This window comes from Melozone crissalis, unplaced genomic scaffold (assembly GCF_028551555.1).
Source record: "Melozone crissalis strain CALT ecotype California unplaced genomic scaffold, PUWL_Pcris_2 ptg000008l_1, whole genome shotgun sequence".
Lineage (NCBI taxonomy): Eukaryota > Metazoa > Chordata > Aves > Passeriformes > Passerellidae > Melozone > Melozone crissalis.
The window spans coordinates 3,678,684-3,750,772 of NW_026535786.1; the positions used below are offsets into that span (position 1 = coordinate 3,678,684).

The 72,089-nt window shown below is 40.5% G+C and overlaps 1 protein-coding gene across 1 annotated transcript; it reads right to left on the reverse strand.

Moving 5' to 3' along the window:
- Positions 1-30,776: 30,776 nt before the first annotated feature.
- Positions 30,777-53,421, reverse strand: MTNR1B (melatonin receptor 1B). The gene is made up of 2 exons (XM_054270044.1): positions 53,205-53,421; positions 30,777-32,832 (listed from the first exon to the last, which is right to left on the reverse strand). Exons 1-2 carry the CDS (start codon positions 53,419-53,421, stop codon positions 31,964-31,966), a joined length of 1,086 nt encoding a protein of 361 aa, XP_054126019.1. The 3' UTR covers positions 30,777-31,963.
- Positions 53,422-72,089: the final 18,668 nt, after the last annotated feature.

The following is a 72,089-nucleotide window of genomic DNA, read 5'->3' on the forward strand; positions in this document are numbered from 1 at the left end:
TGTGGACTACTTGGCCTGAAAGCCTTCTATTTAATTATTTTTCTGTAGTTCCAGATTGGCATGTGTTATAGCTGCTCTTGGAGACTATTATTACAGAAACTGTGTAAAAACATAATGAGGTCAAAGAATCAGAAATTTTTGAAGTGTTCACCTCAGCTTCAAATGCTAACCTTACTTCTCCCCTCCTCTGCATGCTGCTTTGGCTGCAGGGCTGTGTCCTCCTTTTAGTTCATAGGGGGAATAGATAAAAGCATTCTTATCTTAACTGCTGCGTAATGTTTTGGTGAAAGCATTGCCAAGAGACTCTTGAGAGAAGAGTCTCTAGAAGAGACTCATTATGGTTCAGCTGCTGCCTAACTGATGCTTTCTCTGTGTGTGGAGCTACTTGATCTGTCTCCATTTCCTGTCATGTAGCAAGTAGTTTTGCCAAGAGTTAAGAAAATGGAGTATTTTTGGATTTCCTATTCCAGCAGCAATCCTTAGGTTAGGGATAAACATATGAAGGGTTGTGACAGGGTGTAAAAAACTCAGTTATTGTTATCTTTTTGGATTTTTTAAACCAAAATCTTACTTTAACAGCAATATTATCACAATTATTCTGAAAGAGAAAAGCAGCTTAAGACACCAAAATTTTCTTCCAAACCTGTATATCTCCTGCTTCTACTGTCCATTTGAAAATAACTCCACTCTGAAGTACACCTAACTGCACACTACCTGCTTTGAGGCTTAGTCTTCCAAAGCTCATCAAACTGTTTCTCCTAATGATAAATAATAGCAACCAAATGATTACAGAAGGAAATATCAAAAGGTAAAGATTACACTGGTAGCAATTTAGTATGCAATGTCAATCATTTAAAGCTGTGATTGAAATTCCCTTTATGGTAAAACATTTCTAAAACTTTCAGCTGTGGTATTTCAAACAGAGCTTCAAAACTCCTCTTCCAAGCACTTTTTCCTGTGGTCTCTTTACCTCCATGCTGTTTCTTGGGTTTGTCCTTTTTGTGGCAAATGCCCCCTGTGCCCCCCACAGCCAAAGTGCCTGGTTCTCTTCAAGCCATCAAACACAGGAGACCTGTTGTTGTAGTGCTGCCATTCTCCTCAAACATGACCAGTTATTTTGCATTTCCACAGCTGGAATTTGCCCTCAGCCCAGGGATTTTAAGCTTAACTGACTTGCTGGCTAAACATTATGATTCAAACAACAAAAGAGCTGTAATGATTTAATATCCAAATATTTATTTCAAAGTAGTGCTGATTTCTGGTCAGAGAAAGAAGGATACATGGCTTAAAGTGACTGCAGGAGGAAGGCTGCTTTAATGAAGACAACTAATACTAATGACAGAGTTTTGAGCTTACACACAATTATGCTTTGACTCAGATTCTTATTTTGAGGTTTGGAGGCTGTCTGTGCCTTGTTCAAATAGACCCTGCATTTGTTAATATTCATATATGCAGCACACGCATTTCCACGGCCTATATTTAACTAGTAATATTTATGTAAAGCAATTTCACATGTTAAGCCACATGCTAATTTGGTCTTTAATTGTGGAACTTCTGTAAAACAACCCCTTTCACCACTGCTTGGGTTCATTGGTGCGAATTGAGACACTCAGAAAACAAAAGGAGCAGATGGCAGCTTCTCCCACCCGACAGCGCCATCCACCAGAGCTGTTCATATGATGTACCCGTTCAGTAAGGGGCTGTGGGATCCTTCCTTGCTTTCTCCACTTCTCTGCTCTTTCCTACTTTTCTGTCTTTCCTCCTTACTGTCTTCCTTGGTTGTAAATAAAAGTGATTTGTGAATTTGGTTACCAACATTCAACCTTGTTTGGGTCTTAATCTTGTTGTGGGTATATTCAAATTCCTCTCACACCCCATGGTAATGGTTTAGGATGCATTCCAGGGTTAAGACATGAACCTTTCTCTTGCTAGTATACTCATTTCAATAACTGATGTTACCACTGTGTGTGGTGTCTTTCACATAATGATCTCAAAACATGTTAAAGTCATTAAATGACATACCTTACCCAGTGGTAAGTATGTAAGGGAGTAAATTGTGTTCTCATTATTCATGTGGATTAAGTAAAATACAGAGGGATTAAGCTATTCTATCCATAAAAACATCATGGGAACTAGCAATAAAACCTGGAAATCCAGTTTCTCCTAATCCCAGCTGCATGTGATGCTCACTTCCACTCACTAAAACATGAACCAGTATATAGATCCCACTCTTCCTCCTACAGTTTCCAATAATGTGACAAGATAACCTGACTAGGATGCTGTTTCTTAGGCTGGTTGAAGGATTCCATAAGGGAAATAACCTATTAGTGCATTTAGACAACATCACAGAATGGTTTCGTTTGGAAGGGATCTCTGGAGGGTACCTGGTTCAATCCCCCTGCTCTGGCAAGACCACTGAGAACAATTGTCCCAGACCATCTCTAGACATTCTTAGTATCTCCAAAGATAGACATTCTACAACATCCCTGGCCAATCTGTGCCAGCGCTGACAAGAAAAAAGTGTTTCCTGATGTTCAAAGGGAACCTTCTGCATTTCAGTTTGTTTCCATTGCCCCTGGACCTGGCACTAGAAAGAGCCTGGCTCCATTTTCTTGTTCCTCTCCAGGTGCAGGACTTTGCACTTCTCCTTGCTGAGCTTTATGAGGTTCCTGTCAGCCCATTTCTCCATCGTGTTGAGGTGCAGCATAGAGAAAGCATCTGATCCATATTCCTGTGAACCATCACTGTGGGATGATGTTAAATTGAATTGACTCGTGGGGGAGCATTTAACAATCTGTAGGCAAAGTTAACTACATGACACAAGACCATCTTGGCAGTGTGAAAGTTGGATGTCTGGGAGTTGTAGAGAATTAATGGTCTGCGACTCACTAAAAAGAAAAAAAGCATGAAATTAGAGCTAGGTACCAAGTAAGAGTGCTAAAGGGGAATTGAAAGCTGGAGAAGAGTTTTAGCACAGGAACAGCCAATGAGAGCTGGTGTACTCCAGCTCTGCTTCAATGTAGTAGAACAAAGACAAGCTTCAAGACTCACATAAACAAATGGCAGCCAAAAATACTCAGAGCCCAGATGGCAGGGCAGAGGCAAATCTCTTTTCCACCATTCTCCCTGTGCCTTCATTTTGATTTTGTTTGTTGGGATTTTTAAGAGAGGAAGAAATGAGGAAATAGCATTTAGAAGGCAAATTGGAGAGAGCCATTATTGTTCTGTTGCTAGGATTAACTGGAACACATAAAATCTACTCAAGACAACCAGCGGTCACTTCTGGCCTTGCAGTCCAGTGGGTTACTCCTCAAAGTGAATGTACAGTTCCATCAGCTCCAAATGGTGTAAGGTATGGGAAATCCATGCAAAAATTTAAGGTGAACCATCACTAAAATGTACATAACTATATGTATATCTGTTAAGGGGAAGAAGGAGAGTATGGTATGACGGGGTACAGAGGAGGGCATGCTTCTATGAGACTATATTTTGGATTCATTTATGGGGTTGGATGACTGTCGTCCTTTGATTTTGGTAACCAGCCAATGCTTGGTAAGATTTGTTTGCACAGGTGTTTTTACTGGAAGGAGTTTTCCACTAAGAACAACAGTAAGAATTTGCTTCAGTACACTGTGAAGTTTAAAGAGGAGAGGTGGAGCTTATGTTCTGACCAGCTAGGATCATTATATGGCAGAATGAGCAAAGGAATAGATTTTAATGTGGTGAATACTAAGCTCTGCTCACTTTATTGCCCTGATCAATGCTTCTGCTGAAGCTGTTGGTGTGACTTTTTGTAATAGGAAGTCCTGTGGCTCCTATGGAGCCCTTACTGACTTATCCAGTTGGCAGCTCTCAGTAGTCCTGAATTCTGATGGTACTGGATGTTCCTTCACTTTTGCCTATTAAGTAATAAGACATAGAGTGGAAAATCCAGGCTGAGTAGTTTTCCTTAGCAATGTTTGGTCACAGAGGTGATTATTGTACAGCGGACTGGGACTCCCAGCTGAGAAACCTCTAGGCAGGACGTGAGTGTGATCAGCATGGTCTTGCAGCGAGTGAGGGGAAATCCTGAAACAAACATTTGCATTGGCACTAAGCACAAAACGTAGAGACCAACCTGTAATGAGGACTGAGTTAGAATCCAGCAGTTTGGAGCAGTTTGATTTCTGCTGTTTGTGGGTAACACTGATGGCAGTATTTGGGGCTGACAGAAGTGGAGGCGCAAGGGTTTGTGAGCATCTCATCTGTACCGCAGGAGGGAAGGCGCAATTTTATTGTTTGCTTTGAAGACAGATCATGTGCTGCAAGGTAGTAACTTCACTTATGGATACAGTCAAGTGCTACAAGAGAAGTGAAATGACATCTTTGTTTTGAAGAATCTAGGCCGCTTGTCCTCAGGAAAGGAGAATAATAGGATGATGCTGACTATAATTTCTGGTGGCAGACTTCTAGTCTGGTAGCTCCTGGAGTTGAATCAGATCCAGAGACACTATGTTTTGGCATTTGCAGCATAGGTATTCCTTAATAAACTGTTACACAGAACACTTTTAAGGTCCATGGAAATAATTGTATTGTCTTTTTCTTTTTTCTTCATGTGATACTTGACAGCTATTGGAATTTCTTGGGTTTTTTTTAGAAACTCAAAAGCGGAATTGTGTAAATTCTGAGAGCTGAAAGACAGAAAGCTCCTAGCAGAAACAAAAAGGGCTTACATCTGCAATATTCTGAATCTCATTATTTTTAAAAGTCTATGTTTGGGAAATTTCCCCTGTGATTTTTTTATATGATGGTTGGTAAGACATTTCATGTTGCTGACTGGTAGCATCTGAAATCTAGGCTAGAAACAAAGAGCTGAAATTTAGGATGAGCTGAGGAAATTGGACGATTTTGCAGGTATGGTAAGAAAGGCACTTCTATCATCAGGTCTGCCTGCCAGGACTTGTGTTGTTGCCAAGCAGCTAAGCTATCCTTTGTCCAAAGACAATATCTTAGATCTTATTTTTATTTTAAGTTTTTATTCCCTTTTAAATATCATTATTGTAGCATGACATCCTTTGTCTTGGTTTGTGGGATGTCTGTTGAGAGATTTTCATGGCAATAGCTTGATGAACTTTTTGTCATGGTTTAACTGAGCTCCACACAGCCTTTCTCTCAGTCCCCTGCCATGATGGCATGGGGAAGAGAATTCAAAGAGTAAAAGCTAGAAAATCCAGGGGGTTGAGATAAAGACAGTTTAATAGGTAAAGCAAACGCTTTGCACACAAGCAAAGCAGAAAAAAAAGGAATTTTCATTCACTGTTTCTCATGGGCGGGCAGGTGTTCAGCCATCTCCAGGACAGCAGGGCTCCATCACACATAATGGTGACTTGGAAAGCCAAACACCATCAATCCAAATGTCCTCCCATCCTTGTTCTCTCCCCAGCTTTATCTGTGAGCATAACACCTTCTGGTATGGAACATCCATTGGGTCAGCTGGGGCAACTGTCCCAGCTGTGTCCTCTCCTGACTCCTTGTGCCCCCCAGGTTCCCCTCTGGTGGAGTGGGGTGAGAAGCAGAAGAGGCCTTGAGCCTGTGTGAGCACTGAACGAAAACATCCCTCTGCTATCAACACTGTTTCCACCACATGAACAAAACACAGCCCCATACAAATTACTGTGAAGAAAATTAACTCTATCCCAGCCAAAACCAGCACACATGTGAAGATTTGCAAATTAAACTGATAAAAGGCTACTGAGTATAAAATGAGTCAGATTAGTCTGTTTTATCCCTGACACAGAAGAAATACTCTGTCAAAGATGCTGCTCTGTGCAGCTTCTTTCTTTCCTGAGCTAAGTGACTGTCATCTAGGATTCCTGTCCTAAACAGGTTCCATTGTCCTCCTTGTTTGTCTTTCCAGACAAAGCTATCTACTTCCCTGGATACTTGGAAGGATATGATACTAGTTTTGGTCCTATCAGACTAGCAGTCTCTAGTTTCACAACAAAGTGGGTTGTCAGAATTTAGCCAGGCTGGAGATCTAATCTTAATCTGACATTTAAATGCAAGATGAGGTCATTGAGGCCATATTAACTGAAACCAAAAGGCAGAAAAATCATCAAGACCTCTGTGATGTGAGGCTGATAAATTTTAATGGCTGTTCAGTGAGTTCAAGCATCTTTTAGAGGGGATTTAGCATTTCACAATAATTGCATCCTTATGAAATAGAAATCACGTTGGATAGCTTGCAGGGGAGTGATGACAATTATTTTTCATTTCATGATGTAGAAGAAAATGAACCTTTCCTAAGTGTGTTCTTTCAGTCATAGTCAGAGAGTTTTATATTGTTTTATTGTCAATTATTTTACTTTTGTTTTTTCATAGTGGGTTATTTTATTATGGAGAGAAAAAGAAAGGGTTGATTTTATGGTTAAGGAACCATCTTACTTAAAAGCAAATAAAATTATAATAGCACAGAAGCATGTTTTAGAATTTTATTTTTGTTTGATTGTGATGGTTTTGGCTGGGGTAGAGTTAATTTTCTTCACAGTGGCTACCATGGTGAAATAACTGGATAAGAACTTTTACCAGATATATTTGGGTGTATTCCCTCTTGTTCACTGAGTTTGCAGCTTAGGACGTGTTCCCAGATTGGGACACCAAGATGCTCTTATTTATTTCTGAATTCTCCAGTTTGGCTGCAGGGCTCAGCTGATGCCTGGATCACTTGCCCGGTCACCCCATGCCTGTGGATGGAACATTGGATTTCTTGTGACTGGTGGAATCTGTCAGTAGCAGGTAAATGTGCTCACAGCAGTGAACCCAGAGTTCAGCAGGAGGCCAGGGTAGCTACCAGCTGTCTTCTGCCTACAGAGAAGATATCTTGGTTATTTTTACAGTTTTTCGCCTATGGCCTCTGTGGTCTTGACAGGTGTCAGCATGTGGACATGGCTTTCATGTTTTACAAGTCTTCCACAGTTTGAATATCCTAATGACTTTCTATTTTCTTCTTTTATGAAAACTTGTTTTGGCAGTTCCAGTCCTGTTTTGCCTGACTGATGCACTAGTCCTGAAGGCACCTGTCACTATACTTTTCATACATGATGTTAAGCATTTACACAGCTTGAAGTCATAACCTTTTTATCTTGAACCCCTTTAGGTTTCTTTAGACAAAATCTACACAGGTGCTGAGCCCCATGGTGTTGAGTGTTCTACAAATGGGGTACCAAAACAAGTTGTGATTCCCTGCACTGAACTGCTGAGGTTTGACATTCATGCTAGGGAAGAGGACAGTTGAACCTGGACTGCACTGTCCAGTTTAGGGGTCTCTGGTGCATAACAGAGACCAACAAACTGCAGAGAACACAGTGAAGGACCACTAGCATGGAGACATGCCCAACTGGTGAGAACTGGATATGTTTAGTTTGGAACAAAGGAAGCTGAAGGCATGATTTAATTGCAGTTGTTCACTCTCATAATGAGAAATGTGAAGAAGATGAAACCATCATTTCCAGGATGTGTGCACTGAAAGAAGAGGAAGAAATGTTGCAAAAGTTGTGACAAGGGAAACGGAACCAGTATAATTTAAAAATGCTCAGCGTGAGTGTTGTGTGGCATTAGGATGTGTTCTGAGAGAGATCAAGGGACATCTATCACTGGAAAAATTCAAACTCATTTGACAAGGCTATGGGTGACTCCAGATGAGCTCCAGAGGTCTCCTTCAATCTAGATATTTCTAGAATTCTTTGACAAATTATGTCTTTTGCAGAAATTATGAGAAAGATCACACTGCTATTACTGAAAACAAGGGAAACAATGCTGTATACTCAAAGTAACCCTGGAAGAGTCACTAACAGTGAGATATCTCAGAATTCTGACTGGGTTGCAAAAATAAGGATTGCACTTCAGTGATCAGTGGAAAACACCCAGCGCTAAAGGGGAACCAGAACAGGATACACCCAGTGGTGTGTTTAGAGGACAAAACCTGTTTTCTTGCTGGGTGCTTAAAGGTAAAAGCTTTTCAGACAAAAAGATATATGTACAGTACTGCATATAATTATGAGGCCATGAAAACCCTAGTTTTCACAGATACATGTGGATACCACCAAAATGCCACAAGGGATTTTGATGGTATCCACATGTATCCGTGAAAACTAGGATGGGTTGATGGGTTAAGCCTCTGCCACAAAAGAATATTTTATTCTATTCATACAACTATGACAGGTTACCAACCACTGGTTCCTCCCTTGCTAATAGGAATATCCCAGAGAAACCATCTCCTGTAACCTTAGTTCTGTCCTCAGTGACCACCATTAATTTGCAGGTCTATTGTCAGTAATTAAATTGCCTCTTTGGCAAGAACTCAGTGTAGCCAGGAACCACACATTGGCAAGGCTGCCTGTGGGCTTGTACCATTTACAGCGAGGAGTAAAAAAAGTGCATTGCAAATAGGGAGCTTTGCAGCAAGAATAATGTAGCTTTAAATTATACCTTTACCTCTGATTAATTGCATAGAGATAAAAATTTCCAGGAAATGGAAATAAGATTATTTGGTTTTGTACTGCAGACAGTCTTGTGCTCTCAATATGTGTCGCTTCATGCATAAACCTTACAGAGATGTTTTTTGACAAACAAATAAAGGCGGAAAAGAAGCTGACTTTGAAAAATCCCTTTCATTAACACTCTGGCTTCTTGGTATAACTGAATTCTTGTCACAATCCACTGAAATTGTCATGTTACCCACAAAAGTATAGCACCTTCCCGCAGCAGAGCATGTTAACTGCATGGGAAAATTGAGCTGGAGTGGTGAATTGGAATTGGGTTTGGCTAGGAACAAAGTAAAAAGCAAAGCTAATCTTGTAATGAAGTCATGGTTTTAGCAGATTACAGTGATAAAGATTTGGCTGATGAAATACTTATTGGGTTGTTATGTTATAATTTAGTACTCCTGACTTTTAAAATATATTGTTTAATAAGTATAATCTGGAAGAAGGTTGGGAGGTCAAAATATAACATATATAAAGTAAGTTATAAAAGGATATGAAGGAAAAAAATTGGCAAATACTGTGTTTTCTTTTCTTCTGAGCAATCTGATCTAGTGGAATATTCCCTGCCCAACAAAGAGGCTGGAACTAGGTGATCTTTAAGGTTCCTTGCAACACAAACCATTCTATGACTCTGGTTTTTTTTTTTTTTTGGCTTTACTTTCATATTTCAAAACTTTCCAAATTTTGAAAATCCTGTTTAATTTGAGTTTTTAGATAAATTTGTGTTTTTCAAAATTGAGGCATTTCATAAATAACATGGTAGTAAAATAAAGAAGAGGAGAAAATACCCATTTATATGTCATCTGTTCCATTGCATGCTCAGGGACAGCTTGCATGGCAGGTTGAAAGTGAGCTCAGTTGGGCAACCCATGCTGCCAAAGGGGCAGAGATCTAGATGAATGTATGACTGTATGAGTAAATTTCTATAATAACTAAATGTCTCTTCTAGAAAATATCTCTTCTAGTTTCCAAGCCTCTGTCAGAGTCGGCAGGTGAGTATTGTGAGGATTGCAGGGGAAAAGCTCTGCCCAGACTCCCAGAGATTCCCAGAGATGTATTGGAGAGTACTTGGGAGGTGAAATATTACTGAAAGTTGCTGAGGTACATCCGGACTCTTGGTCAAGGCACAATTCTGCTTTTTCTCCTGAGCTCTGCTACTGTTCCTACGCTGATCCAAACTGACTGTGAAATAGTGGAAGGAAAATTGAAGGACTGGGGACTTCCATCTGTTCCTCCAGTGAAGGGACAAAGAACATACACATAAAAATGTATCCAATTGACAAAGCCATGGCTAAGCAGATGGTGCTGTCAGGAGGGTTTTCACTGCTTCATCCAAGGATATTTAATGAGTCATTCTTTGACTGATGGCAGAGTTTAGAATACGTGAAGAGGAAGAGAAACTTTGAAGATTATTTTGTAAATCTGTTGAGAAGAGTTTTAAACCAGGATCAAGAGTAGCAATGGACAGTGCCCTACAGATGAGCATAAACTCAAGCTGACTTGCTGACTTGGACAAAGGCCAAGAAACTAGAAAAGATATTTTGTTTTACAGAGTTTAGGAGTATCAAAGGGGATTATAGAAAGCCTGCCAAACATTTTATGTTTCTGTATATGATAAAAACCATGGAGAATACATCTGTAAACCTGAAATTATTCATGTAGAGGATCAGAATGTGATTTAATTTACAGAATCGACTCGGAGAGAAAATTCACATAATTGGCATATTGATTAAAAGTATCAATTTAAAGGGTATAATGTGTTCATGGACAAAAGGAAGGAAGTGTTTCTTCCATGTCAAAGATGCAGGCTTGATCTGAGGTCTCCAATAAGTAGTAGGAAGTAAGTCATGCTGAAAATATCTGGGTAAGGATGAAAGGGAAAAAAATACATACAGAACAAGTGGGTCACTAAATGAAGAGTGTGGGTCACTAAACTTTGTGAGAAAAAAGACAATCAACCAAAACATAAATCTCATGATAGTGGGAAAATCACAGAATAAGTTGAGTTAGAAGGTTCCCAAAAGGATCATCAAGTCCAACTCCTGGCCCTGCACAGGACAAGCCAAGAGTCACACCATGTGCCAGAGAGCATTGTCCAAACACTTACTGAACTCTGTCAGGCTGGTGCTGTGACCACTTCCCTGGGGAGCCTGTTCCAGTGGCCAGCCACCCTCTGGGTGAAGAATTTTTTCCTGATATCCAACCTAAACCTCCCCTGACACAGCTTCAGGCTATTCCCTTAGGTCCTGTCACTCATCACCAAAGGGAAACAATCAGTGCCAGCCCCTCCTCTTCCCCTCACAAAGAAGTTGTAAACTGCGATGAGGTCTCTGTCAGTCTCCTCCAAGCTGAACAGACCAAGTGACCTCATCTACTTCTTGGCTTCTGTGGCTTCCCCTCAAGACCCTTCACCGTCTTTGTTGCTTTCTTTTGGACACTCTCTAGTGGCTTAATCTCTTTCTTACATTGTGGTGCCCAAAGCTGCACAGAATATCCAAGATGAGTTCGCCCCAGTGCAGAGCAGAGCGGGACAATCCTCTCCCTTTGCCAGGCTGGCCATGCTGTGCCTGATGCCCCCCAGGAGACACTTGGCCTTCCTGGCTGCCAGGGCACTGCTGACTTATGCTTAGCTTGCCATTGACCAGAATCCCTGGGTCCCTTTGTGCAGCACTGGTCACCAGCATCTCATGCCCCAGTTTGTCCATATATCCAGGTTTGACCCATCCCAAGTGCAGAATCTGGCACTTCCCCTTGTTGAACTGCATATGGGTAGTGATTGCCCTGTCCTCTGATTTAGGAAGGTCCCTCTGCCGGACCTCACTGCCTTCAAGGGAGTCAACAGCTCTTCACAGTAAGAAATAAAGGAACACAGAAGTTTAACCTCCCCTGCTAAACGGGGGAAGACAAGGGCTGATCTCTGTCTTTGAGGGACACACAAGCATGCACATGGATTTACTGCCTTACTGTTGAGGACAAACCTTATTTAGAGCAGAGGGACACAAACTGCTCTTCACAACACTTGGTCCTCAGTCTACTCTGATCCCCTGTGGCCTAAGCCACGATCATGATTTTCTATGATATCTTCCTTTGCCATTCAATGTGTGTGAAATAATGCAAGGGTGTGTTACAGCTCACCAGACTGGTGTTTTCATGGCATGGAATGCAGAGAATATGCTGCTTACCCTGGAGATAACCTGTGAAGGCGGAGCACTTCAAAACCAGGTTACATAGTAATTTTTCAGGTAAGATTTTGGTTAGATTTTATTTTTCATGTACCATCAAAATGCATAGAGCACCAGCAAGGCATTTTCATTATCTTTCCGTAAGCCTGAACAAACAAATTAAGAAACTAAATAAAGGAACCAAGAAGTCTAGAAGGGAGTTTGGATTTAGCTACTGAGGAAAATTGAGGCATGATCAAAATCCTAGAGGCTTGGGAGCATTGCCTTATATAATCATGTACCAGAGTACTGTTATGCACTATATATAAAAACACCTAACTCCAAAGTAAAGTGACAATCACCTTCATTTCAAATAAATGGAAATTGGCTTAGCTCCCTCTATTGCTCCTTGGATCAGGCTTATGCTCCCCCAACAGAGGCAATCTCCATTTCTGTAAGAGCATGGCCCCTACTTCCCCAGCTCCCTCAAGGCCGTCCCTTGGCCTCTGCACGGCAGTTGTGTGCTAGGAGAGCTCAGGGACCTCTGCATGGATCAGCATTCTCCTCTTGAGCCTTCAGGTATTGCTCACTTTATATGGCAGACTGTGAGCAACCCAAGACCACACAGTTGTCATCACTGTAGGATCTGGAGTCTGCCTTCCTTGTGGCATCTAATTTCTTACTACATGGTTTGATCTCCAAGAAATCCTGAGCTACTTATGAGATGTCACTCAGAGTTCAAGGATCTGCAAGACTTTCTTAACACAGCCTTATGTCTATTCAACTCCACAGGATTTCTGAAGCCAGCATGACCCTGTCTGACCCTCATTTGGCAAATGTGTACAACTAACTGAGACCATGGCATAACAGTTTTCCTCTCTTTACAATGATGTTGCGGTTTAACCCCAAGTGGCACCTAAACCCCACAAATCCTCCTACTCAGTCTCCTCACATTGAGATGTGGGAGAGAATTGGAAGAGCAAAAGTAAGAAACCTCCTGAGTTGAGATAGAGTTTAATAGGTGAAGCAAAAGCTACACACACAAGCAAGGCAAATTGAGGAATTCATTCACCAATTCCTATGGGCAGGCAGATTTTCAGCCATCCCCAGGACAGCAGAGCTTCATCATGCACAACATCAACTTGGGAAGACAGACAGACACCATCACTCCAAATGCCTTCCTCTTCTTTCTTCTCCCCCACCCAGCTTTATATACTGTGTATAATGTCACATGGTCTGGAATATCCCTTTCAGTTGGGAGATATTGGGAGCTGTGTCCCCACCCAACTCCTTGTGCACCCTCACCCTCATGGCTGATGGGGTGGGGTGAGAAGCAGAAAAGACTTAAAAGCTGTTTAAGCTCTTCTGAGGAGTAACTAAAATACCTCTGTGTTATCAACACTGTTTCCAGCACAAATGCAAAATTTGCTGCCTGCAAAGTCAAAAAATTTTCACCGAGGGAAAAATGATGCAACAAAGGAACAGAGGAAAGTCTCCAATTCACATTTTCAAATCCCTCCAAAATTTTCTGAAAGTGTATGTTTAGAAAAGATGGATTGTGACAAGCAGTTAACAGTGCATTCCTGACTTTAGCTTTTTTGCATGCATGAGGTAATGTAATATATTGGCTGGGAAATCAAGAGAATTTCTGAACATTCAGGCAAATCCTGACCCTGCTGAGTGTACTGAAAGGCAAATCTCAAGCACTGGCTAAAAGATTATTCCAGGAGGTGATTTAAAAATCTTTTAGACCAAGATACTCCTAAATTTATCTTCACATATCTCACACTCCTTATGGCACTGGTTTTGTCTCCTTACTTCACCAGTGGAGCCCTTTTTTCATGCCCTGATTCATTCCATTCCTTCACACCTTTTTTCACTCTTAATGGTTTATTTGTTCCAAATGATGATTCCCGGGTGTTAGGCTAAATGATTCTAGTGATATAGTTCAATTTGTCAAGCAAAAGGATGCAATAATTAAGGTTTGGTCTAACTTAATAGTTCTCATGAGTTAAGTTAAAAAGGGGATATAGGAAAGAAAATGGAAAATCACACACTGACTGAATTCTTAATCATCTCTGGTGTATAAAAATACCCCAGAAAGAATTACTTTTTATCACATTCTTGGCTAAATGAAGCACATTCTAATATTCTAATTACAATATTAAGCAAAGTTATAATGATGAAAGGTCAAAGTAATCAAGAACTATCTTTACTCACAGTATGTGTTACCCATTCTTACACAAAGAGCTGTCTCTGCCAGCCCTCATCCCTTGCTGCCTGTGATAAGGAAATTAAGCAATTGTTTTTGAATGGAAGTAAGATCAAGTGACATATTATGACTAACGAAGATATTAACACTTGCACAGGGAGGACTACGGAGAATGCAAAGGTTTTTCATTTTAGCTTTCTTCCTTGTAAAACTTTATCATTCACAGTGTATAGACTGTCTCTGCAACCTGAACCCTGCTCAATTGTGCTGACAGAGTGCCAGCCTTAATTCCGCAGGGACTGGAAGATTTTAGTTCCATCACAGAATAAACTGTCATTGAGGTAATGAAATAAATCTACTCTTTGCATTTCAGCTGTGGTTTGATTACTGCCCTTGATTACCTGTATGTGCCAATGCCCCGGGCCTGGGAAGATCAGAGCTGTGACATCTTGCAGCTTTGCAGCCTGGTGTCTCAGCCTTCTGATCAACTATACATTTACTCTGAGAACCTGGTTCAAGACCTGAGCTCTGTCTTTAACTTGGTGCCAGAGAGAGAAACAAGAGCCGTGTCTCCTTTTTTTTCAATTGCATCACTAACAGCTGAGTCTGAAAGTAAATCACTTGAATTGCATCCTTTTGTCCATAAACCTCCTTTGTATCCGGTGTGCTCATTTGTGAGCCAAGACTTGTTTTACAATGTTCTGGAAGCTTTATGTACGCTCTGGTCTGATCAAATCATAACAATCATGATTTATAGCCCAATCTCTTCCATAAAAAGGTGGGCAGTGAAAAAGAGAAATATTCAATGTAGATGCAAGATCTCAGCCCACACCTTTTTCACTGGTAAATAACTGCAAGTAAGAAGCTGAGTTGACCTAATTTGCTTCAATGATAGTGACCTGTTACCTCCTCACTGAGAGCACCTCTAGAGGATTAGCGTAAAATGAGACTTTTTACCCTGGAAGATAGTTTGATAGTCTGACTGATATTTAATATTTAGCATCTAAACAAGGCAGAACAGAAGTACACAAGTGGTGCTCTGCCAAACAAGGATTTTGTTGCATCAGAGGCATTATGGAGTAAATTGGTCATTAGTGAAGTCCAGAAACTGAAGCATTAGAGAAATTTTTCCTGAATTTCAGTGGTGTATTGAATTTTTCTGTATTTTATTGCTATACCAAAAATTTTTTGACTGAAAACTAATAGAAAAATAGGAGGACCCATGGCTTGGGCTGCACTCTGAGTTTTATTGCATTAAAAACTTCTTTTCTTTCTTTTCCTCAATTTCTTTAAATGAAATAGAATTTTTACTTGTACTTTTACCCAAGCCTGAGTCCAAGACATTTGGAAACTGTGAAGATGTCCCAACAGCATATAGTTATATTTACCTGCTTTTACACTTCCTATCATGAAACAGATGTACCTGGTTGGAGGACAAGTTGCCACAAGCCCGAAGCACTCCAGTTTGCCTGGAAGGCACCTGGAAGGCTTTTATTTTTCTTGCTATGAATCCAGACTCCAATTATCCTTTTTCAAGCTCTTACCCCTGAAGAAGGAGACTAAAAGCAGATTTTTCTGTGTAATTTCATACCACATCAGTTACCTGTGTGTGTCCAGAGCTTTGTAGAGATTTGCTGCAATCATTCTTCATTGAGCTACAGATGCTGACTCTGAACCTTTATTTTCCAGCAGAAGTGCTTGTGGAACTGCTGTCTAACCTAATTGATTAAGCATGATCTACCTTCTCTTGGGTAGCAGATCTCTTTTAGTCTTAGTTGTATTGAATTAGTTCTGCCAAGGAGCAATTACAGGGACAGTTATGCCATTGGATGTGAGGAGCAATGACCAGCCTTGGGCACAGGATAGGGACAAAAAATCTTCATTGGAGTCAGCCACAACCAAAGACAAGATATGTGATACCAGTCTGGTGGTATTTTGAATAGAAGTCATGAATCTAGACCTTTGTAGAAAAGAGTGCACAGCAAGGTTTCAAATTAACTTTGAGCTACAAATACTGAAAAATCAGGAATGAGTGGTTGTCAGGATTTAATCTAGCCTAAGAGGTAGTTGAAAGGGAGAAGATGAATGATAAAAGCCTCACACCTTTAAGATAGTTCCCTTCTTGGTAAGAGGGGAGATATTTCCCTTAGTTATTTTGGGAACCATTCTTTTTTCTTCTTTAAAGAGCTGACATTGTATTAAATTATGTGTCAAGTCCTCCACAGATCAGCTCTGCCCACCACTGACAACCAAGTTGAATTTATTAAGCTTTTAGCCTGTGTTGTGTTTCTCAGCCTTAGGAATTGTTTCTTTTGGATATGAGTTTTCAACCAGAAAGTGGTGCAGAGGTCTCTTCACCACTAGATACTAAAGAGTTCTAAATGGCCCAAAAATACAAGTCAGTTCTCACTTAGCTGAGTCAAGTCCATAATTTTGTTGGAAAATGTTTTAGATGTTTGAGATTCTATAGTAGGAAAAAGAAAACTCACTGACATGCTCTAAGTTACACTAGAAAAGTATTATTGTAAATTAATTAAATTAATGTCTTTAATTGCTTCAAGTCATTTTCTTATTAAATGTAGTTCCTGGACTGCTAGGTGTTTGTATTAAAGATGTTTGTGTGAAATAAATCTGACAAAGCACTCATTACCTGAGCTGTTTTTTTGCAAGAAAAGTGGTGTTTTGGGAATATGGAAAAAATTGAAAATCATATCAAACAGATCCTTAGTTTTGAGGCATGTAGAGACCACACTTAAAACCAACCCTAATGTGGCCCATGAATTACCCTTTGATTTCCAAATCTCCAGGAACCACTACAACACAGCAGTGTAAATGAGAAGTTTTACTCTTTGGCGTCTGTTTTTCCTTAATGATATTGCCAAGATACATTAATGTTGCTAATTAATGAAAGTCAGTATTTCATTATTAATGTTGCAAAGCTTTAAAATCCTAAGTATTTTCCTTGATTTTTGCATGTCAAATGCCTACCTGATTTAGCTTGATTCCTGGCTAGATTCCCCACAGAAAATCCTCCTTATTCTGTGGTAGAGCAGCCCCTCTGAGTCAGGAGGGAGAGGCAACAGGGATAGCTGCCCACAACTCCACACACAGTATGATTCAGATCTTTGTGGGGGTGTCTGTGAATGCTGTGTAAAAGGCTCTTGCCTCCATCATGATGACATAATACCGGGTTTTAATTTACCAACTGTGGATGTGCTCTATTTGTTTCCAAACGAGCAGTGAACAGACTGCAGATACTATAAATATTCTATGTAGTTACTCAATAAACCCAAATGGCTGTAAATAAAAAGGACCTTTCTGAATTACTAAGTAAATAGTAATTTCTCTAAGCCCTTTTACCCCATCAGACCCCAATTAGAACTGTAGACTATGTCAGAAAACATTCAATTACTTTGCAGAGGATTCTGTGATTCTGCTTATATTGGCTACACCTCTCTATTATTCCTGTACAAAACCTACTCTTTTGATGAGTTTCTGTCTTGGTTTTGTTTTTGGTTTTGATAAAAAGAAACAAAAATCTCTAGGAGGAGTCTTGCTGCCTGTCCACCAGTCCTTCTTGCTGACCAGAAAATTTGCTGTTCCTTAACTCCTTGTTTTGAGGGCTAGGTGTGGTGCTTACACTGCAGGGCATCAGATCTGACATCAGCTGAAGTCACTAGAAATAGGTTTAAGTCATAAATTAAGACATCAAAATGAAAACTAACATTTATAAGCCAAGTGTCTAAGCTCTCATCTGTGACAGATCCACTCATAGAACCCACGTGGCACTGATAGCAAATTGTCTGACCAGACACAAGAGGTCCAACTGACCAGGCTATGCAAAGGTATTTTAAATCATCTGAAATATCCTAGAGTTTCTTGAAATGTCCACATTACCACAGATCCCTGGTTATACATGCCTTAAAATACAGCCTCAGATATCTCAGGTATGATCCCACTACTGTTTGTATCTTATGGATTTATAGGAACATGATTCTAGATTTATCTATTTGCCTGAAGTTCCTGCTCATCTGTGGAGGAAAACTGAACCTGATATTCCATACCCAGTACATGGGGAGGCTGTTTAAATGAAGGACTGTAGGGGAACCAAAATTAAGCTAAAATTACTGAATCTACTCTCTGCATCTTGAAGACCTGAGTCTAGAAACTCATCATGCAGCTAAAAAATGAGGCCCTGAAGCAAGAAGGAAATGTCCCCAGGAAATCTGTAGGACCCTGCACACCCATGTGTGAGTACTAGGTGGCTTGATGTGCCTGATATGTAGATTAATCCACTAGCAAAAAGACATTGACATGACAGTTTTATGCACAGGAGTTGGGTAAATCTAAACCCACATTGTGTTCCTGGATTTTCCAGAACCCAGACAGTCAGATGAAGAACATGTACTATGTGTAGCAATTGTGCCCTTGTAGTTGATCCCTGAATACAGGGGGAAATGCAGAGTGCATTTAGGTATTCTATACTTCACTTGATTGTTTCTTCCTACTCCAGGAAACGAGGGTGGACATTTTGTGGCTGCACTGATAGAAGGAAATAGATAATAATGGACAGAATTGGCAGCTGGATTTTTTTTGTTTGTTTTTGTTTTGAGGTTTTTTTTTAATGTTTTCTTTGCTCTCTCTGAAATTTTTGTTTGATTTCACCCTGGTCAAGAGAATTCCTACTCCTTTCACCAAGACAGGAAATCTTAGGATATTTTTACTTACCTCTTGTTTACTTAAAACATAAACTTGTTGCAGATCACATGCCATATAGGAGCCACCTATGATGAAAAATGAAATTTGTAATGTGAAGACTCCTTCTTACACCAAAAGGCAGCATCCCTATTTTCACTGGCAGTTTGAACCTCACTGGGAGTGTATGTGTATGTATGTCTTGCATAAATGCATCAACTGTACAGATAGGTGGCTACTGCAGCATGGGCTGAGGCTTCTATCTTGTTTTGTGGCTGCATGGGAGATTTAAATGATCTTTCGCAAGTGTCTTTAAATGCCATGCAGCCTGAGAATGACTGTCCTCTATCTCAATGCAGCTATTCAGTTAAAAACTCAGCTATGTTTTACTCTGCCGGAAGCCTTGCCTTGCTCTATTATCTCTGTAATTATGGAGACTCGTACCTGTGTAATCTAGAGAAAATGTCATTCCAACATGAAAACCTTCATTATGGAGTCCGGAAATCATGCAGCAGTTTAGCAGTTTGAAGTTTAGAAAATAGCACATTAACATTTAAATGAAGTGTTAAAATAATAGGCTGCTGCTGAAGTTCAAAGCTGAGGATGCGAATTTTTTACAAAGGGCACTTTGCATCTTCAAAGAAGGAATCATGGGCTTTTGAAAACCCTAAGTTAACTCTTGCAGCCAGTGCCAATCCAGTAATCATAAATGAAAAGGGCCATGAGAAGAATTCCAGAGGCTCCACAGCAAGCTGTGCAATTTTGCCTGGAATGAGAGCACCTGGGAAAAAAAGGTCTCTTAGACTTAGTTTACGTGTCCTTTCAAAATCAGCTGATTTAACACATGGGTGACCAGGGAAGCCTCAGTAAAATTGGAAGCATTTTTCTCTACATGAAGACAGTCAGTATCCTTCCATCAGCTCCTGTCTCTGAAGAACCATAGGAAATGATTCAGCCCTTATTGCTGTCACATCTCATACAGCAGAGGAGAAATATGGATGCTAGGAGCAATATTTTACCAAGCTTTCCTAAAGAGCACTCCAGTGCCTGCTTCTTCTTTTCCTGGTGCTTCACACTGTAGATAAAGAGGTCTACCAGTATGCCTAAAGGCAAAAGAAACCAGATATAAAGTATGAAGTGGTAAAAACCTGCTTGCCAACTGTTTTCTTCTAAGAGATTCTCAAAAAAAATTTTTCCTAATTTTAAAATATTTTGTGTTACAATTTATCCAATTAAAACCACAAAGACACTCCTTAAATGCAACAGGCATACGAGCTGTGAGCCACTTGGAAAACAGGAATGTGTAAACTACTTGTGGCCTAATGAGAGATTGTGCTTGCTGCTTACCTTCCAAAAGCACACACACCTTTTACAATACAGAAATCCTAATGAAGTTATGAGTCTCCAAATACAAAAAAGGCCTTTAAAATTAGAGGAACATATTTTTAATACATATACTGGGGTTTAAAATAGAAATAGGCAGTGATGTTTGGAGAAGAATAAAATAAACTTCTTTCCATGTACTTCTGATGAGAGATAAAATACTTTAAAATGTCATTTGCATCACGGAACTGTTTACCCCTGTACCCCATTTCTTCCAATTTAAGTGAATATTTCATGATAAATTTAAGAACGTAGGATTATAGGATGGAGTGGGAAATTTCAAGTAAATTTTCCCACTTCCTGGAACAAACTGAAGTTTGGTATGTCTTGGTTTCTTAAATATATCCCTCCTAAAGGCTCACAGTAGGTTTGCAACTTAATAAATATCAGCTTGATCCCATCCTGCTTGTGCAGTCTTTTATGGCATAACAGCTCCAGGGAGTTTGTATGTGTATGTATGGTATTACACATTCACAAAAATCTGTAGCTGCTATTCTTTACCTATTTTTATAAATATGCTGCCACCATGCCAAAATCTCCCAGCAGCTGGACAGGCTGGGTCTTCCTTTACCCACACGTATGGGCAGTACAGAACTGGTAAGGAACACAGATTGCAAAAGGATTCAGGTTCCTTGGGATCATAAGGAATTAGGAACCACAAATGGTAGAGCCGCCTTCCTCTCTTCAGCTGCTTCAGCATGGCCCATAAATGCTGAGGCTGTGGAGTGCCCCTAGGGTTTGGGTGGGGGCAAAGCCCAGGACCTCAGTGGAGCAAGTCCAGGAAGCCAGAACTGAAAGCTGACAGAAGTGCTGGCTTCTTGTCCTTACCCTGAGGTCATGAGATGGTGTATTCTAAACTTGGAATATTAATACTTGCAAGACATCAGAACAAACCTCCCTACTTTGAGTCTTCCATAGAGCCATGAAAAATACTGCGTGTTTTAGCTTTGTATCATTAAACTATAAGGCACCCCATTCAAACTATTTACAAGAAATATCATTTAGAAAAAAAGAAAAAGAGAAACAATACAGAATCATAGAACAGTCTGTGAAGAGAAAGTGGCTTTAAATGTCATCTCATTCCAAAATACTCCCATTTTATTCTGGTTGTGTCTAACCCCTGTGGTTTTATCACTAGTCTCATGACAATTAGGTGTTTTCTTTAGCATCTAGTGTTATGATACAAGTGCTAGTGGCAGCAGTAGGGCAGGAGGGGAGGAAATGCTGCTGATAGAGTCACCAAGGAACCCTGAGCCTACTGAACCATTTCCAGAAAACCTGGTTTTGCAGACGTCTGCCTGTGTCCCAGAGGAGGCTGTGAGAGATTCATCAGTGCCTGTATTTGCATGTGTGTTGGTAACTGAGGTCCTTTGCAGAGTTCTTACTCTGAGAAGCAGAAACGCTTCCTTGGTTGGACCATTTGCATTACAGCAGCACACAACAAATTCATCCTCACAACCAGTAAAGTCTTGCTTTTTAGTTGAATCTCTGTTTTTTATGGCAGTATGATTTGTAGTGTCAGCAAATCTGTTGGGTCAAGGGAAAAAAGCTGAGGTAGAAAAAAACCTTACCTGGGTTTCATTTTTAGGAAGCCAGGTAGGACATGTTCTGCTACAGGGATTTCTACTGCTCTGGAGAGTGTTTAGTGTAGGCAAGTAATCATATGCATGGAGTGTGACATCCAGGAGGTTCTCATACCAGAGATTGAATTTTATGACTGTCCAGATGCCTTTCATGCTTTTTATTCCTATTCATTCCATGAATAAAAATCTGATACGTTTAAAATCCCTTCTCATTAGAGACAGCTTTTTTGGAATGAATTTGAGTAGCAAAGACATGTTATTCAAGAAGATCAACAACAAAAAAAGCTGCAGTGTCTGCACATTGTTCCACTTGCTGCACACTGGCCTAAGGACAGACAGAATGGATCATGATTTGCATGCATATTCTTTGGTGATTCCTGCAACTTCAGATAGCCTTCATTAACAAACTATGAAGAAGACCTCACTGTTTCTGATACCTTTTTAAAATAACTATATGTAGTTGAAAGAGCCACATTCAAATTTACTGTAAAATTCCTTCCTTTGCTCAAGAAAATGAGCATGTAAGGGAGAATCTATCAGGATACAAAGGACTTGGGATCACTGCTTTGTTGTAACAAAGCCCTCTGAGGTGGCACAGGGGTGGGGCACAGAACTTAATGCATCAACAGGACATCAAATTCTTTCAAATAACACAATTTTTCATTCAGAAGTTTCGGTTCAATTCATGTACTTTTTGTATTGGAAAAGTTAAGATGATGGCAGAAGTTGTTCAAGAAGCAAGTGTATCTTTTGGAAGGTCAGCCAGAGAACAAGACAGACCATATAACTCTAGAATCTATATGCTTTCCCCCCTCCAAAATTGGGGCCACCTAGTTCCTTGCATGTAATCCATTTGAGAGATGGTCACTGTATACAGGACATGATCATGCTGTTTGCGGATTTTTACAGTTCTATTTTTAAATTTTGCTCCACGCAAACTCTATATGCAGAGCTGACTTGAAGGCCCTACCAATTTATGATCTATACCAGAATGGGCTGTTAGGGCCATTGCATTCACTTTGTGTGTGCAAGAGTATCCAAATCAATCCCTGAAGTAGCTTTTCTGATAGTTTGTATCTGCTAATTGTATAAAATACTCTAAAATACAGAATATCTGCTTGAAATTTAGCAGCAGAACAGCTTTCATGGTGTTGCAGTGACACCCAATTTAGGAACAGTGCTACTTCAGGGCAAAGGGAAAAATCTTTGATGTACTAGGTTTAATGATGTAATCTTGCTTGAAATTCCAATTTCCTGCTGTGCTATTGTGTAAAGTGCTTAGACTAAAACTAATTAACCCTTGCAGCAACCTAGTTCTATGAATATAAAATTTGCATTAATTTCCAGTGACATAGTAATTGAAGCATGACAAAAAGGCTGCATTTGATTAAATACTGAATTAGGGTTTACTATTTGGAAAGCATTGGGATCACTAACTCTTGACTTTATGGATTACAATTCATAAATTAAGGCACGTGGGATTGGTGAATACATTAAAGAATGAAAACTCTAGGTTAAAATTCTAAAGTTATATATATGACATACACTTCTTTTAAATATTTCTAGTTCATTGCCTTTTAAACAAAGTGAATTATATAGGAAACAGAAAATAGATTTGCAATATGTACTCTGGCTAAGCAAATTTGACAAGGATGCTATAGTACTAAGAGAGACAACTGCTTGAACCAGACTGATGAAATGGACTTTCAGTGAAATTCTGCTTGAGAGTAGTGAAAAAGAATGAATAAGTGAAAGTGAAAAAGAGCGGAATAGTAGTGAATGTGAGCAGAATATGATAATAACATTTTCCATATAAAAATGTCCTTCAGAAGTCCCTAGAATGCTAATGAAATAGAGGGGGAAAAAATCCCAAAGCCTGCTCTTTCTTTTTGATTGATTGATTGATTTCTTCACAAAAATATGTCCTTCACAACTTGTTCTTGCATTTGATCAAAATGTCATTAAATGACTTGCCAGCACAGTCTCTCTCTCCCTGGGCTGTGCATTCAGTTTGGATCATCAAGATTAGCTTGTGCCAGCTCACCTCAAGACATAAAATAGCACCTCCTTCTCTCAGCCACAATCTTGGACTGCTGCAACTGGAGTGGAAAGGGAAAGGCTTCTTCAGGCTCTGGAGCACAGAGATTGAAATTGAATTTGTACAGTAATCACCTTCACACAGCACATAGAGACCTGGAGTGAACAAGGTGAAGGACAACTAGGACAGTATGAACACATTGGTGTAAAAGGAGGGTAAGAATGCTGGGTGCCCACTTATCAGCAGGGTAGGGAACTTAGTGAGAAGCTACAAGGAAAAGACTGATGCACTCATTGCAGTTTTCATCTCAGGTTTTTCACTGGAAGGTTTGTCCTCTGGGCTTCCAGGACCCTGAGCATTCTAGCAAAATCCACGGGGGCAAACCTGTACCCACTCAGAGGAAGAAAGTTAGGCATCATTTAAGCCTCTTGTGCATGCATGAGTCCACAGAACTGGGTGGGATGCAATCTAAGCTTGCTAATGACATTGTGATGCCCCACTGCATCATTTGTGAGGTGTCATGGCAACTGTGGATGCTCCTCAGAACCGGAAAAGGTAGATATCACATGGTTTTTAAGAAGGGTAACAAGGTGGGTTCAGGGGACTACAGGCTAGTCAGTCTCACCTAAGTCTCCAGGAAGATGATGGGGTAAATAGACTCGTAATTCATTTCTAAACTCAAAAAGAGATGAGAAGGAGATTGAGAGCAGCCAGCACAGGTTTATCATAGAATCATAGAACCATAAAGTGTCCTGGGTCAGAAGGGACCCCTAAAGGTCATCTATTTTCACCCCACTGGGAAGCCTTTCACTGGATCAGGTTGCTCAAAGTCCTGTCCACCCTGGCCTTGAACACCTCCAGGCATGGGACATCCACAGGTTTTCTGGGCAACCTGTTTCTGTGCCTCTCAAAGCAAAGATTTTTTCCCCCTAAAATCTAATCTAAACCTAGTCTCTTTCAATTTGAACCCATTCCACTCGTGTTGTCAGTACTCTCCCTCATAAATAATCTTGCCCCATCTCTTCTGTAAGAGAACCCATTCCACTCGTGTTGTCAGTACTCTCCCTCATAAATAATCTTGCCCCATCTCTTCCCTCAACATGCAGGAAGGCCACACTGAGGTCATCCTCAAGTCTTCTCTTCTCCAGGCTTTACCTATTTTTCCAGGTTTAGCAAGTGGAAATCATACCTGACCTTCCTCACTGCCTTCTGCGAAGTGATGGGTGCTGTGCCCAAGAAAGCATGTGGATGTTGTCCACATTGATTTTAATGAGGTCTTTGATGCAATCTCCCATAGTCTCCTACCACTGAATTTGGAAGATAAGGGCTGTCTAAGCAGAAAAAATGGTGGGTGGGGAACTGGCTCTGCTGGTGGACCTGAAGAGCTGCAATTAGTGGAGCAAAGTTCAGTAACTAATGGCGTCCCTCAGTGGTCAATAACAGAACCAATCCCACTTAAAATCTTCAGTAGCAACCCAGGTGATGGGACAGAGTGCATCCCTAGTAAGTTTGTAGACAACAACTGTGATGGTGGTCACAAGGGTTGCAGGTGAAGAGAGAGGCGAGAATGTTGATCTCATGTTCAGAAGGCTTGATTTATTATTTTATGATATATACATACTACATTATAACTATACTGAAAAGAATAGAAGAGAAAGTTCTCAGAAGCTAGCTAAGCTAAGAATAGAAAAGAATGAATAACAAAGGTCTGTGTCTCAGCAGAGAGCGAGAGCCAGCTCTGCCGTGAGTGGTCAGTAAATCCAAACATTCACCTGAGACCAATCACGGATCCACCTGTTGCATTCCACAGCAGCAGATAACCATTGTTTACACTTTGTTGCTGAAACTTCTCAGCTTCAGCAGGAAAAATCCTAACAAAAGGATTTTAATGAAAAGATGTCTGTGACAAACAACAAGTTGGAGAAAGCAGTCAATGTCCCAGAGGGCAGGGCTGCCACTTAGAGGGACCTAGAAAAGCTATATATTACACAGACCATCATGAAGCTCCATAAGAGCAAGGATAGAATAGCACCATGTAACACTACAGGCTGGGGCTCTCCCATCTTGGAAGCAGCTCTGGAGAAAGTGATGTGGGTCTCCTTTGTGGACAAGAAGCTCACCATAAGCCAGCAGCATGTGTTTGCAGCAGGGGACTGCATTAGGAAAAGGGTCACCAGCAGTGCAAGGGAAGGGATCCATGTTGCTCAGTGATTTTAAGCCTACATCTATGACAGTGTGTCCTCTTCTGGACTCTAAAGTACAAGATTGATATTGATGTACTGGACTGAGCCCAGCAGAGACCACAAAGCTGATAAAGGATGTGGAGCACAGGCCATATGAGAAAAGTCTGAGAAAGCTGGATTTGTTCACCTTGGAGAAGAGATGCTGAAGGACAGGCCGTGCTGCTGTCCACAATTAGCTGATCAGAGAATGATAGAGCTAGAGTCTTCTTGAGGGCACACAGTGATAGGATGGGAGGAAATGGGAGCAAATTACTCCAAGGTGGGAGATTCCAAATAGATATTAGGGGGGGAAAAATCCCATGAAGACAATCAAATACTGCTGCAGAATGTCCAGAAATGTTGTGTAGTCTCCATCTTTGGACATGTACAAAATTGATTGAGCATAGAGCTGAACAACTTGATCAGTTTACATCTGTTTTGAGCAGGGCATAATGACTATTGGAATTCTGGAGATCCCTCCCAGCCTAAGACATGATTCTGGAATTCTGGCAGTATGCTTGAGATTGTGAGGGAAAATTTCTATCTGCTCATATACTGATTGCCACAGAGATATGAACATTTCAAAACAGAGGTAGTCTTTATTTTAAAGTCCCCTAACAGTTTTGAGGTGTGTTTCCTAAGTAGTCAAGCAGGGTCTGTTTTGTGGACAAAATAAAAAGCATTTAAATTCGCAGTCGTGCAATCTTCCATGTTTTGCTCTCACACCATCCTGTGTGCCCTATAGAGACTTCTGAAAATTAGGAATTGGGAAGTGCATGTTTCTAGAGTAGAGTATCTTTTGCCTTGAAACAGGACTGTATAATTAAGTTTTTGCAAAGCCTTTTGGATTTTTGTTCCTAGAATATAATGACTACACTTATGGTAAATACAGGCAAATACAGGTTATTTGCCACAAGAATTTTAAAACTATAGTCACATGAATTGCTTTCACAGACTTTTTTTTTTTTTTTTTCTCCTCCATCTTTTTTCTTCCTCCTTGAACAAAACCTAAATGTTCATTAGTTTGTAAATAAAACACATCTGGCACCAATAGCCCTCATTTATGAGGTCTGTACTATCAGTTCACATGCATTTAGTTGATTTTATCCCATGACTATAGGTAAAGGGAACCTCACTAGGTGTACAGAAGAGTAAAATTAGTTGCTATGCATTTCAGACACAAAATATTATTTTTTAAAATGCTGTTATTGTGGTCAGCTCTACTTCTTTGTACCAAAGAGGAATTCTCCTTTTATGCTCCAGTTTCGAGGCTTCATTCTGCAGCCGCTGAACTATTTGGAGTTTTGCCTGTGCAATGCCATGAGATTAACTTGTTCTGTGACTGAAACACAGCAACATTCCATAGCACCTTCCCAGCTATCCACAAGGAGTAAAACCCCCAGGGCTTAACACAAGAGTCTCTACAGTTGGTGAATGGGACAGTTCCACCTCTGTGACCGAGTCCAGAGGGTCACAGAGTGCATCACCTCCAGGTTTAACCTCCAACTCCAGTCAAATTAGGAGTGCCCAATTTTTCACAGCTCCTTCATGTTCTTAACCTGGAGTAATTTTATGCCACAAAAGTATTTATAAATATAGACTGAAAAAATAATCTTATTAGTCAGATGAAGGTGTTACTAACAAGACAATGAACAGGAACCAGTTGTGGGTCCTGCAGCTGACATTCATAGTGGTGTCACTGCATGCTCGTTGTAATGTGAGGTAAAATATTGATTTATTGTTACAGATAATAATGATGTGCAAGATCCAGTTAAACTAGCAACATTTCAATAGATGAATGAAAATAAATCGTCTCACTCATTTTCCATTAAATCTGTAAACATCTTTAAGTGCAACAAATTGTTCTGATGACCAAAACTGTTTTATATACATATTAAGAAATATATACAATCTTCCACATATATTTATTCATTGGCAAATTCCCAGACTGGTTCAATTCATTAAAATACAATTGGGAAATGAAAACAATAATTTTTATCCAAGTACGTTCTTAAAGGAAGAAGTGGAGAGACAGAAAAGCATTTCTGCTCCTGAGAATGAGCTAGGCAGAATTATTCCATTCAGTCAATAATTTAATGAGAAATCTTATCCAAGTCAACATTAATAGGACTGTGCCTTTAGTTTTAATTTTAGTTCCTTGAGAGTGATATTTTCACTAGCACAGAGAGACAGGATAAGATTAATGCATTGTTTCAGTCTCATTTAGACTTTAGCAGACCTCCACTTCTCTATTTACTGTAACAGAATTTACAACTGGTGTTCACCCATCTACATGGGAGTAAGACTTTTTCTAATCTGAAATCTATTGTAAGAACAGTTCTAGAATAAATTTACTTCTTTTAATTAACAGAAAATACAACAGTTTTTAATCAAGGTAACACTAAAGGTTTGAAAACACTCCACATTTTCTGGAAACAGACTTTTTCCCTGAGGCCCTAGTTTTTCCTTCACTAGTTACCTTGTGCAGGACACAGGGTCTACCTGACTTTTTTCCTCTTTTTTCTTAAAGTGCCTATATCAGATATGCTGGTGTAAATACTTTTATATAACAAAAGTAAAAATTTCCTCAAACACACATAAATCTGTTCAGAGCTGATATGTTCTTCCTGACTATACTTTCAAATCACGCTATAACCATATCAACTCTCTTGATAGTGCATTTATAGAGTTTTCCTTCAAACTTAACTTTGGGAAAATGGATTTTGAATTAAAGTAAGAAAAGGGAGAAAACTAATTTAAGGCTGCTGATAGAAATATAGGTAGAAATATACATTTCTACACAAAAACTTTTCACCATTGAGAGCCGCATTTAGTTATCTAAATATAATTTTTATGCATTTGATTGACTTAAAAAATTTAAATTTTATGGATTTGATTGATTTCCAGGTCAACTAAAATGCAATGCTTTGTAGTAATACATGGTATAAAAACTATTTTTAAATAGTTTTTATACCATGTGTTACTACAAAGCATGAGTTATTTTATACATATATTATAACAAGCATGAGTTATTTTCCATACATCAGGGCTCAACAAGTAGCAGTACCTGGCACAATAATAGCAAATTGGCTTTGCAACTACCATACAGTGCAGGGCCCCTTCCAGGTAATGCTGTGGTAATAAAATACACACCTAAAAAATTAACGCTGTTCCAGAAATTTTCCTTCAATTGTGATGAAAGATCCGATTTTGGAGCAGTTCTCTCTGGGACTGGCATGGGTTGCCTGGAGAAGCTGTGGATGCTCCATCCTTGGAAGTGTTCAAGGCCAGGCTGGATGGGGCCTTGAGCACCCTGGCTAGTGGAAGGTGTCCCTGACGGGGTCAGAGTGACTGAGACAAAATGATCTTTCTAGTTTCTTCCAAACCAGGCCATTCCACGTCTCAGTGATTCTATTCAATCATTTGTCTGAGCTTAATTTAGGATAGTTTGGAACATATCAGAACAAGGATTCTGAAAGTGATATTTAATTTTTAAAGAACAGATAAAATTTGTAAAATGACTTTACACAAATTTCAAGTTTGCTCCTCATGAGTATTGAGAGCAATAGCAGCTCATTTTTGTGGCCAAAGAAATGGTTCTAACATTTAAATTTATTTTATGGAGCTAAACCAATTGTTTTTGGACTCTATTCTGACTTATTCTAGTGAGAGATAAACCAAGGTCTATCAAATTATTTCTAATAATAGTTCACCAATAAGTCAGACAACCAATTTTGACTTTCAAATCACAATTTTGACTACTCAGAGAAGTCAGAAAAAGCTGGACTCTCAGGCATCAAATTTTATATGCTTTCTTACAAGTTTCAGAGACTTTTGACACTTCTTATGTACTCTGTAGATATACATGTATATTGATTTTGTGTTCCATATCTTGCTGTGGACATCGTGGAAAAAGACAATAGCTATCAAAATTGTTTCAGACTTACAAAATTATGTTTCAGGTAAAACCTGCTTATTAATGATTGCTACTTTTAGCCACAATATTTTTATTTTCTGCCATGAGGTTATATTTGTCCCACCTCTTCATTACCCCTATGCACAAACTTTTCATCTTCTTATCAGCTCACCACATTATGAGTCTGAGGGTGCTGGACTTCTGAGATTATCAGAAATCATGTGAAGAACATGAAAGCAGTTAAAATAATATTCACATTTGTTACTTTGCTGTACTTTACATAGGCTTTTGGCAAGCTAATAGAACATTTAAAATACTGTGGTTCTTTGATATTTTTGTATCACTCTAGCAATACAAGGGTGGTGTTTAACACATCTTTATGGCTTCAAAAGGAGTATATTTGCTGTACAAATTAATATTACTGCAGAAATATTTTTCATAATAGCCTGGTCAGAAAACCTGGAATGTAATGGCAACCTGAATTCCTCATTGTTCCATTTCAATCCCTGGCATGGATTTACCAGAAACCTAGCTCCTCTACCCTGAACAGCATTGCTAAGAAATGCTAAGAGCAATGTGCATTTCAAGCCTCATGATAAAATAAGCTCATTGACTGTGTGCTCATGCACAAATCTAGTCTGATTTCAAGATAGTACAACCACATTGTGTAAATTACTATGATGCTCTGGAGTATAACCCAAATTGTAATCTGATCTGCACAGTCACTGTTACGATTTGTTACCTGGAAAAGCAGAAATCCAGTCAGAATTTGAGATGAGTTTAAAAATAAAGCGGAAAATAATCTTTTATTTTATTAACTGCAAATATGAAGTGTAGATAAACTATTTATGGAATTGAGATGGCCTGTCCTAGCCTGAAATGTGTGTGTGTGAGCTTCCTGGTCTTTTTTAGAGTCAGCAAAGGTACAGTTACTGAGTTCTGCTGATAGCTCCCCTGATCAATAAAAATATCTCCTTCAAAAGAAAAGGAATAATTTCCTAGGACTCTAAGAGCTACTGTGAGCATTTAGAAAATGCGCAAATGTCTACATTGGGTTCATCCCAAATTAAGCAAGATAAATCCCTCTCTAGCTATGCAAAATTAGGTGTTTGAACTATTAATCAAAGCTGCTTTTAAAGTCAGTGAAAGGAGACCAGCACCTCCACAAAGCAATTAATCTTATCCTTGGATGTGTGTTTATCATCACAGATGGAAGGAAACATACCTCCACTGCAGGGAACCCTGAAGGTTAGATAGGTAGATTAGATACCAGCAGTGGGTTTTGTTCGAGATTAGATGTAGACGTGAGTTGAGTTTATCAGCTACCATTATAGTCAAACGGGCTTCTTCTTTTGGTCTAATATCATTTGAGATGATCTAGGATATCCTGTCTGTGTTCAGTTGCCAGTACAGATGATTACAGGTCATATGCTGCAATTTCCAGCCTGTCTCAAATGTGTAAGGTGTGCTAAAGTGCATCAAATGAAATTTTATACAGATATTTTGGTGAATAAAAGAAGTTCAATGAAAATTCAATCTGTTCTAAAGGAAGAATATTGTGTAAGGTAAATCTGTGAGAAATCAACCAATTACATTATCTACCATAAAATTAGCCACAAAAGATGAAGCGAGTAGACACAGCGTATTCCCATTCTCAATGTATGCAAGTATGAAGAACCTGTGAGGAAAGTCTCTAATGTTAATATTTGCTTTTACACAAATAGTCTTCTCTCCAGTTTACAAATTGGATTCAAAGACACCATTATTGTCACAGAAATACAATGTTTGGCTTACATGTGAAAAATAGCATTTGTCTCACCCTCTGTTCAGACACAGAAGAGAGGAAAATACCACTCCAGAGCTTTGATGAGCTCTGACGAACACATAGACTCACTACAACTTCAAAGAAATGAATCCTGGTCTTGTATAAAGAATGCAAAACTCCCGCAGAAGTAAAAAAATACCTCATTCATATGTCTGGAAACAGGATTCAGCTCTGAGAACTAAAACAGCTTGCACCCACCTGCTGCTTTAATTCTGAAACATCTTTTCAATTATTATCTTGTATAAATCACTAATCCAGAGCAATGTGCTTTACTATGAAGACAGTATTCCAGTCATAAAGTTTGATCCAAGTGGAAACTCCACAAAATTAAGCAGGAATGACCAGAACATTACAACTATGATCTTGGTTTTCTCCATGACAAACTCTTGCATTGACTATTACACATTTACAAGGTTTCAGTTTTCATTTGGTTATTGTTGTTTAAAGCCGGAGAAGGCTTGCTCTTCTGGCCATCAGTTCCTCCTTTGGATGTGTCCTGGAAGAAAAGCCTTGGCATCCACAGTGACATCAAAATTCGCTTATATTCATTCCGAAAATTCTGATTAAGAAGACCATATATTATTGCATTAAGGCAGCTGTTGAAATAGGCCATTAAGTAACTTATAATGAATAACCATTCAGGAACTTTTGGTGCCATTTCCGTAGGATCAATGGCTACAGCCAGTCCAATGAAGTTTAGAGGTGCCCAGCAAAAGGCAAAAATCACAAAAACAACAAACATGGTTAGAAAGTTTCTGAAGTCACTTGGCTTCAATCTTGGCTTTGTTTCTGACTTGACTCGTCTTCGAACTTGAAGCACTAAAACCCAAATTCGAAGGTAGCAGAAGCTGACAATGGTGATAGGGACGATGAAGTGAATGACCACCACAGCTATTGTGTAGTAGGAGCTTGCAGTTTGGACAAACGTGCATGAATAGATGCGTGGATCATACTTCAAAGAGCCAACAAAAAAATTTGGCACAGTTGCAATTACTGTTAATATCCAGACTAAGGAGACGTACAACATTGTATTCCAACAGCTGTACACTTTGTCATAGGCAAAACTATGACATATGTAGCAATATCTGTTTATTGCAATTGCAGTGATGTTGAAAATAGAGCCTATTACACTTAGTCCCATCACAAAGCCACTGGCTTTACAGTGCGTTTCACCCAGTGTCCATCCATTGCGGAAAATAGCTAAGAGCACCAGTGGGTATGGATACAAGGCCACCACCAGATCAGCCAAAGCTAGGCTCACCACAAATGCGTTACCTGGAAGGAAAGAAAAATACAGAAGCATAAGTCTGAAAGCAAGCATAGCTGTGAAGAAGAAGAAGAAAAGTGTTTCATTATTTTGGACGTCTGCAGTGCTAAATTATTGGTGATGTCAGCAAGCAGCTGGTATATAGGACCAACAGGGAAATGATTTTACAACGTAACTTGGAGCACCACGGAAATATCTGGAGCAACAGGGTGTTTCCAGTCTGTTGGTGACTGGATTATATCCTCCTTGCCCTTTTTATCTTTAATAAACATAGCCATAAGTGAGCTGTTACATAAGCACATGTTTAGTTGTTTAAGTGTAGCTAACTCCGCGGTTGGATTGATAAAATGAAAAAGAAAAAAAAGTCTAAATTGTGCCAGGTAAGTAAGCCATTCTGCCATTCTATCCCATCACTTGCATGCTAATGGGCTTCTCAAGCATAAAGGAGAAGGATATACAAAGACTAGGTTTATAGGTATTGGAAGAATGTCTTGTTTTATGTATACTCTATGTATACTCTATGTATACTCTATGTATACTCATTGCTGCAGAATGTTCTGTAGAATAGATATTTTCTGCATGAATGGTCTACCCATACTGCAGTTATTTTCTTCTTGGATTGTCTGAGGAAGAGTGGATCATCTTCACCATCCTCTGCAGAAAGGCATATTTAATTATACAAAGAAAAGTTCCTTACATGCAAGAGGAAGTATTAATATTTTCTGATGATGATATTCAGGGAATATAGGTGATATGGTTGAGCCCTGTAACCAGTGTCCTTTTCATCAGTTTGAAATATCTGACATTGTATCTAAGGGTATTTTTATAAAATAGTGAGACAGTAAGTTATATTCCTGAAAAATGTTCTTTAGGAACTTCACTCTAGAAGACAGAGGTACTAATGTTGAATTCTTGGCATTTAGGTAACATAATATGTATATGGTTTGTATGGTTTTGTGTATGGCTTTCCTACTCTTCTTTCTTTCCTGGAAGTCCTTCACAGCATAAACTGATATGGAAAAATCCAAGTAATTTTAAAAATTGGGCATGGAAAATAATTTTTTTTTGGAAGGAGAAGTTAGGTGCTCCATTCTACATATTCTGAGCTTACTAGTCCTCAACTAACAAGTTCTTCATGTCATATTAAGAATGGCATTAACTGGAAGTCGTAAAAGCAACAACCACGTATAAATATGCTAATCAAAAATGACGGAATTTCACATCGACTCTGTTTTCTCCACCTGCTTTACATCTGTAGCTTCTTGAATTAGGGAATGGGGAGCTGTCTTTCTCCCATACACTTTAGGGGACCACCATGCTCACCAGAATTTGCACAACAGCAAGCAAACTTAATGGAAAGCAGGATTATCCATCTGCACCCTCAGAAACATAGCCTATCTCAAGAACAGTGCACAGCTTATTTCAGATAGCTGTATAAAGATAGTTACTTGTTATGCATTTAGTAGCCTGTTTCCTATATTTTAAAAAGCTACACAAGTCTTTCCATAGCTGCAGCTGGATGCTTTGTGAGGAAAGGCTGAACAAATTGGGGAGATGATTGAGTGAGCCATGATAACTTCAAATGTTCCTATGATTGTTGTGATTCCAAGCAAGCTTCAGTCACAACAAGGAAGTTTCAAAATAGACACAGAGAAAAAAAATTAATGGCAAGAAGAAGGAAGTGTGGGAACACCTTGCTCTGAGTCTGCCACTGAAGATTGTAAGAAAATAGAAAACAAGGATTTGTCAGCACTGGCCTAAATAAAGCTGATCCCTTTGTGCAGGAAGGATGAGATGACTGTGAAGGCCTCTTGTAGCCATGCGGCAAACAGGACAAAAACAAAACTAACAAAAGAACAAGGGCATCTTTATCAGAATATATTTACATCCTGGCAACAAGAATTTCTCTTACGTTTTTTCATCATTGTATCTGACATTAGAAAATAGAGAAGTCAAAAGTTGGAAGTCAGAAGAAAAAAAGGAAGGAAAAAAGGACAGGAAAAGGAAGGAAAGAAAATACTCTTTTTTCTGTTTTAGAATGTCTTTTGGAGAAAGAGAGAATTTAGTCTAGTGTGTTCACTGAGATTAATCTAAACTCTAAGGCCTTCCAGCATCAGCTTCTACCCAAAATGTAATTGTTCAGTTGAAATAGAGTGGGCATTGAGCTCTTTCAATCACATTTGGAAATAAACTGTCAAGTACATTTAGCAAGATTTTTTCAAAGTTTTGAGCACAATTTAGGACTTCTTGAAAATTCCAGGTGCAATGAATAAATAGAGTGAGCAAGGAACTTGTCAAAAACTTAATTTACTAGTTTACAACTCAGAAGAAAAATGATCCAATATCTATAAAGGCCTCAGGTGATTTGTCACTTCTATGGCTTTTTACAGGGTTGAATGTTCCCACTGTGCACTGCAAAGTAAGCTCCAATGGTATTTTGCTGTCTTTGTGGATGACTACAGTATTAAGTTTAATGTTTATTACTGCAATGAATAATCTACAGAAGTAGAGAGAAACTTTTCTAATTCAAAAAACATAAATAATTGACATTTTGAGAAATCAAAGGTCTTAGACATTTTCTATGTGCTTCGAGAAAGTAAATGTTCCTTGACACACCTAACCCAGGGCTTTTAGAGTGGCCTAAATTACATTAATAACATAAGTAAAGAGGTAACTTTTTGCTGCTTGTAACAAAATAGAAAGCACAGAATTTTCATCTAGCTGGAATTATTATCGTTGCTTCTGGAATTTACTTGATGAATTTTGTTCTTAGATTTCAGTTTCACTAGAGAGAGAGTTATTTTCATTTTTTCACTGGAGTGGAAATATCCTTAATTACAAGCAGTAGCTACTGAAAGCCGTATGTCTTGCCAGGTATTTAAAAATATGCACATCTGTGCTGTTTTAAACACTGATAGTTCTATGCATAAAAAAGAAAATAAGTTCTGATATTGAATTTGGGTGCAACAGAACTAGATAGGTATTTCATGAAGCTTTCCTGCATACTAGTTTACTTACTACAACTAACAGGAGAAAGAGAACTGTCACATCCTCTGGTAATCTTGGTATGACTTGATGTTATGGGAATTTACTTACAGAAAAAACTTTTTGGTAAGGCTAAAACTTTTAAGGGCTAAGCATCTGCTTCTGAGAAGACAACTGACTTTGAATTTCTTTACTAAAACCAGGAGCAATTGCAATGAGCAACTATTTTTTAAAGTTTTTTCTTCTCCCTTTGGTTTTAAACTGGTGAAAATGCTTAATTATATATCATATGTCATGGTGTTTGTGGGTTTTTTAGGTAACGTTTTGGTTGTTACACATTGGTTTAACAAGTTTTTATATGTCGCATACAGACATCACCCTCTTCGATCTATGACATCAGGTGGAGCAGAGAATTAAGTCTTTCACACACTGACATTTGAATTCCCTGTGACAGTACAAGCCAAGACCTAGGGTAAGCTTTGATTTACTGAGACATGTTAATTTGGTATAATGTTCAACAGCGTGTTGCTAACAGAAGGTGTAACATAATGCTCCAAACAAATGCCAGATGGGAGTTTGTTTTCTTTGTGAATGTGACAGTTTAAAGGCAGTGATATGCGCTTTTTTAGTTTTGTCTCAATATTTCAGATATTAGGGAGGTATACTGCAGACTTTGATGTAAGGGAAAGGGAGAGGCGATACATTTCCACTAGAACAACATATTTTAGAGCCTTCCTGCCCTCCAGCAGATCAACTCCCATCCAATTTGGTGTTGCCTGCAAACAACAGAGGGGGTACTCAATCCCCTTGTCCATATCACTGATAAAGGTATTAAACAGGACTGGCCTGAAGAAGAATGCTGGACTCACAAGAACAAAACCTTAGCACGTAAAAAGGACTTAGAGATTGTGGCTAAGTGACTTGCAGACTCCTGGACTGGAACAGAACTGTGTTCTTGGCCCTACATCTGCAGCTATGAGTTAGTGCTGGAAGCTACATTCACAGGAGGAGAATTTTAGGCTTATTAGGCAGATCTCTCAGCTGTCTGACACAGACACAGATTTACTGAAAGGAGGTATTTAAACTGCACTGTTGTGTTTGAGATCATGATTTTGGCATGCTTGGCAACTAGGCATGAATGTAACCCAAAACAAAACCTCCACTGCTTCTCCCTCTGGTTAAGTATGGGAACACCAGTCCTTGCTGCGAGTTTGCTGCCTTGAGTTTGCCAATAGACGACAGATGTAAGAGTGCCGTGCTGCTGTTAAAAGGCCTGAGGTTTGCAGTCCCTGGGCGCGCAGTTTGCTCGCCGGTGGCTCGCTGGGCGCTGCTGGGGACGGCGGTGACACTCTGTTGCCACCTAGTGCGGGAGCCACGGCAGAGACAGAGCATCGCATCCCCTGGCAGGGCAGCGGGAAACGCCCGGGGCTGGCTCTTCCAAAGCAGAACGCTGATCCTTAATCAGATACTACATTTGCGGGGCGATGAATACTTTTCTGGGCTTCTGATACTTTCTAAGATTGCAGGAACTTTTCCACTACTGGGTATTTTCAGGAAAAAAAAAGGGAAGCAGAAGAGGTAAGACAGGCTTTACTACTAGAAAATTTCACTGTTGCCTAGCAGTTAGGACTCTTCCATGACAGAAGAACCCTTCTTTGAAAAAGACTTGAGTTTATGTCTCCCGTAGTCCCCAGAGAGTGCCCTACTCACCAGCCCTGCTGCTCTTCTGGGGTTAGCGGGCTTGTCTCTTTCTAGGTTATGTTCAAGAATTTCAGCCTAGAATCAGAATACACAGGTTACCACTTGTATTGTAGAGTGCTCTTTATCAGTATGCTCATCCAAAATAAGTTTAAAAATCCCTCTCATGATTTAACAGCAGGGAAACTGAGATAGGTACAAGGCACTGATTAGGAAGAACACTCCAGGTTCATGAATTTTGCTCTTACTTTTCTGTTAAATAATACCACCTCTGTAAGGCATCCTCTGGGAAAACTGGCAGCACTGGTCCAGCTTTCTTCTTCCAAACAGCATCATAGTGGCATACTGATGCTGAGGGATGGAGCAAAGAGAAGAGCTAGAGCTATTAAATAAGGCTAGTTGTAGTTGCATTAAAAGCAAATAAAAGGGAATGGTCGCTGCACTAGGTAGTAAATCCTTAATAGATTTTGCAGATGAAAAAAAATTTACTTGTGTTCAAAGGAAGACTGGAAAAGTACTTGTAAGAGTACTTAATTGAAGTACTACATTTGAAGTTTACCTAACAGACATACCATACAGATTTAGGAACTCCTCTGAGATGGAAGGAATCACAAGTTGTAATAATGCAGAACCATTGTGCAGGGCTGCTCTGTTCTCTTTTTCTCCTCGGTTCTTGCTTCCTTCTACTGCTTAAGACAGAGCACGAGTCTAGCTATGCCTTGTTCTGTGTGTCCAGCCATCTGAAACTGAGCTGCATTTTGCAGCAGGCTCAGGAAAGATCCCTTATATTCATGCCCTAACAGTGAAGTCGGGCTCCTGCCTTGAGGGTAGTCAAGGATGGAAAAGGCCCGTGTTGCTGCTGAGAGAATCATAGACTTGTAGAATCACAGAATGGTTTGAGTTGGAAGGGACCTTAGGTGTCATCTTGTTCTAACCCCCTGCCATAGGCAGGGACACCTTCGACAGCATCAGATTTGATTAGATAGGCTCAATGCTCCACCCAGCCTGGCCCTGAACACTTCCAGGGTTTGGGCATCCACATTTTCTCTGGGCAATCTGTGCCAGTGTCTCACCACCTTCCCAGTAAAGACTCTCTTACTAATAGCTAATCTAAGTCTACCCTCTTTAATTTAAAATCTCCCCTTTTCCAGTTTAGATGTCACACAGGGAGTGAAGCTAAGACATTCACTCTGAGGCTTAGTGCCATGGCACCAGTGGCAACCCAGCCTCAGAACCTCCAGTTGCTGATAAATAACAACAAAACTCGACTGGTTTTTCACTGGTTCATGAAATAAGTCCTGTTTTCTATATCTGCCAGTACACATCAGCTTAATTTTCTTCTCTTGAAGTAATCACAGCTGTTGATTGCTTCAACCAAGAAAGAATAGGAAACCTACTTGTACAACTGCAAGTATGAAAACTCATTTACTGCTGACAAAGGGGCTAATATGAAAAGCTGTAAAATACAACAGGTGCAATTTAGTTAGATCCTATAAAGAGCTGGGCGACCTATAATTTTTAATAACTTTTTATTCAGTGTCTCAGCATTATATTGCATGTCAGAAAAATAAAAGTGAAATATGTCGCATTTTATAGGATGTTGCTTTGTTAAAGGGACAAACAAAAACCCTACCCCAAAACTTGTTCAAGATCAACTATAAAAGACTGAAATGTGGAACCAAACAAAGGAAGAATATTTCACTTATAAAAACTCTGGGAAAAAACTTCATTATGCCCTGACAGATTTTAATTTGTATTGTGTGAAACAATAGTTCATTCCATCACCTTTATTATTACTTTCATCTTTGCTACTGTATCTAAACTATATTTGTGTCAAAGGAAATTATGTTGGTATTTTTCTTTATTACTGCAACAAAACATTGCTCAAGTCCTTAGAATAACTTAACTTCCACCTTCTTTTATAAAAAAAGACAGGAAATTGAAAAATGAAAATAATTTTGTTCAAACTAAGACCATGTTTTGTTTTGTTAAGCTGTTTGGTTTGTGTTTTGTTCTATTTTAATATTTGCTAGCAGATTATTTGAATTTAAAAAACCCAAACAAACCAACAAATCTCAGACATTAAATAGTTCTATTTTAAAATATAAGGCTTAAGATATTACTGAAGACACTGAGGCTATCAGGCTGGTATATGAAGTGGATAAAACTGGGGACTATTGGAAACTATGGGGCACAATCAGGACCAATTTGCCAAGAGATTTGATTAGCCATGATAAGGGACATCTTGTAGTTTAGCCCTGCAGACCTATTTAGGCAGCCCAGAAATTTTTGACCAGTGTAGATGTTGGGGTCTCCACTTAGACAACATAAGTCATGCAAGTGGCAATTTCCTCAGTGCTTTGCTCAGCTGCTCCGTAGGTGGAGGACTTGCAGCCCGTGACAGCTACTGAGACAAATACGTGCAAAGCATGTACATGTCAACTGGTTCCATCTGCTAAAAGAAACCAAATCTAGGCCCATTACTCCTCCTATGTACTTTTGGGTGTTCCTGTTCAACTCCCAGACAGGGCGGAGGATCTTGGATTTTTTTAAAATAGGATCTGATCCACTGCAATAAATAGAGTACACAGGAACATCTAATTGGAAAACATTTATGTTGACAAGTTGCCAATGCTTCTAAACAACCCGAGTCCCTACATTATAATCTTCTTTTCTTCTCTTGTTTCCTGTTTCACCAAGGAAGAAAATAGATGATAATAAAAAAAATGGCCATTATAACCTTTCAGAAAGGAAAAGTCTTAGCCTTTCTTTTCTGAGCTTTTGGAAGGCCTCATTACTGTACATGCATAGGGAGATGAATGTCTTCAGAAGCTGTTGTCAGTCTCTGCCATCTGCTTCTTTTGGAAACAAGGTCTTAAAGCAAAGTACAGTGACATGATTCATCTTATAATGATACTCATAGGTTTGTAAACAGCATGTGAACAGATGAATAAATAAAATGCTTTTAAAGAAGATGATTGTGTATTCTCTTCTGAAGTATTAGCTGCTTTGTGTTCCAACTCAATACAGACAAAGTGTGTAATGATCATTTGCTGAATCAAGGTCTTTTCTGAGAGCCAGTAGAAGCCTTGAAAAATGACAAGACAACAGCTCTACTGTGGCTAGGCCTGCAAGTCATGATGATGTTGAGATAGGTAAATGAGGGGTGGTAGGCATGCAACCAGTATAGCCATAGAACCACAAAAGCTGGAACTTTTCTCTGGAGTTTATCTAGTCCAACCCTCCCATTCAAAGAGGGATAAGCTGTAATGGGTTGTTCAGGGCCATGTCCAGTCAGCCTTTCAGTGCCTACAGCTACAGAGACTCAACAACCTCTCAGGGTGACCTGTTCCAGTAAGGAATCAGTGTACAGGATATTTAATGTTTTCACTAGGGGATAGAGGCAACATGCTGTCAATTTTGTGACAGATGAGGGGTCTACTTGATCTACTAAATATCAGAGGGTACTTAAGATCATGCCTGTTACTATGCATGCAGACACCAGACATGGTCATTAACAATGACCTAGACTTGCTAGGTCAGAAGAAGAGGCCCCAGTGCCGATTAGAATAGATGGGGCTTTGTTTTTCTTATACTTTGCCTTCAGATTCTTTGTGACACCAGAACTTTTTGAACAATCTTTGACTGGACAAAACAGCCTGAGCCAAACACAGAACCTGGACCAAGAAACGTTTCCAGACCAGTAAATCTACAGGCTAGTAAAGGCACAGAACTCTGTGGGGTAGGAGTGTGGAGTCTGGTAAAGGCTGCACAGAAAGAGGCAGGAGGCACCAGCTCCTAGCAAAATCATTTTCAGAAAGCAATTCCCACTGGCTTTAGCAAGGCTAGAATGCTCCTCCTTATCTAAATACTCACCTACTAGGTTAGAATAATCTAACCTAGATTCTGCAGAATCCTGTTCCACATGCTGCTCTGATGACCTTTGAGCACTGTGAAGTGACTGCAACCAGCCCTTCAGACCAACTCCTTGTGGCAGTTCTAGCTCACCCCAGTGAGTGCCCTGGTGGCCTGTGACCCAGAAACACAGCTGTGGGTGACTTCTGTCTGCCTGACCTACTGAGTCACACCTCTTGTACTCCATGAATACACTTGCAAACTGGAGCAAACCAATATAGCTTTTACTAAGATGAGTTCAAATGGAAATCACTATATTTTATATATATATATACATATATACATATATATATATATACACACACATATATACATATACATATACATATACATATATATACACACATATATATACACACACATATATATATATACATATATATATACACACACATATATATACACATATAAGCGGCATGAGAATGTTTGAGAGTGTTTGAAGGTCACCTGCTTCACTATTGTGTTTGTTCTCCATAAGCAGAGCAGATATTCTTGCTTCATCTTTAACCAGGAAGCTGGCTGCACAGAAAGTTTTATAGTCTTTATGGTCCTAGCATACCAGGTGTTTCATAAGAGTGACTAAAGAAGATTGTATTGTTTTTAGATTATCCAACCAAAGGCAAGGTTACAGGATCTCAAATTAGTTAACTTTTCTTTCACTCTGAAACAACAGATGTCCAGTGCTGAAATTGGACTCTGGATTGTGTAGTTGAGGTTTCATACACAGTACCATAATCATAGGTAAAATCTTATAAACTCTTTCAACCCATTTACCAGTAGATATTTTTTTCTAGGCAAATCAATATTGTTACACCATCCTTTTACAAAGCCTGCCTCAACATCTGATTAATGTTTTACACATTTTACTTCTAATGACTGCAAAGGGAAAAATAAAAAAAGAAAGGAAAGTCTTGCTTAACATGAAAACTGATTCAGAAAGTAATCTTTTGTCCATGGGCTCTAACCCCACCTGTGAATCTAATAACAATTACTTTTGCAGTTGCTTGAAAAATATCTCAGGGAGACTTCTTGTCCTTGAGTAGGAGTGCTCTAAATTTCCACAGCACAACACTCACTTTCTGACATTATATTTTATGCCAGTAAAACACCTGGAGTATAATGGTGTACTGTCTGACTCATGGCAGGGAAGTTTGAATTTTAAATATTCTTTCTTTCATGACCACTAACATAACAAGACAAAGGCATACAAAGATACCAGTCGCCTATTAATCAATTTTTTTTCTCTCTAACAATGCAAAATTACACTCTGTGCATTCCAGAAATCAGCACATAAAATGCTTAGATTGATTATTATTACATATATTCATAGGCAACAGCCTTCACACAAAATGTTCTTTTCCCTATTTGCACTCAAATGAAACTCTGTGTACACTTGAATTATTTGGAAAAAATGACTGGTTTTAGAATGAGAGTACACTGAGAATTTTGGGCAGCATTGGAGCAAATCATAGAGACCTGAGGATGCTGCTTGTTGGTTCCTGTCTTCTTTGCAGTGATATATTTTACAATTTGCTGCTAGCTCTAAACTTACAATTAGTTAACATAATTATATTTACAAGGGCTGAGATACCAAGTGGATATTTTTCTTGTTAGTCAGACTGTTAGTTCCAGGAGCTGCATGTGCTATCTTCTGACAGCAATTATTGCCTACGTTGAGCAAATACGGCAATATAAACCAACAGGTAAGCAGCTGTTGTTCTGTGGTAAAAAGATGACAGTATAAATGGAATTATCATATAAATTATTATCATCTTCATAAGGTGTTTAAACATTGAAACTGATCCAAGTCCATAAAACACAGTTGAAAAAATTAGTAAGTCTGTCAGAAGGGTAGTGTTTTTTCTGCAGACATAATTTAAGCATCATTTATTAAACAGTGTAATCAAATACCTCTACAATTAATAAATAATTAACAAAAGAATCCCAACAGTCAGGATTCTAGGCATTTGATGAATGTGCTAAAGGTGTTTTTATTTGCTTTCATGTCGAGATGTAGCTGTTCCATATGAAGCTGAAATGTCAGGAAAATGCTGCCTCTGATATATCTCAGTCCTTATCAGTATGGAGAACAAAAGTAAAACAGAAGATTCTGAAGCAGCTACTCTTGTTAGGGAGGATGCACCACAGTGTTGCACCCACAGTGATTTAGACATGTTTCTGTGGGGTTTTGCTGTCAGGAAATCTGTTCTATGCCCATATCAAGGTGAAAAGTTAAAAAAGCAGAACAACTGCTTGGATTCGTTTTTGGGAAGATGAAAATTGCAATAGCATTAGTACTCCTTTCTGCAAATGAACAAATGGTTTTATCAGCTCAGGATTACATGGCTGTTTTCATAAGCATTTTGGAAACAAGACAATGTACTTGTGAGTTCAAGGCACCAATATGCACTGGTAAAGGATAACTTCTAAGAAGCCAAAATCTGAAGCATATCTGAAGGTAGTGGTACTCATAATAGATCTGAATTGGAGTAGGAGTAGAATTTACTCCTAGAGGCAGAGAACAGGTTGTCACTGATTTAATGGAATGGGAGTAGTCTCCTATAACTTCCTCAACACAATGATTAAAGTAATCTGGTGAATATATATCTGCTAAGAGTAGATGAAAAAATTAGTCTTTTGAACTGAGTTGTCCTAGCGCTCTGTGGGGAGGTTTGGTCTCTTAGCTCTGGCTGATTGTGACAAAGAGCACCATGAATCCTTGAATTGCTTCTGCTGGTCCATCCAAGAATAGAGCTTTACTGCAGAGAGGTCATTCCTCATGCAGTCAGTGTGTCTTACAACAGGAATGTCAGTTCAGAATCCAGGAGAGAGCTGGCAGGAAAGGGAGTGCTCCTAAGACCCATTGGAACTGCCACAATACAGCTGCTAAGAGCTCCTTCTAATTTCCTGTATCTGAGAGTATGTTTTGAGAGTATGTTTGTGTTGGTTATATCAAGGAGATGAAAGAAACTTATTCATACTCTGAGCTGAAAAAAAAAAAAACCACAAAAAACCAAAAAAAACCCCAAACAAACAAACAAAAAAAACCCAAGCAAAAGCTGTGTGGCTGTGTTAGACTAGGCCTTAAGGGGAACCTGAATACACTGTTGCAGCAAAAGCATCGCTCTAACAGCATCCTTTGGTTTTCCTTCCCTTGAAACAAGGATGGAGTGGACTTATGCCAAATGAAATACATGACCCTTAGATTCTTCTTCACAAGTTCAGGAAAACATACTTCTGCAGCCCAAACCTATCCTTATCATTCTGTTTCCTATAAAGATAAGCATACCAATAGCTCCACTTATTAAGTGGACAAGGACTTAATATTACATTCTAAAAGAAAAGTCTCTTGGACCTGATCTTGGCAATAAACTTTGTTTTTGCTTATCAACAAATGGATTACCATACAGGATAACAGTAAATGGTAATTCAGAACAATTATAATTTGGCAATAATGTATTGCCAAGTGTTTCAAAGGAAGATACAAAATACCCTATGGCTGCAGAATAACCTGCACTAAGTTACAATTTTACCCTAAACAGCATTTCCTGTGGTGCAGATTAATAGAGAAGTTATTTTTCTACTTTATGATGTTTCTGTACTCTTAAATACTTCTTTCAATCCCTCTAGGATCATAATTACAAACTTTCTGTTTCTGAAATAATTTAAAATTCTGTATCCTTCAGATTTTTTCTCTTCTAGAACAATCTTAGGTTCCCACTTTTCACTTTTTTTCTAAATTTACCTGCAAGATTCACCCTCTTTGGTAAAGAAATGTTCTTATTTTGAAAATTAATAATACTGGCTCTTCACTTTGCTCTTCTACTTTTGGATTTACTTACAGGTTAACAAAGTTCAGAGTTATTAATTCATAAGTAAGTTTGAAGACTTATTTTCTCATTTGGTTACTGTTTGAACCAAGCCTCACAGAAAAGAGGATGGAATTGGTGATGAACCAATTCTGTTTCCTCTCCAAGAAGAGAATAGAAGTATAACTAGGATTATGAGATGAGTCACGGGCACATGAATGAATAGTTCTAGAAGTTATATGGAAAGATTTGGAGTATTGATCATTTGGAGGTATTTTCTGGGAAGAGGTTTTATATCTTCATGGACAGACTTCACCTAAGCATATGGGATACCAGCTTGCAATCCAAGCTGGCAGAATGAATAAAAAGAACTTGAAGTTCAGAGATGGGAAGAGAGCTTGAGAAAAACTATGTAGTTTCTTCATTTAACACCCATGGCAAGGGAATTTTGGCTTCAGGAAGGTGGTGGCAAAAATACGGCAAATAGGAGCTCAAACATTGCAGAGTTCAACTGAAGTGGTAATATAAAAAGCACTAGAGTCAGTTAAAGGGTGCCAGGAACCTAGGCAATAAAATAGGGGATCCAAAACCAGTGAGAAATAAAAATAAAACTTTATGGAAACAATTCTGTTAGAATGGAATTGCACCAGTGATCAGAGAAGACAAATACCAACCAAAAGGTCTATTGTCTTCATAAAAGAAGGAGAATGAAGAGAGAGAGAGAGAGAGAGAGAGAGAGACTAGAGAGGATATCCTGGTAAAAGACAAAATTACACTGGGGAAGAGTTGCAAAGACAATGTGCAGTGAAGAATGCAGAAACCTGAAATTGGATGAGAACACCTTCCTTTTAGGAGGAAAACATTAATGAAGCAAATTTAACAATGCAGGTCCTCATATGTAAAGGGGAAAATAAGCACAGAAATGGCAGCTGAGTTGTGGACATAGACCCAGCAGATTTCTTCAATTCAGAGTCTATTTCCCAATATATCCCAGCCTTTGTTTTCATAAAGAACAAAGACATCCCTGAAGAGCCTGCCATAGAAAATAAGGTTGTATTGAAAGTAGATGAGATTATTTTGGTTAAATTAAATACAAGAATAAACAAAGCAGACATAGCTAAGAAGGGGGCTTGCACATTTTGATAAATAAAAGAAGCTAATTAGGAAAGTAAAATCAGCTGTATTGAGGAGCTTAGGGATTTGAATGTGGAAGAAGCTTGGCATTTCTTCATATTCAAGGTACAAAAATATTCTGTAACTTGTGTCCAAAAGAGGGAAAAATATAAGAAAAAGTTCCAGATCTAGATGGAGAAGAAGTTGTCTCAGTGAGGACAAGAAATGAGGCTAGAAGTAAAAGATATGTCCACCAAGAAAACTGCTAGAGAGAGCAAGAATTGATAAAATTGAAACTAACCCCCTAAACTTCTTTGACTTCACAAAAACTTGTAAAATTATTAAAATGCCCTTTCAGCACAGTGAAAAAGAGGAAAGGAAAGACAAGTTACTGGGGGAGGGAGGCCCTGAAAATTGATTTAAAATGGCTCCTGGTTTGAAGAAAGATTTTGCTAGGCCTTTTAATAAGGACAAAAATGGTGGTCTTGGGGACAAAGCATTTGACAGGTGAGGAATTAGCATATCTACACTACAATAAAGCGAAAATATCAGAAAGATTGAATTTTCTTGATGGCAGGAATTTTTTAACATCTGTTATCTCAGAGATAGTGTTGTGTTCTGAAAGCATTGAAAGCTACATGTGGGACCTGTAAAAAGGGGCTGAGATGTTCTCTAGTCCTCCCTGCCAGTAGGGAAGCGCAGATTTCTCTCAGGCTTGAGTGATTTGATTTCTCTCAGAGCTTGGCTCCCACATGCATCCCAAAGAGCAGTGTTGCCATGACTCACTTGCAGCTGTGGTGCTCTCACACTTTACTACCCATTTCCTCCTCCTTTGCTATGGTGCTGCACAAATGCTGTTTCTTTTTGCATGAATGGTGCTCGCAGTAAGTCAGAAAAGCTATTAGTCAGGGAGTAATAAGAACAGCAAACCAGTGCTGCCACCTCTGGAAGATTAGTTTGTCTACCATGGAATATGTGTTAACATGTTCACCTGTATTCAAGGTGGGAAGTTGTTGAAAAGGAAGAATGAATCGAGAACTATTTGGGTTCTTAATCTCAGTTGTAGCCAAGACTGGAGAGACAAACTTGGAGGGAGAGGAAAATTAAAGATGCATGTATAGAGAAATGGAATAAAATCAATGTGAGCTTATACAAAGTGGCTGCACCAACCAATCTGATCATCTTTATTTAATAAAAGCTGGACTTGGACTTTCTGGATCTGGGAGGTTGCTCTAAACAAATCTAGCCTTGGAATCAGCAGGGTACCACTTACAGTCTGTTGCTACCACTTCCTGGACAATGATGAAAGAGAATTGTTGGACTGGAGGGAGATAACCTACATTGAACTAATTTTGTCTGTTTCAGAAGTATTACATCACAAAACACAAAGAGAACTAATGAAATTTTGTGATAATACAGAGTTGAGAGCCTACTGATACATGGACATGCCAAGATCTTTTTTTGCTTGAGGACTAAAAGACCAGAAAGTGGATAGAGTATAATAACATGAGATATGAGGTCGGGCACGGAAGGAATAATTGTGTAACAAAGGAAAAAGAAGAGCTGCATCAGCAAGTGACTGCACCAAGAACAGTCACCCATATTATGCTACCACATAAAAGGAAAATATGTCTTCAAGGCATGCCAGTTCCATTTTGTCTATCCAGGAAAGGACAGAGCAGAATAAAATGTTATTATTTTCTTGAAAGTATTGGTGGTACTTCATCTGCATTACTGAGAACAGGTCAGTTTTCTGTTTAAGACAGATTAATTTAGTTTGGAAAGACCTAAAAACCCCAGGAAAATTAAGAACTCATTTGTTTACTTCCCATTAATATTGCACAAGAGTTCTCAATGGGTGGAGAAACAATCCATTCAAATTAAATGACAATTGTAATTCTACAAATAAAGATATCCCCTCTAAGTAAGCAACTAATAATCACAAAGTTAAAAGAAAGTAAAAATGAGTTTGAATCATGGTAAGAGATAGAAAACCTTTATTCTAAGTGTTGGGTTCAATGAACTTTTGTGAATATTGAAGCTATGTTTCCATCAATTTCTTAGCATTGAGCACCTTTAAGGAGAATGTGAGGGAGAATATGAAAGCCAAACACATGCAGTCCAAGGGCTAATGATTCTGTGGATCCAGGGTTCAAGAAGTAAGGGGTACAAAAGCTGAAACCATCAGAGTGGGATCTCATGATCTGCTCATCAAAATATGTTCTTGTCAGCGTCACTGCTGGTATTAAAGGACAATTTTTCCAAGTGGTTTCAGGAATAGGTTTCTCCACTGTTGTTTTGTAAGAGATGGATTCCATCACAGGAAACAACTACTTGTATTCCAGTGGACAGGAAAAATAATAGTAGAGGAATAAAGGAGGGAAAGAGAACTGGTGTGGTCAAAGAGATGAAGAATAACTGAAAACAGCATTTAACGATGGGGATAACTTACCTTCAGCTGTATCACAGAAATGTGGAGTGAAGGCTATGGAAAGAGCATGGAAAAATGCTACAAGACTTGCTTATATTGCTGAACAAGTTTATTTAGTAGATGGATAAGTACCAATATTACAATCCTACATGCAGGATTGTTTATTTTGTACAGATGACCATATGAGAAGCATTGTCCATCTCTAGAGCCACATACACATTAGACAGAACTAAACATGTGAAAACACCGATGCTCTTACAGGTAAAAGAAACATGCATTTTGATTTAATTTGTGTTGCAACAGCACCTTGCTATTCAAATGGAAATGAGAGTCTCACTGTGCTGTGTTAGCTGGTATATATAGAAAGGAAAATAGTGGAGAGGGTGAGGAGGGCTGACAAAATGCACTAAAAATACCACTTTACACTAATGCATTCTTTGGCAATGCACCAAGGTTAGTATTAATATTCTGCCAAAAGTCAAAGGGTCCCAATTCCTCATTACTATTTGAAATGATATTGAGTTAATGTGCCTAATTCTCACTTCTCACTGATTTTATGCTGGCTTTAGGACCAATGAAGTATAAATGGTTTGCTTTATCTCTCTCCTCTGGGAGATGCCTTGCTGGTTCCCACTTTCTAGAGTGCTTCCTACCAGGTTCTTACCCCAGCCCATAATGTTACATTTATCACTACAGCTATACAAAAGTATCTTTAAGGTTCTTAAAAGCATCTAGTGGCTTTGATTTACTTGATGCACTTTCCGGATACTTGATCATCCAGCAGTGGTTGTTGAGCTCATGTAAACTTTAACACTTCAAAAGTTCAGCAATATAAAAGCTGCCGTCAACCGAGCATGTTTAATTGCAGGCACACAAAATCAATAATTGTTTCTGAAAATTCAGAACACATTTGACATTTCAAATAGAAAGGCAAGCTGATTTAATTTTATTATTTCCACATACGAAGTTTTATTTAATTTTGTAGTGTGTTAGATGAAATTGCTCTCTTCCCAAATTAGAACTGATAAAAGCATTAATTTCTCTAAATTAAATCACTTTTAGAGATCAGAAGTTGCTCAGCCTCTCACAGAAAGACTGGGTGCAGTTATGTAAGACAAGCATGTTGATTCATACCAATTATGCTATGCATTACTTGGAAAAGTCTTCACAGATTTTCCCCAAAACCAAATTTAAATGTGGAAAGAGGCTCCTGTGTGATCTGAAACAATCATTCTGTTGTAAGGCTGTCAAAATTCCCATGTTTGAGGAGTGAATGAGCAATGTCCGGAAACACCAATCCTATCTAGTCTTTATTTCTCTCCTGCTGAACATAATAGGGTACAAGCCCAGTGGCTAATAGGTCATTTTATTTCACTCCATTCTTGCATCTCCCATTATATAACAGCATTAGAATAGATTTACTTTTGGTCATGCTTTAATTTCTAGGACAGTGATGCATAATTACATTGTTTCCTGTTATCAGATCTCTCTGTGAAGTCTCAAACAGAATAGTGTTGATAAATCCTGGAAAAACTGCTAGACCTGTATTGCTTTCTGAAGGTATGATTACTTCTTGTGCCACAGAAGTAGGCAGAGCTGGTTAATTTATTCCTTATACACCTGTGACTTATTTGAAGTCCCAAACTCTCATCCAAGAAAAATCTCTCACTAACTTCTTCAAAGGGAACTGAGTGCTCATGATGTATAGCTCTTCCTTTTTCCTTCGATCATCTAGATGTCTTCCTGTCATAACCATTCCCCTAACTTCACCTTTTTCTTCTCTGACAAGGTCCAAAACTCCTTTCATGCTGTTCTTCCTCACCATTTCCCTTTCTACTGCATTCACTTCCCTTGCAGGTACAAACACATCGTTTCTTGTTTGTTCAGAATAGAAACCTGCAAGTCCACCTGCTTTTCCACCTTTCTTTGTCAGAGGCTAAGGGTTCCTTTCCCATTCCCTCTATCACTCCACCCACATCACTTTCCAGTCCTCTTCCACTCTGCTTCCTCCCTAAGAAATTTTTCCTGAAAAGGACATTTACCAAACTATGCCCTTTCAGTTACACCTCCAAGAGTCATGTCCCCCTGATGTAAAACCAAGAACTGCCAATTTAAAAGGTATTTAACCTTATGAAGATTATGCAGAAAGAATTGCCCGCTGTTTTTCACAGTACTTATCAAGGATAAAGAGATCTTTGGGACAGGGTCAGTGACATCACATTAAGGATTATCCTAGAAGGAGATCAATTAGCAGGTATTTGAACTAGGTAGGAAGACTACGTTTGAGGGATTTTTTGTTCTGTGGTGTTGTTTTTGTTTTGTTTTTTTGTTTGTTTGTTTTTGTTGTTTTTTTCTGGGGGGGGGGGGCGGGGGGGGTTGGGTTTTTTCCCCAACAGTCCCAGGGTGCCACAGAGTACTTTGATCAGCATCTTGGAACTTATTCTTCCAGGCACCACTCTCTTCAAGTCCAAACTTCCCTGTGCTGTTGTTTGGGTGAAGAGCACCTTTCAGAAGAGACTCCGTCTCTTCCCGCCCCTGGATGGGATTTGGTGCCTCGGGCCGGCCGCCCCCTCCAGCGAGAGCCCTGTTCCCTGGACGCTCCCTGCCCCCGGAGTCCAGGCGCGAATCCCTCGGGAACTCGCCTTCCCCTGCCGCCGAGGGGGCCGGGAGAGCGCCGGTGAGTCACGGCGGGTCCCGCGGGACTCCGTGCCCGCCGCGGCTCCCAGCCCTTCCCGTCCCGTCCCATCCCGTCCCATCCCATCCCAGCCCAGCCCAGCCCCGCTCCGCTGTCCCGGGGCAGCGCCAGCGCTGCTCGGCGGCCGCGGTCCCGCTCGGGGCACGCAGGGCTGCGGCTCCGCGGCGTGCGGCGCTGCCGGGCTCGGCACGGCTCTGCTCGTCCCGCTTTGCTCCCCCGGGACGGACAGCCCAAGCACAAGCGCACGGACTCGCAGCGGCCACCCCATGCCTTCCCTCGCTCAGCCAAATCACCCTTGCAGACGCTGTCGTGTTCAGTGCTGCTCGGGGAGTGTGGTCTCTTATCCGGGTGTAAATGGGTCTTGCCGGCATCTCCCGCCTGCAGCGAGACGTGCAGCGATTGGGGAGCGCAAGAGTTACCCCTCCATAAACTGCTTTTGCCCCTGAGTCGGATTTAACTTAGAGCAAGAGCAAGGAGCGCCTGCTCCCCGTTAGCAGGAGCTCTGGTCACCGCACGTGAGACACGACAGCGCTTGGGAAGCGACGCTGCTTAAAAACACCCCAAACCAACACCCCCAGCACCCCCAGGAGAAACAAGGCAGCAGGTCTCCCTCCTTCCCGGTGCAGGGGAGCACCCCTGACACAGAGGACCGATGGCAGAGCCCTCTGGCTCCGAGCGCGGGGAGCGTAGCGCTCCGGACTCCTGCCAGCTCCCAGCAAAGTTTGGTTATCCCGAGCTGCGTGCGCATGGAAAACGAGGGAACTTGAGTCCCGAAGGAACGAGGAGTTCCGGGAACAGCTCAGTACTACAAGAACTATAGTAGATACACCACAATTTCGGGGATAGGACTCTATACTGCACCGACACCCAGCATCCAGCTGAGCGCGGGTGTGCCCAGCTTGGCGCATCAGGGAACAATCGGCTCCATCGAAGGGGAGCCGGAGGGGCTGCAGGATCCGCACGCCGCGGGACGTGCTCGAATCAGGGCCAGGAGGCAAATCAGAGAAGTTGGTTAGAAGCTACAGAGTTTTCTAGTTTGAAACACGTTGTAACCGGCCCGGCAGAGGTGAGGAGATAAAACCAGTACGTTTAGCAAGTAAAAACCGCAGAGCAACATTCTAGCACACACAAGGAGAAAGTGTAGACACGATTCAAAGACAACACCGGACTTTATTTGTTGCGTTCTGGTTGAAGGATGTGCGATGAGGAGACAAGAAGGCGATTTCGTGAAGACTACCGTGAACTCTGATGAGGGCTCCAGAGAGCGGGCTGAGCCGCTTCCCCACGCATGCACAGCACCGTATCTTTAGGACACTTGAGCAAGTTTTAAAAGCTCCTCCTTCACTCCTCCGACAGCTTTGGGCACGCTTTTTGTCGCCGAATGGCACCGATTCCCCTCCTCGGGAGCTCCATAGAGACCACATAACGCCTCATTAGGAACCACTGAAGGACCTGCGTTCCCGGACGGAGGGCAGCACGGAGCCCGAGGGGAGCGCAGAGGCGGCGCGCTGGGAAGGGCGACCGAGCGCCTGGGGGTCCCTGCGCACACTACAGGGCAAGAACCCACGGATGGGGGCTCTACCTCCCCGCCTTCAGCGGGCGGCCCGCACGGACTCGGCAAGCGGGCTGGACTCCTCAGGACAGCTGGAAGCGAGGACCAGGATAGCGGCGGGACTCCGGGCGCTCGCTGCTCCCTGCCACGGCCGGGGCAGGGCGCGGGGGTCAAGCCCTTACCTGAGTTCCGAAGCTTGCGGTTCTTGAAGACGGAGAGGATGACCAGGAGGTTGCCCAGGATGTCCACCACGGTGGTGAAGATCAGCACGCTGGACAGCACCGGCACCACCCAGGCGGGCCGCGGGGCGCCCGCCGCCGCCGCCTCCCGCTCCGCCAAGCCCAGGCGGCCGCGCCCGCCCGGGTCACAGCAGTTCCTCAGGGAGCCGTTCTCCAGCATCGCGGCCACCCCGTCCGGCGCCTCCCCGCGGTCACCGGCGGCGGCCCCGCGGACTGCCCGCGCGGGCGGGCGGGAACGGCTTTAAGGGGCGCGCCGGGCGCTGCTCCGCCGGCAGGGGCGGGCATGGGCGGTGCCAGAGCCCCCTCCCCTTTCGAGGGCCGTGGGGGAAGCCCGGGGGCGGGCCCAGCCCCGCCTGCCAGGGGAGGGAGGGAGGGAGGGAGGCGGCGGCGGCGGCGGCGGCGGGGGGGCCGGCGGGAGCGGCGGCAGGGGGGCCGGCGGCCCGGCCGGAGCGGCGGCGCGGAGCGGGAGCGGGAGCGGCGGGGGCTGCCGGGGCGGGGGCAGCATCCGCGGGTAGCAGAAGCGGCATCCGCGGGTAGCAGAAGCAGCCGCGCTCGGCCATCCCCGGTGACAGCTTGCGTGGCCGGAGAGCCGCGGGGACAGGCGAGGGCGGCAGAGAAGCCGCTGTCCCAAACGCTGCTCCTGCCCCAGGGCTTAGCCGCGGACATCCGCCATCCGCCGCCGGGAGAGCGCTTGTTTGGGGCTTGTTTGTTATTTGGTTCTGGGGAGTTGGTTTTCCCTGCCCTGCGGCTCGGACCGCGGTGTTCCCGGCAGTGCAAGGCCGGCGCTCCCCCCGCCGCTGTCGCCGCCAGGCACACGGTGCGCCCAGACGAGTGTTCCTGGCACATTGCTGCCGTCGGTCTGGCGGCAGATCTGAAGGGGTCGTACCCTGCCTTCGCCGTGGCCTTGTGCCTCGCGTTTGAACACAGCGGTCGGGTCGAGACCGAGGGCAGCGCCCTCAGTCGGGGCGATAGCTGCGAGCGCCATGGACGGGACGTGCCCGCGCCCTTGTCGGCTTCGGAATCCGGGCGCGCTCGGCGCGATTTTCCCTCCAAGCTGCAGGGCCGACAGAAGGGCACCGGCGGGCTGCGCTCTGCAATTACGCTTGAAACATATAATTTCCTTTTGGCCCCTCAAAGTGACAGCTGCCATACGCTCATTTGCATGAAGTAAACAAGCGAGAGGCGTGCGGCAGGGGAGGGCACGGCAGGGCCCGCCTGTCGCTGTGCCCGGCTGGCGGCGTGGCACTGTGCCGCCCCGTGCCGCGGGCACTGGGACACCGCGCTCGCACCGCCGGGACCCGCAATTAGCGCTGCTCGCAGCACACGTAACTCGGGAGGGTTTCGTGCCCTACTTCGCATTGTTTTCAGGCCATCCAGGTCACGCTGTGTTGTTGTCCTGCTTTCAGAGGAAGGTATGCCCCTCAGGTTTTCAAGAATTAGATCCTGAGGTAACCTGCCTTCTGGCGTTAGTTTGAAAAAACAGGACAAGTTCCTGTCTTTTCTAACGGTAAATAACTTATTGTGGCTCCTTGCTTCTTTGAGGCGTAACGTGCACAGGTGTTGTCAAAATGCCAAAGATTACTTTGTGGGCTTTTTTTTTTTTTTTTAAGAAATAGTTTATAGTTCAGTTTAAAATCCTAGTCAATTTTAGATAAGCTGAAGTAGTCCTGGTTGGAGTGAACACAGAATCGTGCATGTGGATTTTTGTGCCAGTCTTATTTACACTGATTTAAAAAAAAGAAAACAACCCTACTTCAGATGCTTTCTGTTTAACGTAGGCAATATGTAAGGCAACATGGTCCTTTTCAAACTACAGCTGGAGTTATCACAGCTTCATGGCTTGGACCAAAAAAGAACCTTCTTCTGAGAATTGTGACTCCTAAATAGTTATTTTGCAGTTCTGATATAGGAAACTAATTACTGCAACTTGACAGGACAGGCTCATTCTTGATAGCAGCGAGAGTTCACTTGATTTTCCTTTTTCTTTCTCCAGAAGTTGAAAAGGTAGCTGATCCAAGGAAATGCCTGTTTTCTGTATTCATCAGTGCAAAGGAGGATTTTCCCCTAATGAATCTTTAAGAATAGTTTAAGAATAACTTTTGTGTTACAGTGTTTCCCTTTATCTGCCTCTGTTCCAATTTCCCCTTTCAGAAAGTTGTTATTCTCTCTGCCCATTATCTATGTACTACTCTAGACTTATGGACTTGTTATGGGAAACTTACACACATTATCATTTATTTTCATGCCTGAAGCTCTTTCTGGGCATCTTTCCAGGATCTGTGTAAGTGCTTTCAGGAGAGCTGTACCATTTTGTTGTCTGTCATTACTACAGGATTTATCTTTAACTGTTTGTCGAAAGCTTAAACTGCCTCTGAGCATAAATGTGGCTTTTCAAGGTAGGCTTTGCTCCTGGCATTATCCAGGTTTGCAGTTTGTCCCCACAAGAGGAACCATGTATTTCTCCCTGTCACACACAATTGTTATGTATCATTGCTCACTTCATTTAATAACTCCCAAAAGTGTACCAAGTGATTTAGAGAAAAATTAGAAAGCTATGGCCTGAGCTTGGCCTGAAGTATGAGCCTGCCACAAAATGTGAAACATAGTGAGCATTCTGGCTTTGGAACAAGACTCTGACTTCTGTGGATGCACTGGCATCTGACAGTAGAAAAACAGGCAGGTAGGAATAAAACTGGTACCTTTCCTGCCTCAGCAACCTGTAAAGAGCATGTTCTTTATCTGCTCTGAATTTCCACTCTCTTCATTAGTATCAGTAACATAGATTGGAATTATTATTTAGTGTTGTCTGTCAAAGGATAAATTATAAATGTTAATCTTATTTGCTTTGTAAAATGATTGATTAAAATGCATTATACAATCTGTGGATGATCTTACTCAGCATTTAGTAGCCTTATTTCCAATTAACCAAATTCTCTTTGAAAGTGAAATGGGTATTTAAATCCTATTGATTGTTGCAGTTGTTATAAAATAACTCATTGTTGCAGAAAGCTCTCCATCTCGAAGACATATATTCTTCACATTTGGATTGTTAAGACCTTTATATTTTTAATTTTGGGAAAATTTTCTTCTATGTCTAGGAAAATTAGCCATGTCTTGTGTTTCTTTTTGAAAGCAATCTACAGTTTTCTAAAGGCAAGCTCTATTTGTTTTGCAGGGTAAGACCAGGAATTGCCCGAATGGTGGAGCAATCAAATATTCCCTGCATTGCTCTGCTGCCTGAGGCTAAACTCTCTTGTTTGTCTTATTATTTTTTTAATTTTTTTCCCCTGTTCATTCTGAAGACAAATGACTGCTTTCTGGAGATGCATTCAAGCACTTTGTTCTCTGTGATTTGTTGATTTGACTTTCTGAATCTGTACTTGGTCACAGAAGTCAAAACTTTTCAGGAGCACAAATGAAATTTCAGGACAGAGAATCCCTTTGGCAAAATCTCTTGAATTTCAGGTATTCCACAGAAGAAAAAGTTATATCTCCTCTATGTTTGTTATTTCAGCACACATTTCTGCAAAACCAAGGGACACTTACAGCTAAAATGCAGTTTCCATATAGTGTTCCTACTTTTAACGATCTCAGTTTGAGTTGACTGTTCTCACTGTGTACACCATGGTAGGGGCTGGAGTCTTCTCCCTTTTATACCTCTTCCATTTCTATACAATTTGGGTTTTTTTAATACAAGTCTATATTTTAAGTCAACTTGAGCCCACTGTTTAAATGAAAGTCTGTGTTCTTGTCCACTGCTGTCATGAGCCTGTACTAAAGGGTGTATCCTCTCTGATCAAGAAGGATCTTTCTGTAGGAGCAGAAGATTCACTTATCAACACTTTCTGGTCTGGGTTTCTTCTTTTCCGTGAGATGTTAATACTTTTAATGTAGAAATAAAAGCTTTAGTTAGAGGAATTTTATTTTGTTGTCCGTAATTTTCCAACCCCTTTTTACCTGCTGGAAATTGCCCATAAAATGAGATCTGCCATCCCAATCCCAATAATTTGTTGTTGTTTTTGTCACACTGAATTTCCATGGCACATAAGAAGATCCTTTTGCTGTGAATTTTCAGTGAAAAGAGTCACCCATTTTTGAAACTTTAATCAATAGATTGGACAAAACAGAGATGTGGAGTGGGAAGGGATTTAGGTTGAGTACAACCTAAGGGAGAGACCTCAACCTAAGAGAGAGAGAGAAATCGAGATCATCTTCCCAAGGATTGTGAACATTTATTGTCTGGTAGTCATTGGATGGGTGTGGGAAGCAGGTGGAATAGATAACCTTGTGCATGTCTTTCTGCTGAAACTGAAGAGGAGCTTTGAGGACTAGCTTAGACTAGGTAATGCAGTGTGAGGTGATTAAAGGGGAGGATTGCTTGGGGAAGATTATTCCAAGGGTTATCGCAGGACTAAAGCTCCACGTCAGATCTCTTGATTAGGACTCAGTGTCAAATTTCCAAACATTTCAAAGCCATCCTGTCTTTAAACATGCTCTCCTATTCCACCTTTCCCATTCTTTAGTGTAAGTGGTTATATATATATATATGGACTTTGTATACAATATATGTACACGCACACCCTCTGTGTATACCACAAACTGCTGTTGCTATTCCTCTCCTGGGACTGTTCTGCCAATTTGTGTTGTGCTTCCCTAATATATAACCACAAGCTGGAGTGGAAGAAACTGATTTTCATTCATGACCTCAACTAATATTTGAACTTCCATTTTTCAGAGGTGAAAGGCTAATTCCCTTATTCTGCATAACCCTATGACTAATCCTTTTTAAGATGGAAACCAGAGCCAGAAGAACATAATTGGTTTATATTATTAGAGAGAGCTACCACAATCCTGATGTTTATGTAGCATTCAGGTGCTGTTATCTCTTTCCTTCAGCTTGTTTTTTGCAAGCAGCTGCTAGTTTTGTCACAGCCAGAAGGCCTAGATGGGCTGGGGAGGGAGAGATGCACTGGCAATCAGGAGGCTCTGAAGTCCTGGTGGTGACTGTCCCATGAATCTGTCATGGGACTGGGGCTAACTAACTAATTTTGTTTCTTTGTCTCTTTTGTCGCATTAAAAAGAGGCTAAGGGAAGTCTGTTATGTACTTCTTGGAAGGGAAGTGAGAGCGATTTTGTTAATGTTTTAAAATAAATTTAATTTTGCTATGCAGCTTATTGTCTTTTTTTAAAGTTAATGCAAAGCTGTCACAAATGGTCTAAGCTGCATAAAAACAAGCCTGCAGCTGTCTGCCAACACCAGCAGTAAAGGATGGTCTGCTTCACAGGGTTGACCATGCATGAGCTGAAATTTGGAACCAAGCAATAATTTGGTTTGGTGAATCAAATGAGTTCAAAACTTAAATACAACTTTTAAAATAAAGATAGAGGTCATGTTTCATTCTTCACCACCAGTTTCTGCCAGTGTTGTCCCCAAGACAATATGAACTGTGCTATCTTGGGCTTTCTCATGGTGTGCAGGTATCAGCTGAGACGTGAGGTATCACCTGAGATCAGTCAGGTGGCTGATACAATATATACAAAACAGAGATGCAACTGGCTTTTTCCCAAAGGAGTGTAAGTCTGGCTCCTCTACCCAGCTTTTGATTTTCACAAAATGTCTGAAAGCATAATAACCTCAAAGCTTGAGGCCAGGACTCAAATCCAGTGCAATTTAGCAAAAGTTGAAAGTTATAGGGAGGAGCTAAGAATAGGCCAGATATGTTAATAGAAGGCCTGCTTACCTTAAGTCCAATTTTCATGGTAAGTTTAGGTTACAGTGGTTCTGTAATAGCACACTTCCACCAAGACTACCAAGAGCTGTATCCACCTGTTGTTCCTCTCACATATGTTCTTCTGTGCCAGGTAAATAAGAACTGGGACTGGAAGTGGAACATGATAGACCCCTGGAAATAAAATATGAGTCAGACTTGGTGATTACTTGATTAGAATGTATAATTTTCTGATAACGACCATCATGCCAACCAAATTACGTCCTGAGCTGAATTTGTTTTCCCACCATTACCTGTGATTCATAGGTAGTGGGTTGACCCTGGATGGATGCCAGACACCCACCAAAGCTTTTCTATCACTCTCCTCCACAGCTGGACAGGGTAGAGAAAATATAATGAAGGGTTCACGAGATGAGGTAAGAACCAAGAGAGATCACTCACCCGTTACTTCACAGGAAAGACAGACTCAGATTTGGGATATTAACTGAATTTATTGCCAACAGAATCAGAGTAGAATAATAAAAAGTAAAAATAGACCTTAAAAAACCTCCCCCCCACTCCCTCCCCTTCCCAGCTCTACCTGCTGAACCCAGCATCTCAGGGAGACAGGGAATGGGGGTTATGGTCACTTCATCACACATTGTTCTTGTCTCTGTTCAGGGAGAGGGGTCCTTCCCCTGCCCCAGCATGGAGTGTCTCCCAAAGGAGACAGTTCTCCATGAACTTCTCCACTGTGAGTCCACCAAACAGCCAGCAGTTCTCCACAAACTGTTCCAACGTGAGTCACTCTTCCACGGGGTGTAGTCCTTCAAGGACAGGTTTCTCCAGTGCTGGTCCCCAACAAAGTCCAAGTCCTACCAGGAAACCTGCTCCGGCATGGGCTCCTCTTTCCATGAGTCTGCAGGCCAGGAGCCTGCTCCACCATGGGCTCACAGCCTTGTCTCAGGCATCCACCTGCTCCAGTGTGGGGTCCAGCTCCTCCATGGGCTGCAGGTGGGTCTCTGCATCCCTTCGGACCCCCATGGGCTGCAGGAGCAGAGCTGCCCCACCATGGCCTGCAGCAGGATGGCCTGCAGGGGAATCTCATCTCTGGTGCCTGGACCACCTCCTGCCCTCCTTCTCCACTGACCTTGGTGTCTGCAGGGCTGTTCCTCTCACATATTCTTGCCCCACTCTTCTCTGGCCACAATTACATCTGTACAGTAACTTTTTTTTTTTTTCATTCTTAAACATATTATCATAGAGGCATTATCATCATTTCTAATTGGCCAAGCCCTGGCCAGTGGCACATCTGTCTTGGAGTTGGCTGGCATTTGCTCTGCTGGATTTGGAGGGAACTTACAGCAGCTTCTCACAGAAGCCACTCCTGTCTCCCCCTGCTACCAAAACATGGCCATGCAAACCCAATGCAGCAGGAGTGTGGCCCTTTAACTTTGATAATCAACAGGACCACCAGCAAGTCAGCAGCAGTGGATTCAGTTGCAATGTAAGATGGATCATGTTTCCCAGGGTTGGGAGACAGAACAATAGATCATGGTGTAAATTGGATCTCACTGCCTGGATTCATTGCTTTGCCTGCTGACCCACTGAATAATCTTCCACCTGAGGTATAGCTGCTGTTTAGGGGCAGTGCTATGTGTCTGTCTTCAGTGGCAAACCACATAAAGGCTCAAAACCACTTCAGTTACTCTAGCAGTGTTTAAGAGGGAAACATTATTGTAATAGGTTTTAAGAGATGCAGTGCCCTTGTGATGGCCTTCATTCCAGGTGAGTTTCATCTATGAAAGTTATTGAGTTGGTTTTATGTGTATTAGATCATTCACTGCACTATAGTCTTCTTCTTAATGTTGAAAATATACATCTAGTTTAGAATTTTATTGTATTAAGTTCAAAAGAATCTCCAACTACATCTTTGTGCAGTAATAATCATGCTTTTCTTCTGTCATTCTCCTAGCACAAAGGACAAAATCATTTAGGACAAAGCTATATTTATAGTAAATGTTAATTATTCTGCATTGACTGGAATTCATTAACTGTACAAAATGCCTGGAGGTATGTTTGTGGAAGTAGCTCAGAATTGTTTTTTAACTCAGAATGATTATTACCTCAAACAATAAGAAAGTAAATACTGTCAGGGTTGGTATGGCTGGCATGCGGGATATGACTGAAAGCAGAACAACAAAGGAAGAATTCAGGAAGCAATTTGGAACATGCTGTGGCAGCGTTATGTTTAAAACTAACATAAGGGAAAGGACTGTGTCTGCTTTATGAAGTGAAACTTGGCTGGCAGTAGATGGGGGCTGCATGAGTTATGGAGAAATGGTATAGGTCATGGATGAAAATTTGAAAACAAAGACAACAAAAACAGCCTATTTTTCTATGTTTAATAGTAATTAGTATATTACTGAAAACAGGATACTTGAAAAATGCGCTGTGTCATAAGGGGTTAGTCAATTCAAACTATCATACTTTTAAGCTTTCACAGAAGGAAAAACCAAAACCAGTTCCAATTTTTAAAGTTAAGGTCTCTAAGGTGGGACATGAAGAACAATAGAATATAGAGGATTTTTGACTTAAAATTTCAGAGGGGCCACATTAAAAAACCTACCAATATACCAATGAGATATGCAAATTGGCAATATGACATTCTTTTGTCAGGAGAAACCTAATAATAATTTCCCCACCCACTGGTGTGGGCAAAACTTGAACCACTTATGGAACATATCAGTCCATTAGGGATAGTAAGTGGTCATACACAACTGTGACACAGGGTGACAAAAAAAGTGTTGAATTTGGATTGTACCAACATTGATTTTACTATTTGTCTGACACATAACTTGACAACTTTAAGCTGTAATTTCCTGGCATTCTTTTTTTGTCATGTCATAGATTTTCATTTGGAAAAAAACCCAAAAATTGAATAATCTGTCATTCAGAATTACTGACCTTCCTGTGGGCTGTCACTGATAGTGAACCTCATGTATTTAAATCTTCTCTACAGCTCTCTCCAAATTGATGACATCACAATTTGTTGTCATTCTCTGTTTTTTCATCAGCATTAAATTAGTCTGAAGCTATTGACTGGCCACTTGATTTCAGCAGAAGATAGAAGAAGCTCAGGAATCTGGGTTTCTTTCTAGGGCATGGAAAAGCTGTGTTTTTAGGATTTGAACCTTTTGAGCTGATTCTCCCATATATGTTCCCTTCTGCTCTCTCCTATCAAGTTCCTCCACGTCTACTTCCCTTGGGTGTATCACATCTTGTTCATACTATAATCTCTTTTTCTACTCCCTCATTGCTTCATTCTTGTCTGCTTTGTCAGACAGTCCTTGTATCCCCTTTGGGAACTTCTTTGAGATCCCAGGACCTCCCTTTCCTGATGTGCAGGCAGCCTCCTTGCCTAACAAAGCCTAATTCTCCTTTCAAAACTGTAGAAGTTCTGTTTCACCCTTTCCCCTTCTCCTGTGTCTCCCCGGTCTCACCATCCTTTTCCTGCTTTAATATCAATCCATCCTGTATTTTCTTTCTCCCTTGTGCTGATCCCTTTTTCTCTCCCCAGGAACTTGTCTGTACCTCATGTCATCTTATCTTACTGCTTTGTTCTCTTTTCATTTCTCAAAGTCTAGCCTAGGCTTCTTGAGCAGGCTGGGCCCTCTACCAGCTTTGCCAGACAGATTGTGCTAACGGACCAGCTCCTCCTGCTATGTCTGTCCTGCTTTTGACTTGCATTGGATTGATTTTTGTCCTCTCCAGACAAAGCGAAGGAAAATTCCTTTGTTTGTTGTAAGGGTGTTGACATGATTTAAAGGAAATGAGAACTTAGGGGCCTTTTTTCCTCATTTCCAGTCATAAACCCAGCCCAGTCACTCCCAGGATAGAGGACTTTGGGAAGCAGCTTTCAACTGAACCATGGAAAGTCAGGTCAGTGTGAGCAGTATGGAGGGGATGAAATACATTCAACCACTCTGCTAAGGTGATATTCAGAATAGCCACAGGGTGGAGAGAGAAAAATCTCTGCAGTTTTGGGAGGATTCCCCCAAACGGGATTCCCCCATTTTAGTCAACATTAGAACTTGACAAAAGCACATACATCTTAAAGGAGAATAGAAGCTATGGACAGGATTGCCCTGTAACTTTGGAGACAACATGACATTAGCCTAAAATTTGTGTGCAAGCAGCTCAGTTCCATAGCATGTGTCAGCCACAGGGGGCATGGTGGTGTTTGGATATCTTCTTGAGGGTCTGCAGCAGAAGGGTTGGTGAGCTTTGAGACTACTTACTGCATCTTCTGGGAAAAGGAAGTAGAAGAGAATAGCAGCTCCAGATCATTCTCTCCCAAGTGTCTGCCTATCCAAGTCTGTGATCTTCAGTCTTAGATCCATATATGTGTACGTCTTTCTGCTTTGTAATTTTAAACTTTTTTTTTCTTTTTTTGGTCTGGGACAAACTGGATCTTTTCTTTCAGTCAGTTTTTTGGTAGGTATGATTACCATTTCCTGGCATCACAGTCCTTCTGCCTCTATATTTATAGTAGAGTTTCTTCATTCCCAAATTTGTGTCTCAATGTTTGAAGAAGCTTTCATAATTTTACAGGAATTTTCTTTATTAAAAATTTTCCAATCTTGCTTTTTTTTCTTATTCCACGCTAGCATAATTTTAGAAAGCTCTTTTAAAGACTTCCTCAGAGACCCTTGAAATTACAAACCTTTTCCTGTCTTTTCCCTTGTGTTTGAAACATGATGGCTCACGCTGTTATGTAAGTTCCCTGTTTCAGTCTTGCCTTTGTGATTGCGGAGGCTGCATTTTTTCAGAGACCACGGAACCAAGTAGGTGAAGCTGGAGGAGGATAGCCTAATGGGTCTAGTAGGAATGGCAGCATTTATACTGCTTTGTGCAGTCCTAAATAAAACTGTGTCACAGAAACATGACCGAGCGATGAAAAGAAACACTAATTGGGAAGGGTTAAGGGGTGTGCTGGCAGACCATAGATCAGTTTGGGTTGGATGGTGGTAAACTTCACAGTCTGAGACTCTCTGGCAGTCACATTCTCAATGCCAGAGGCTGGGACTGAAGCCTCTTCGCAGCAAGCAGCTCCAGTGATCCAACTGGAGTCCAGTGCTTGTCTCCAGACACATCCTGCACTCACACACAAGCAGACCAGGTTTCCTTACTGCAGATTTTAATTCCAGAGTTAACTGCAGATTTTCCGTAACAGTCCCATAAATTGCTTTATTCTATCAAGCAATTTATTCATCGTGCAGCAACAGAGAAAAAAATGAAGTTGGTGCCTTTGAGAAGGGACCCTGAACAAAGAAACCCTCACAGTCCAAATCTCAGATTCCTCCAGATCCTTCAGATCCTGGTGTGTTTCTAAGTGTCTGGTCACCTGGATGGGCCACAGGTCCCCATGTCTTTTGTTATGCAACTGTATGGAGTTTGTGGCTTGGGCTTAAAATGTCTGTCCCCATCTTCCATGTAGGACCCCTTTAAGTATTGAAAGACCATAGTAAGGTCTCCCTGGAGTTTTCTCTTCTACTGGCTAAACCATTTAATCTCTCTCAGTCTTTCTTCTTAAGAGGTGTTCTCCAGGCTGCTGATCATCTTCATGGCTGCTCCCCTAATATTCTTCTTGTGTTGGGACCCCAAAGCTGCACCCAGCACTGCAGGTGGAGTCTCATGAAGGCAGAACGGAGGGGCAGAATCCCCTCCCTCACCCTGCTGCCCACACTGCTTTGATACAGCCCAGGATGTGATTGGCTCTCTGTTTCCAGCTTGTGTCCAGCCTGCCATCCACCAACACCCTGAGGCCTAAGAGATGCTCTTATTCATTGAAATAAAATATTCCCATCTTCCTGGACAAGAGACTGGAAAGATTTCAAAAGAAAGGAAAAATTAACCAAACACTGCTGTGTTATAGAAGTCTCCTGCTTTTGTAACTCCTACAGAAATACTGACATTTGTAATGCCTGCAGAAGTACACCAATACTTCTATGCTGAGGTCTTGGCACTTGAATAATAACACCTATAAGCCTTAATCTGCACTTTGCTAGTTCTGCTACTCATACTTCTGGTACTACTGCCTCATGTCAGATAACAAGTTTAAAGCAGAATTGTTAAGAACTTTAGTGTTTTGAGGGAAAAAGTATCAAATGTTAGACTGAAATAAAGGATGTGCCTCTAAAATTTATGTTTGTGTCAACAAAGCCTTTCTGAAATTCACGTTTATATAAAGCAAATGTTTTATTGGGACAAATTTCCCACTAATAATTTTTAATACTGAGACTCTAAATCATTGTACTTGAGGCCAGAATCAGGAGAGGGCAATCAAACTTCTTCAAGGCTTTCACTTTTTCCTATTGGATTTGTGATGTGAGAACTTGCAAAAGTCCAAGCACAGCCCATTGATATCTTCTGTACCAGTTATGTACCAACCTGCTAAGCTTTGAATTGCTGTGGTCCACACAATTTGCACAGTCACCAAAATCACCTTGATCATTCTTCAGCCATCAAGTCCAACTCAGCTCACCTTCTAAATACCCTTAGCATTTGTTGCAATCGATTGAAATTTACCCCAAAATTACTGGCCTATTATAACTCACATTTTCAATAATTTCATTCATAAGTGTTATTTTAAAATGTATATAATAAGAAATAATATCCTTCCATAGAGTTTACAGTAAATATTCACAGACATACATATTATAAATTAGTTTATGGTAGTTTGGGCAAAAGCACACACAAAGACCATTGCAGCCTGCATAGGCAATTACAGGTTGGTTGGATATGGATGGGACAATTCCAGAGTCACTCTTGACCACTTTTGGAACAGAAAGCTGTTATCTTCCAAAGTGTAATGCCTGCCTTGCCCTGATGTTTGCTGTCCTCCTTCTATAGAGACTACCCAGAAAATTCCATGTTTTGTTCTACCCCAGGTCCATGATTTTATTCATAGTTGTTTTAAAAAGTCTTGACTGTAGCACTACATAAATATGCGGTCTTTTAAAATGCAGCTCTTACATTTGTGTATCTGATTGATTCACCTTTTCTTTTCAACACTCGGAATAGTAAGTCCTATAAACAGACAAAATCATATCCATGTGCACTTTTATATTACATACACACTTTTATGAGTTGGTGATCGATTAATCATATTCATATTGATAGAATAAGATATATGCTTCATCAGTTACAACACCAGACAAGGCCACTGACCTATAAAAGTATTACATCTATCCTGTTTCAGGTATGATAATAAAAAAAAAAATTAAAATTAAGTGAAATGGAGTCAAACAATTTATAATTCAATATACTTGTAGTGTTTGAATAGATTCCTTTTCTGTTCTACCTCTGGCAGATAAAGCAGAAAGGATTGTTATTAATAGTTATCCAAGTTACTCCAGCTTAGAGATTGTTATTGTTAGTTATCCTAATTACTCCAGCTTAAGGGTTGTTATTAATAGTTATCCAAGTTACTCCAGTTTAAGTATCTCTCTTTATAGGATTTTCTAGTGATCCTAAAGGCCTGATTAACTGCATGTTTGCTTTTTTATTTCATGTAGTTCATCCCCTAAGATGGCTATACTATTGTTTATATGTACACAATTAATTTTTATTATCCATTTCTTATGTATTATTTATAGGTAGGTTTATTTATATATTTATAGATAGGTTTGTTTTATCTTAAATTAGCAGTTCTTATATATGCATAGGCTTCCACAACCTTTCCTTTCCTTTTGTTTTGTTGGGTTTTTTGGGCACATTTTGTTTGGTTTTGTTTTTTTCATTTTCTTATCTGTACTCTGAAAAAAATACTGGTTTTCACATGTCACTTAAAATCAGACATTATAGTGTTAACTTCAGTATTCAAGAGACAGATCTCTCCACGTTCAGATGAAATAGCTAATACCTCTCTCTCTCTCATTGAAGGGTCACACCTAATCCACCATCCTTTCAACTTTAATTACGTACATGTCCTAAGAAGCACTTCATTGGGTTTTGTCCTTTCTATTTTTCTGTTGATTTTGTAGGCAATGGACCACCCCCCACCCCGCCATCCTTTCTTTCATGCACCTCCTCACGTGCCTCACTGAATTTAACAATACTCTCTGTTAATTTGAATGGCTCATTTTCATTCTGTTTGTATTTAATTTGCTTGTCTGGTTCTGCAGTTTCAAACATTTTAGCTGCTCCAGCAGTTAGATATTCTTTTGTATGTGGTTCTCTTTTTCTTCCAAAACTATTCAGAATGAATATTGGAGAGTCTCGGAGCTGATGCTGCCTTTTCTTTTGTCGTTTTCTGCTTCTGGGATTTGTACCATATTTGGCTCTCCTATTTATACAATGCTTCACTCTTTTCCCTCTTCCTTAAGTCCGATTGCTGCAGGTTATCGTTAGCAAATGTTAAAGCCCTGACTCATTCCTGTGTTTATTATCTTTTTGAGCCTTTTGTTCATCTCTCAACATTTTCCTTGCTTATTGGAACCTCTGTGTTAATTCAGTGGAAGAAGTGGTTCCCAGTCTGATTCAGTGCTTGCTGCTGCTCCAGCTGGGTTCCCCTGCTGCTACCCTAATGGCTTTCCCCCATTTAACCCATAATTCCTCAAAGGTAGGCCTGCTAAGAGCCCTGTTGTGTTTCTAACTGGTTTCATTTGCTTGGAATTTCAGTTCCTTGTGGTATCAATTTGCTTTCTCACCTCCATTCTTTCCCATTTACTACAGTATTGTTGCTTAAAAGAGCTATTGGTTTCCTCTGCATGTCTGTCAGAGCTGGGTTTGCGATAATTCACAGTGTGGTGAATAATAATGCAGCTGTGGTGAGTTCCTCTCCAGTTTTCCCAGCACAGTTATTATTATCAGTCCCTACCCTGGATTTGTCTGGATCACTCTGTTTCTCTTCATCCTTGTGTTTCAGGTTTCCCAAAGAGCTGTAGCAAATGTGTTCTGACTTTGAAACTGTGCTTATAGGGCTGCTGTGTGTTTCATCCATTAAGGTCAGCCCTGGCAGAAAAAAAGTGGGGGTCAGTAGCCTCTCTGATTCCAGAATTTAAACCTGCACTTCTGGTACTGTCCTCTGGTTTTCTCTCATTCCATGGCCTCTCACTGAACATTGCAGGACATTTCCTTGGCCATTTGAGTTTACACCGTTTGAGTTTACACAGTAAAGAAACAGCCTTCTGCTTTTCACAGCCACATTCCCATCTGCTAAATCTGACACTTCTTTGGCAAATTCTTCCAAATGTAACCCTGTTATTCTAAAATGGCTTCTCAGACCAAGGTCATTTGAGTGCACTTGAGCAGTTGCCACCAAGTATCCTGGGAAGTGGTGGCATCCTCACAATGAGGCTCATCCCGTTCCTGTCCGACAGCGTTACAGGGATGCTCCCAAACCTAGATGGACGTGCAGCACTGAGTTGTGCAGCAGCTTCAGGCAGATGTTCAGCCCTGCCTGGACGCTGTCTCACAGCCAGGACTGGCAAATGCTGCTCTTTCCCACTGATGCCTTCTCAGTCACTTTTTGCCTTGAAAAATGCATTCCAACAGAAACAGGCTGAGAGGTAAAAGGTCTGCAAAGAGGACCTAGAGTCTGATGTCAGAGAAGGGATGTAAATATGAGCAAAGTGCTGTTTCTGTCTTCAGCCAGTTGCTGACCTGCTTCTTTCCTGTCAGTGTGGTCAGCAGGCTGTCAGAAGGGGTGTAGGCTGTGGGACACACCCCCAAATTTTGAGAATGTAACTGATTGGTTCTAAATGGGGTGCTTTCACACATTAATATTTATGCAGCATGTCCAGAATCAGCAAAGGAAGGGTAATTTTACATTAAGTTGTATTTTAGTGCAATACAGATCTGAAGAGGTGTCGTGAGACTTCAATGGCACAACCAATATGAAAAAGTGATTTTTTTGTTGTTTGATCAGTACTCAAGGGAGTATCAACATATAAAATCTATAAGATTTCATGAATGGCTGAAGGTACATTAATTCCTTCATCAGTTTCACAGACTATTGCAGACAGATTTTAGTGAAACTGGTTACTGTGCTATTAATTATTAAATGAGTTCTTATTACCCCTAATGGGCTTGAACCATCACGAAGAATGTTTTAGCTTTGATTTTGACCACGCTAATAATAGTCTCACCTGTCTTGTTGCATGGTACAATTGCTTTCATGTGTTACTTTCTGTCTGCTTTAGAAGCAAAACTTACTTTGGTAACATAATGGTAGGATATATATGGATTGCAACACAGTTTTGATCTGTGTTCCCTTTCCAAGTGCCATTACATCAAATCCATTAAGTGCTTACAATGCATGGGCTGAAAAAATGACTATGAGAAAAAACAAAGAGCTGCCATATTTCCATGTCTCAGTGACTCAGCAGCAGATCTACTGAGTTCACAAACAAAAATCTCATTTTTAGTCCTGCAAAATAGATTTAATCTCTGATAGTCAATGGGACTCTCGACTTTACAATTATCAGCACCTCTAATAAAGAAAACTCTTTGAAATTATCATTACCATGCTCTGTTCCTTCCACTATGTCTCAAATTGCTCTGACAGCCCCCTGTCTCCCCATAAAGGCACTTCTAAAATTATTTCAGACTGTGATTAGCCAGGACAAACCTCACTTTGATTTCCAAAACCCCCATTGAATAAACAGAATTTGCAGTTAAAAAATATCATAGTTTTTAAAGTCTGGAACTAAGTAATAACTGAAAGAGAAAATGGAGAACTTCCATCACCTTGCAGATTTCTTAGCACCAGTTCTAATCCAGTAAAGATGTATTTATGTTTGAATATGGTTTAGTTTGACTGTGACTGAATACCTTGACAAGAAGTAAATGCTCCTCTTTTAGTGACCTTAATCCCTCAGAGCAGAGACATGATGTCCACATTACATACCTTGGTTTTCATATATGCTTTAATAAACTCAAAAGATTAAAAAAAATTAGCTAATTACCTTTAGACAAGAGATTGTATTTTCACTGGCAGAATCCATGCAATTCATCTACTTAATCACAACCATTTTCACAAACTGATGCCCCTATATGTAGTAGGTGCATAGGGAGCACGCGTCCTATATATTAGCTGCAGAGTTTAGACAGCAGCTGGGTCAGAAGAATAAAATTTGAATTCCTGTTTCTTCAGAAGCATCCCTTCCTTTCCACAAAATGACTATTAGGATGGATCTTAAAAGACAATTATTTTTTTTTTCATTTCAGAAAAGTGTTTTTAAAGGATACTACAGAGTGAGAGTTTGTCACTCCTTGTAGACTCTTCTCCAGCTTTAATTTTTTGAGCATACAATAAGAAGATCACAAGGGTACTGTAGGGCTTACTGTGTTAAATTCTCTTTGTGAACAGGCAAATAACCCCTTGTGCTCTGAGCTCTGAGTTCTGTTATTCTGATCTCCCAAGATTGCAGCATACAGCAGTCCAAAACGCCCACCATTTAATATGGTATTGCAGGTTTCCTTAGTGTACACAATACAGCTTCAAGGTTTTCCAAAAACTGTGTGAAACCAAATAGATAAAAATTTCCCCTCTGTAGGAGTGCTGATTATGAACATAAAAATGCTCCCAAGGTCTTCTGAAAATTGATAGGCCATAGCTGTGCTTTCATTGCAAAGGGTTCAAGCAGCTGTTAACTCTGCTTTATCACCACGTGATATATCATGCTGCTCTGGGCATTTATTTTTCCTATCTCCACCACACACAATGTGCCTGTGACTTTTTCTTGTCAAGTAGAATTAAGTTCAGAGGTGTTGCTGAAGTTAGTTACATGCTAGCTGAAGCTTTTTTACATGCCAGAAAAATTGGAGTCTAATAAATCGGTGTAATTTACACCAGAAAGCAGGAGTGATGAGAGGTGTCAGAAAAAGTAGCCAAGAGGGAAGTACATGAAAATAATTCAAGACTGCAACAAGACCAAAAAGTTGACTTTAGGAATGTTCCTTGTAACACCCCACCATAGGGGTTTTTTGGGTCAGTTTTGTTTTCATCTGGCAGCAAACCAGCAACTTATCCTGCATGGGCTCTTCAGTACTTTGGAAGACTGAGCTGGAGTCTCATTGTCCTCATCAGTCAGTGAGGAAATGATGGGATTTTAATTATTGAATATTCAGTGCTGATAAAATGAGAAGAAGAATAGAGAGCAAGGGTGATATCTGGATTCCAGAGCTGTGATTGTTGGTAGTTACACGGGTAATATTTTAACTTCTAAAATAGCACTGCCTTGTTATCTGTGAAACTGTGTTTTATCTTTCTTCCCTTTTATTACGCAAAGTTCGTCATTCTTCTTGCACCTTCAACATTTTGCATCATGTTTCCTTACACTTTCAGGATTATGCATCCTGTTGTCACTTCTCTATATTTCATTTCCTCTGTTGTTGATTTTTGCATTTTCTAGTTGCATAGCAGAGCTGTTTGGAAAGGTTTACCTCTACTGCCCTGAGAATGCTTTTCTGAGCTCACCTACCGATACACACACCTCTTCTCATTCAAGTACTTCCCTAGAAGTTACTTCCGTTCTTACAAAAAGTCAAACAACCACCATTTAGTAGGAGACACTAGACAGTCACTCTGTATAGAAATTTAGTAATTTTTTATTGAGCAAAAAAAAATTTAGTAATTTTTCTCCTAGCATATATGTCTCCCTTTCCTTACTGCCTAACCTTTTATCTCTTTTGAGAAACAGTTAAGATTACTTCTCAGACATTTATTTCTTTCCATGGAATTTTTCAGAGATTGTTGGAAAATTAAAAATGCTAATAATTGATATTACTGAGAATAGTGACAATAGTGAAAATGGAAGTAGGAGAAAAACCCAAGTCAGACAAAAATAATCTCATTTTTATATCACTGTAGTCACATTTTAATACCTCATGTCACACACAACACCCACTTTTAAGAGTCCTCATATTTCCTCCACTATCCTAGCTTTTCATTACAGCTTTCAAATTCAAATTCATATTTGGACATGTATAGTGAGTGAATACAGCATTCTGGGTTAGTCACCTCTTACGCCATGTTTTGTGCTCCATATGGGAAACTCCTGGACTGATTTACTGCAGGATACCCTTTTTCACTTTGATGGCTTATGTTTAT

Bases quoted from the DNA above. Each gene is read 5' to 3' on its own strand.
- MTNR1B (XM_054270044.1), bottom strand. From the start codon at position 53,421: ATGCTGGAGAACGGCTCCCTGAGGAACTGCTGTGACCCGGGCGGGCGC. The intron at 32,833-53,204 runs GTAAGGGCTTGA...CTTTCCTTCCAG, and splicing joins CCGCAAGCTTCGGAACTCAG to GTAACGCATTTGTGGTGAGC.